The sequence below is a fragment of the Oncorhynchus keta genome, chromosome 6, assembly GCF_023373465.1.
Source record: "Oncorhynchus keta strain PuntledgeMale-10-30-2019 chromosome 6, Oket_V2, whole genome shotgun sequence".
Taxonomy (NCBI): domain Eukaryota; kingdom Metazoa; phylum Chordata; class Actinopteri; order Salmoniformes; family Salmonidae; genus Oncorhynchus; species Oncorhynchus keta.
In genome coordinates, this window is record NC_068426.1 from 27,029,491 (window position 1) to 27,101,579 (window position 72,089).

The 72,089-nt window shown below is 45.7% G+C and overlaps 1 protein-coding gene across 1 annotated transcript; it reads right to left on the bottom strand.

The window, feature by feature from the left end:
- Positions 1 to 19,313: 19,313 nt before the first annotated feature.
- On the bottom strand, positions 19,314 to 57,142 carry LOC127930558 (transcriptional regulatory protein AlgP-like). The gene is made up of 5 exons (XM_052520072.1): positions 57,127 to 57,142; positions 44,897 to 45,057; positions 43,613 to 43,671; positions 41,376 to 41,585; positions 19,314 to 19,956 (listed from the first exon to the last, which is right to left on the bottom strand). The coding sequence occupies exons 1-5, from the start codon at positions 57,140 to 57,142 to the stop codon at positions 19,314 to 19,316; spliced, it is 1,089 nt and encodes a 362-aa protein (XP_052376032.1).
- Between the last annotated feature and the right edge of the window lie 14,947 nt (positions 57,143 to 72,089).

Genomic DNA, 72,089 nt, shown 5'->3' on the forward strand with positions numbered 1-72,089 from the left:
TAGCCAACGTCTACTGAATAGAACTTCCGCACTCAACAACCCAGTCGCTTTCGCTCGCTCCACAGGTAGTATCACATTTTCATTTCATTTCATTACAGCACAACGGTTTGATTTGTTTGATCGTAGCTAGCTACATAGCTAGCTACATAGCCGTCTGTGTATCAAAGATAATTGTGTAGTCTAGAGCGATTTTCTAGGTTAGCTAGCCAGCTATTGTCGTTCTTTTAACGCAACGTAACGTAATCAACACTGCTAGCTAGCCAGCTAGCCCCCGAATAGCAGCACTGTAGAAACTATTACACTCAACGGAACGACTTGATTAGTGTAGTGTCAACAACGCAGCCACTGCCAGCTAGTCTACAAAGTCAACAACGCAGCCACTGCCAGCTAGCCTACTTCAGCAGTACTGTATCATTTTAATCATTTTAGTCAATAAGATTCTTGCTACGTAAGCTTAACTTTCTGAACATTCGAGACGTGTAGTCCACTTGACATTCCAATCTCCTTGCATTAGCGTAGCCTCTTCTGTAGCCTGTCAACTATGTGTCTGTCTATCCCTGTTATCTCCTCTCTGCACAGACCATACAAACGCTCCACACCGCGTGGCCGCGGCCACCCTAATCTGGTGGTCCCAGCGCGCACGACCCACGTGGAGTTCCAGGTCTCCGGTAGCCTCTGGAACTGCCGATCTGCGGCCAACAAGGCAGAGTTCATCTCAGCCTATGCCTCCCTCCAGTCCCTCGACTTCTTGGCACTGACGGAAACATGGATCACCACAGATAACACTGCTACTCCTACTGCTCTCTCTTCGTCCGCCCACGTGTTCTCGCACACCCCGAGAGCTTCTGGTCAGCGGGGTGGTGGCACCGGGATCCTTATCTCTCCCAAGTGGTCATTCTCTCTTTCTCCCCTTACCCATCTGTCTATCGCCTCCTTTGAATTTCATGCTGTCACAGTTACCAGCCCTTTCAAGCTTAACATCCTTATCATTTATCGCCCTCCAGGTCCCCTCGGAGAGTTCATCAATGAGCTTGATGTCTTGATAAGCTCCTTTCTTGAGGACGGCTCACCTCTCACAGTTCTGGGCGACTTTAACCTCCCCACGTCTACCTTTGACTCATTCCTCTCTGCCTCCTTCTTTCCACTCCTTTCCTCTTTGACCTCACCCTCTCACCTTCCCCCTACTCACAAGGCAGGCAATACGCTCGACCTCATCTTTACTAGATGCTGTTCTTCCACTAACCTCATTGCAACTCCCCTCCAAGTCTCCGACCACTACCTTGTATCCTTTTCCCTCTCGCTCTCATCCAACACTTCCCACACTGCCCCTACTCGGATGGTATCGCGCCGTCCCAACCTTCGCTCTCTCTCCCCGCTACTCTCTCCTCTTCCATCCTATCATCTCTTCCCTCTGCTCAAACCTTCTCCAACCTATCTCCTGATTCTGCCTCCTCAACCCTCCTCTCCTCCCTTTCTGCATCCTTTGACTCTCTATGTCCCCTATCTTCCAGGCCGGCTCGGTCCTCCCCTCCCGCTCCGTGGCTCGACGACTCATTGCGAGCTCACAGAACAGGGCTCCGGGCAGCCGAGCGGAAATGGAGGAAAACTCGCCTCCCTGCGGACCTGGCATCCTTTCGCTCCCTCCTCTCTACATTTTCCTCCTCTGTCTCTGCTGCTAAAGCCACTTTCTACCACTCTAAATTCCAAGCATCTGCCTCTAACCCTAGGAAGCTCTTTGCCACCTTCTCCTCCCTCCTGAATCCTCCTCCCCCCTCCTCCCTCTCTGCAGATGACTTCGTCAACCATTTTGAAAAGAAGGTCGACGACATCCGATCCTCGTTTGCTAAGTCAAACGACACCGCTGGTTCTGCTCACACTGCCCTACCCGGTGCTCTGACCTCTTTCTCCCCTCTCTCTCCAGATGAAATCTCGCGTCTTGTGACGGCCGGCCGCCCAACAACCTGCCCGCTCGACCCTATCCCCTCCTCTCTTCTCCAGACTATTTCCGGAGACCTTCTCCCTTACCTCACCTCGCTCATCAACTCATCCCTGACCGCTGGCTACGTCCCTTCCGTCTTCAAGAGAGCGAGAGTTGCACCCCTTCTGAAAAAACCTACACTCGATCCCTCCGATGTCAACAACTACAGACCAGTATCCCTTCTTTCTTTTCTCTCCAAAACTCTTGAACGTGCCGTCCTTGGCCAGCTCTCCCGCTATCTCTCTCAGGATGACCTTCTTGATCCAAATCAGTCAGGTTTCAAGACTAGTCATTCAACTGAGACTGCTCTTCTCTGTATCACGGAGGCGCTCCGCACCGCTAAAGCTAACTCTCTCTCCTCTGCTCTCATCCTTCTAGACCTATCGGCTGCCTTCGATACTGTGAACCATCAGATCCTCCTCTCCACCCTCTCCGAGTTGGGCATCTCCGGCGCGGTCCACGCTTGGATTGCGTCCTACCTGACAGGTCGCTCCTACCAGGTGGCGTGGCGAGAATCTGTCTCCTCACCACGCGCTCTCACCACTGGTGTCCCCCAGGGCTCTGTTCTAGGCCCTCTCCTATTCTCGCTATACACCAAGTCACTTGGCTCTGTCATAACCTCACATGGTCTCTCCTATCATTGCTATGCAGACGACACACAATTAATGTTCTCCTTTCCTCCTTCTGATCACCAGGTGGCGAATCGCATCTCTGCATGTCTGGCAGACATATCAGTGTGGATGACGGATCACCACCTCAAGCTGAACCTCGGCAAGACGGAGCTGCTCTTCCTCCCGGGGAAGGACTGCCCGTTCCATGATCTCGCCATCACGGTTGACAACTCCATTGTGTCCTCCTCCCAGAGCGCTAAGAACCTTGGCGTGATCCTGGACAACACCCTGTCGTTCTCAACTAACATCAAGGCGGTGGCCCGTTCCTGTAGGTTCATGCTCTACAACATCCGCAGAGTACGACCCTGCCTCACACAGGAAGCGGCGCAGGTCCTAATCCAGGCACTTGTCATCTCCCGTCTGGATTACTGCAACTCGCTGTTGGCTGGGCTCCCTGCCTGTGCCATTAAACCCCTACAACTCATCCAGAACGCCGCAGCCCGTCTGGTGTTCAATCTTCCCAAGTTCTCTCACGTCTCCCCGCTCCTCCGCTCTCTCCACTGGCTTCCAGTTGAAGCTCGCATCCGTTACAAGACCATGGTGCTTGCCTACGGAGCTGTGAGGGAACGGCACCTCAGTACCTCCAGGCTCTGATCAGGCCCTACACCCAAACAAGGGCACTGCGTTCATCCACCTCTGGCCTGCTCGCCTCCCTACCACTGAGGAAGTACAGTTCCCGCTCAGCCCAGTCAAAACTGTTCGCTGCTCTGGCTCCCCAATGGTGGAACACACTCCCTCACGACGCCAGGACAGCGGAGTCAATCACCACCTTCCGGAGACACCTGAAACCCCACCTCTTTAAGGAATACCTAGGATAGGATAAAGTAATCCTTCTCACCCCCCTTAAAAGATTTAGATGCACTATTGTAAAGTGGCTGTTCCACTGGATGTCATAAGGTGAATGCACCAATTTGTAAGTCGCTCTGGATAAGAGCGTCTGCTAAATGACTTAAATGTAAATGTAAATGTAATACCCGAGCCAACTAAGTGAGAAATAAGTGAATCTGCCCTTGAGCAAGACACTTAACCCTAATTGCTCTAGGGTCTCTGTCAATAATGGCTTGGATGTGCAAAAATCACATTTCCATTTCACACCATGCACACAGTATATGAATAAAGAGTGTACAGCAGAAGTCATATAGGATGAGCCATGACTAGAATACAGTACATGTGGGTAAAACAATATGTAAAGAAAAGGAAAGCCTGCACACTCTTTAAGCTGCCAATTCCCCGCTTTATTAAATACGTTTCGATACGAGACAGATCTTTATCTGTTCAAACATATTGATTGCTAGTGCTCACTTCCCAGAATATATACATTTCACTACACATGGTGGGTGTGGAAACAATTCAATTTTGTACATAGTCAAACAATAGAGAATGACATTTGCTGCATATCGAAAACCCCTTCTCGAGCAAAATCCACCTTTTGTCCGCCCTGATACAGAAATCCCTCCCTAGAAACATACTGCAGATTGGTGGAATCAGATTCTGAATTAGAAACAAGACTACAGATTCTAAAATAATATCTCTAAAGAACAGAGGCAAGCATTGGATTAATAAAAATGACTTCACTTGGAATGTGAAATGGTGTTGTCAGATGTGTGCGTACTGGTAGCGAAGTCAGGTGCAGGAAAGCAAAGTTTGACTCTGATGCCACGGTGCCAGAACCAGCTGGTACCCCAATACACACTGAAACGGGGAGAGGTTGGTGGAGGAGTGGCGAAGCGAGTTCTGCGCCATCTCTGCCCAGAGCACGAACGCCGACCACTCCCCCGGCCGGTCCTGGCAATAGGACCGCAGAAACCTGCCCACATCCTGGTTCACTCTCTCCACCTGCCCATTACTCTCGGGTGGAAACCCAAGGTGATGCTGATCGAGACCCCCAAACATTCCATAAACGCCCTCCAGACTCTCGAAGTGAACTGGGGACCTCGATCAGACACTATATCCTCAGGCACCCCTTAGTGCCGGAAGATGTGCGTAAACAGGGCCTCCGCAGTTTGTAGGGCCGTAGGGAGACTGGGCAGAGGGAGGAGACGACAGGAAACGATCCACAACGACCGGGATCATGGTGTTTCCCTGTGAGGGAGGAAGATCCGTTAGAAAATCCATCGACAGGTGTGACCAAGGCCGTTGTGGAACGGGTAAGGGATGTAGCTTACCTCTGGGCAGAATGCCTTCACATTCTGGGAACCTGGTCTGTAGGACAGGGTAAACACAAAACAGGTAAAGAACATGGCCAACCTTGCCTGACATTCAGTCTCCTCGCTGCCCGGATGTACTCCAGGTTGCGGTGGTCAGTCCAGATGAGGAAAGGGTGTTTAGCCCCCTCAAGCCAATGTCTCCATGCCTTCAAAGCCTTAACCACAGCCAACAGCTCCCGGTCCCCAACATCAAAGTTCCACTCCGCCAGGCTGAGCTTCTTTGAGAAGAAAGCACAGGGGCGGAGCATCTGATGATGTAGCATTACCGCGTGTTCCTGGACGCGCTCCTTGACTCCTCTGACCGGGATACCTGCTCCTGCTGACTCCATGGTAGGGGTGTGATATTCTGTCAGATGTGTGTGTACTGGTAGCGAAGTCTGGTGCAGGAGAGCAGAGATTTGTGAACAGGCGCTCACTTTATTTAGGCAAATGTGCAAAACGGGCACAACATTCACAAGAATTATGTTTAACAATAAACATCTTAGTGAAAAATTACACGGAAAAAGCAAGCCAGTCTGGCGTGTCAACAATACACACGTAACACAAACAATCTTACACAAAGACATGATGGGGAACAGGGGAATAAATACATGTAGATTGATTGGGGAATGAAAACCAGGTGTGCAGGGAACAAGACAAAACAAATGGATGCATGAAAAATAGAGCGGCAATGGCTAGAAAGCCGGTGACATCCGAACAAGGAGAGGAGCCGACTTCGGCGGAAGTCGTGACAGCTGTTAAGGCCGAAGCTGTGGTGGCTGTGTGCTTAGGGTTGTTGTCCTGTTGGAAGGTGAACCTTCACCCCAGTCTGAGGTCCTGAGCGCTCTGGAGCAAGTTTTCACCAAGGATCTCTGTACTTTGCTCCCTTCATCTTTGCCTCAATTCTGACTAGTCTCCCAGTCCCTGCCACTGAAGAACATCCCCACAGCATGATGCTGCCACCACCATGCTTCACTGTAGGGATGGTGCCAATTTTCCTCCAGACGTGACGCTTGGCATTCAGGCCAAAGAGTTCAATCTTGGTTTCATCAGACCAGAGAATCTTGTTTCTCATGGTCTTGAGAGTCTTTAGGTCCATGATGTTCTTCTTGGCATTCCTTTGACACCGGGTGCTGCAGATATCCTGGAGGGCACACACTGTACCCCTGGTGATAAGTTGATATGATCACACCACCCTCTGGGTGCAGGCGGTGATACAGCCCACCAGAATGCTCTCGATAGTGCATCTGTAGAAGTTTGTGAAGGATTTAGGGGACAAGGCACATTTCTTCAGCCTCCTGAGTTTAAATAGTCGCTGTTGCGCCTTCTTTAATATATGCCATTTAGCAGACGCTTTTATCCAAAGCGACTTACAGTCATGTGTGCATACATTCTACGTATGGGTGGTCCCGGGAATCGAACCCACTACCCTGGCGTTACAAGCGCCATGCTCTACCAACTGAGCTACAGAAGGACCTTCTTTACCATGCTGTCTGTGTGGAGGGACATTTCAGGTCCTCAGTGATGTGCACGCTGAGGAACTTCAAGCTTTTGACCCTCTCCATTGCGGCCCTGTCTATGTCTCCTGTAGTCTACGATCAGCTCCTTTGTTTTGTTGAGATTGAGGGAGAAGTTATTTTCCTGGCACCACTCTGCCAGGGCTCTCACCTCCTCACTGGGCGCTGTCTCATTGTTGGTAGTAATCAGGCCTACCACTGTTGTATCATCAGCAACTTGATGATTGATTTGGAGACATGCTTAACCACAGAGTCAAGGGTGAACAGGGAGCACAGGAGGGAGCTGAGCATGCACCCCTGTGGAGATCAGCGTGGCTGATTTCCTACCTTCACCAGCTGGAAGTTAGGAAGTCTAGGACCCCAGTTTCACAGGAAGGGGTTCAGACCCAGGGCACTGAGTTTAGTGATGAGCTTAGAGTGCACTATGGTGTTGAAGGTTGAACTGTAGTCAATGAACAGCATTCTCACACAGGTATTCCATCCTGTCCAGGTTGGATAGGACAGTGTGTAGAGCAATGGTGATTGCGTTGTCTGTGGATCTGTTGGGGTGGTATGCATGTTGTAGTGGGTCTAGGGTCTTGGATAAGGTGGATGTGATATCAATCGTACTAGCCTCTTAAAGCACTTCATGATGACAGAAGTGAGTGCTACAGGGCCATAGTCATTCAGTTCGGTTACCTTTGCTTCCTTGGATTGAGTAACAATGGTGGACATCTTGAAGCAAGTGGGGACAACAGACTGGGATAGGGAGAAATTGAATATGTCCGTAAACACTCCAGTCAGCTCTTTTGCATATGCTCTGAGGACGCGGCTTGGGATGCTGTCTGGACCGACAGCCTTGCGGAAGTTATCACACTTAAATGTCTTACTCACGTTGGACACGGAGATGTGTTGATAGAATATCGGGAGCATTTTCCTCTGATTTTCTTTATTAAAGTCCCCAGCTACAATAAATGCGGCCTCAGGATATGCGGTATCCAGTTTGCACAAAGTCCAGTGTGTTTCCTCTGGGATCAGGGACGCATCCTGCTGCACCTGTTCTGCAAGGAAGACATTAAGAGATAAGGAAGGAAAGGAAAACAGAAGGATTGGAGGTGACAACATGTCACCTGTGCAACTAGAGATAAAACAAAAAACTCTAGATCAACTTTACTCCACACACAGAAATGTATACAAATCTCTCCCTCCATTTGGCAAATCTGACCATTACTATATCCTCTTGATTCCTGCTTACAAGTAAAAACTCAACCAGGAAGTACCAGTGATGCACCCAATAAGGAATTGGTCCGATGAAATGGATGCTAAGATACAGGACTGTTTTGCTAGAACAGATTGGAAAATGTTTCGGGACTCATCCAAAGGCATTGAGGAGTTTACCACATCAGTCATGGCTTCATTAATAAGTTAATCAATGACATTGTCCCTACAGAGAACGTACGTACATATCCCAAACAGAAGTCATGGATTACAGGCAACATCCACACTGAGCTAAAGAATAGAACTGCTGATTTTAAGGAGTAGGACACTAATCCGTATGTTAATAAGAAGTCCCCCTACAACCTCCTACAAGCCATCAAACTGTAAAAGCGCCAATACAAGACTAATATTGAATCCTACTATGCTCATCGGATGAGGCAGGGCTTGCAAACTATCATGGATTACAAAGGGAAACTCAGCTGCTAGCTGCCCAGTGAAGCTATCCAACCAGCTGAGCTAAATGCCTTCATTGCTCGCTTCGAGGCAAGCAACACTGAACCATGCATAAGAGCACCAGCTGTTCTTGATGACTTTATGATCACGCTCTCCATAGCAGATGTGAGTAAAACATTTAAATAGGTTAACATTCACAAAGCTGCAAGGCCAGGCGGATTGCCAGGATACATACTCAGAGCATGCGCTGACCAGCTGGCAAGTGTCTTCACTGATATTTTCAACCTCTCCCTGACCCAGTGCTTAATACCTACATGTTTCAAGCAGACCACCATAGTCCCTGTGCTCAAGAACGTCAAGGTAACCTGTCTAAATGATTATCACCTTGTAGCACTCACATCTGTAGTCATGAAATGCTTTGAAAGGCTGGTTTACATCAACACCTCCCTCTGCAACTGGATCCTGGAGTTCCTGACGGGCCACCCCCAGGTGGTGAGGGTAGTCAACAACACATTTGCCATGCTGACCCTCAACACAGGAGCCCCTCACGGGTGCGTACTTAGTCCCTCCTGTACTCGCTGTTCACCCATGACTGCATAGCTGCGCATGACTCCAAACCCATCATTACATTTGCTGATGACACGACTGTGGTAGGCCTGATCACTGACGACGATGAGACAGCCTATAGGGAGGAGGTCAGACACCTGGCAGTGTGGTGCCAGGACAACAACCTCTCCTTCTACGTCAGCAAGACAAAGGAGCTGATCGTGGACTACAAGAAACAAAGGGCCGAGCATGCCCCCATTCACATCGACGGGGCTGTAGTGCAGCGGGTCAAGAGCTTCAAGTTTCTTGGTGTCCACGTCACTAAGGAGCTATCATGGTCCACACACACCAACACAATCGTGATGGGGAATGAAAAGATTTGGCATGGGCCTTCAGATGCTCAAAATGTTGTATGTTCTTGATGTGCTGCATCACTGTTTGGTGTGGCAACTGCTTGGCAGCAAGGCACTACAGGGGGTAGTGCATGCAGCCCAGTACATCACTGGGGCTGAGCTCTCTGCCATCCAGGACCTGAGGAATGCCCTAAAAATGATCAAAGGATTTCCTTCCAGAGGGACATAAGATTCTGCAACGTACTCTGTTTTTCTGACACTTGACATCCAAGCAGATTATGTACCAACAGCGGGTTTTACCGTTTTTTGAGCGGGCTCTCTCTGGCAAGAACAAAGGTGGTGAGCTCTGCTTTATGACCAACAACATAAGGTGCAAATGGGGAAATGTACAGGAACTTGCAAACTTCTGCTCTCCCGACTACTTGGTAATCAAATGTTCCCCTTTTTACCTTCCAAGAGAGTTCTCAGGGATTATAGCCATGGCTGTGTACATCCCACCCCAAGTTGACACATAAAATGATCTCAAAGATCTTAATTGTGTGCGGGGGACTTTAACAAAAGTAATTTGACCACTGCTACACGCCTTTTCGACACGTGGGTAAGGCCCTCTCTCACCCTCCTTTTGGCAAATCTGACCACGACTCCATTTTACTTCTCCCCACCTACAAACAAATACTCAAAATGGAAGTTCCGGTGGTCAGGTCTGCACAGTGTTGGTCCGACCAATCAGAATCCACGCTCCAAGACTGTTTTGATCACATGGATAGGAATATGTTCTGGTTTGACTCTGGGAATAACAAATAAAATAAAATACATTTGTATTTGTCACATGCGTTGAATACAACAGGTGCAGACCTTACAGTGAAATGTTTACTTACAAGCCCTTAACCAACAATGCAGTTTATGGAAAAAACATAAAAAGTAAGAGATAAGAAAAACAATTAATTAAAGAGCAGCAGTAAATAACAATAGCGGGGCTATATACAGGGGGTATCGGTACAGAGACAATGTGTCAATGTGCTGGGGCACCGGTGTCGAGGTAATTGTGGTAATTATGTACGTGCAGGTAGGATTGTTAAAGTGACTATGCAAGGTTAATAACAGAGAAGCAGCAGCATATGGGGGGTGCAAATAGTCTGGGTAGCCATTTGATTAGCTCTTCAGAACTCTTATAGCTTGGAGATAGAAGCTGTTAAAGCATCTTGGACCTAGACCTGGTGCTCCGGTACTGCTTGCCGTGCAGTAGCAGAGAGAACAGTCTATGAGTAGGATGGCTGGAGTCTTTGACACCCCCTAGTATCGAGGTCCTGGGTGCCAGGAAGCTTGACCCCGGTGGTGTACTGGGCCATACGCACTACCCTTTGTGGTGCCTTGCAGACGGAGGCTGAGTAGTTGCCATACCAGGCAGTGAGGCAACCTGTCAAGATGCTCTCGATGGTGCAGCTGTAAAACCTTTTGAGGATCTGAGGACCCAGTCTCCTGATGGGGAATAGGTTTTGTTGTGCCCTCTTCACGACTGTCTTGGTGTGCTTTGATCATGTTTGTTGGTGCTTGTTTGTTGGTGAAGTGGACGCCAAGGAACTTGGAGCTCTCAACCTGCTCCACTACAGCCCTGTCTTTTCCTGTAGTGCACAATCATCTCCTTTGTGTTGATCACATTGATAACGAGGTTGTTGTCCTTACACCACACGGTCAGGGTTCTGACCTCCTCCCTATAGGCTGTCTCATTGGTGTTGGTGATCAGGCCTACCACTGTTGTGTCATCAGCAAACTTAATGATGGTGTTGGAGCTGTGCTTGGCCGTGCAGTCATGAGTGAACAGGGAATACAGGAGGTGACTGAGCACGCACCCCTGAAGGACCCCCGTGTTGAGGATCAGCGTGGCAGATGTGTTGTTACGTACTCTTACCACCTGGGGCGACCCGCCAGGAAGTCTTGGATCCAGTTGCAGAGGGAGCTGTTTAGTTCCAGGGTCCTTAGCTTAAGGGAAGGCAGGTAGCCTTAACACGAGTGGTTACAGTGTTGGACTAGTAACTGGAAGGTTACACGATTGAATCCCTGAGCTGACAAGGTAAAAATCTGTTGTTCTACCCCTGAACAAGGCAGTTAACTCACTGTTCCTAGGCCATCATTGAAAATAAGAATTTGTTCTTAACTGACTTGCTAGTTAAATACAAGTGATGAGCTTTGAGGGCTCTATGGTGTTGAACACTTGTAGTCAATGAATAGCATTCTCACATAGGTGTTATTTTTGTACAGGTGGGGATGGGCAGTGTGGAGTGCAATAGAGATTTGTGGATCTGTTGGTGCGGTATACAAATTGGAGTGGGTCTAGGGTTCCTGGAATAATGGTGTTGATGTGAGCCATGACCAGCCTTTCAAAGCATTTCATAGCTACAGATGTGAGTGCTACGGGTCGGTAGTCATTTAGGCAGGTTACCTTAGTCTTCTTGGGCACAGGGACTATGGTGGTCTGCTTGAAACATGTTGGTATTACAGACTCAGACAGGCAGAGGTTGAAAATGTCAGTGAAGACAGTTGGTCAGTTGGTCAGCGCATGCTCGGAGTACTACACATCCTGGTATTCCGTCTGGCCCAGCGGCCTTATGAATGTTGACCTGTTTAAAGGTCTTAGTCACATTGGCTGCAGAGAGCATGATCACTCAGAACAACTGATGCTCTCACGCATGTTTCAGTGTTACTTGCCTCAAAACAAGCATATACTGTAAGTTATTTATTTTGTCTGGTAGGCTTGTGTCACTGGGGAACTCTCGGCTGTGCTTCCCTTTATAGTCTGTAATAGTTTGCAAGCCCTGCCATATCCGACGAGCATCGTAGTACGATTCGATCTTAGTCCTGTATTGACCCTTTGCCTGTCTGATGATTCGTCAGAGGGCATAGCGGGATTGAATGTGCCATCAGTAAACACCAGTGAATAACATCAGTGAATTTAACAAATATGCCAAAAATGCATGGCTGATGTGATACTGGCAAGGTGACCGGGGACAATAGTATGGGCAACACCTTTCTATTTATTTATATTCTTTATTATTACATACATTTATTGTAATATCACTTTGACCTGCATTGTTGGTGCTGAGAGCTTAAGATTTTCACTGTACCCTGTAATTACACCTGCAACTGATCACTCTCTCTCTGTTTCTCTGTCACTCTCTCTCTTCCTCTTGCTCAAAAACCAAAAACAAATAAGCACCCAATAAAGTGTAGACAAAAGGACATAAATGCACACAAAGATACACACAGGCTGTGTACAAGATTCCTTTACAAGGAACTTACTGTACTATATAAAGGGTTGTAATACTACAGTTTTCGCTCAGATTTGGGTATTTTGGATCGAGATACAAGTTTTAATCACTTGTCAAGTTCCAATACCACTAAGTACAGGCCCTTCGGTACTGAGTTTCTCTTAGTGAAATCAATTTGAAATCATAGGCCCCTGGGTCTTACCAAAACATGGTGTTGAAGAACCACAACAGGGTCAACACAGCCCGCCAGCACTGAACCACAGAAACCCCACTGACTGGAATAGAAACACACACAGAAATATCTCCAGCAAGTCTCCCTCCCTCTGCAACCCAACACTGGGGCGCCATGAGAATGAAAACCCAGTTGTACATCAGGGTGTGAATTCTCAAAAAAAACCTGTTAGGGAACATGGTGGAGTTGGTCTTTTAACACCATGCATCAAGCTATCCAGCCACCAGTGTAGTGGAGACTCCAGACGGCACCCGCAGTCTTTATTGGGCTCCACTGGCCCAGAAATGACAGCTCCCGCTGGGCCTCATCCACAGGCTAGTGGCTAAGCTGCTATGACGGCTACATCCTTTAACAGTTGCATTTCTCATTGACCATCCTCCTGGGCCCAGATCAGTGAGAGGGACTCTGGAGGGATAGAGCACTGCCGGGGAGCCCAGTGAACAACGCTGGCCGCCGGCAAAACATTGCCCTAGGTGATTTGTCTCAAATACAGGATGGCTGCTGATGTTAGTGACGTTGTTGCTCTTACAATAATTGATCAATTATATGGATTTATTATTTAGAGTCTAAAGCATATTTCAGTCTGCTTCAGTACATTTGAAGTGAAAAATAGATTATGAATACTGTATGTGAGTGATACAGCGAAGCCATACAGGTGGCAACCATTTTAAAGATGGAGAGTGAACTTTGATTTGGTGATGTACAAGTCTTCTTTTCAACTTCGACGAGTTGCTAGAGAGAATTAGAAGGCCAAACCCCGCAAACACACCATCTATATAAATCAATGTTACTGTCTTAATACATGTGCCAAAATATCTCTCTGCACACTTCTGACTCTGAAGTAGTGAGTTGAATAGGCAATGCAAACCCCATATAGTAAGGGCTCTATTCAATCTGTATCGCTGAAGTGTTACACATTCCGGGATCGAAGTGTTAAGGTCATTTCTTATTGAGCCGGCATCGGAAGTATTTACCGTGAACGCAATCTCTGCTAAAGTGGGAACATTATCTTTAAATTTCAATCACGCTGTGTAGCTGAGTTTCCATGATGCGGATTGAATAGAGCCCTAATACTATAAATCTGTTTAACGATGCTTGATAAAAATTTATTCAGCGATTTACAGCTTTAGGACTTTGTTGATCATTTCAATATGACTCTATTGTTTCCAACTCCACTCAGTGCTTTGCAAATAAATCAAATGGTCTACATGCAATCTCATTGAGCAAAATGGCCCAGTGCACTCAGCCAGCTGGACAGCTATACAGCTCCAGCCTCTGTGATCTACTGTAGGTCTGTAGCCTGCCAAGGTAACCTGTAACCTTTACACCCAATCAAAAGATCAGGAAACACCACTTCCAACCAAAATTGAATCAACGGACAACAATGCAAGTGTAGGAAAACAAAACAAGACACACTTCATATGGATCTCCCCTGTGCCCACTGGCACTGCCCAGTACTCCAACCCAAAGTGTGCCAGAACGCCAGGCAGGACAGGCTCTGGCATTGGGTATGTTGGTGTTTGCCAAACTATCTTGGGTTTCAAAAGGAAATGAGATCACAGATCAGATTGGTTTGTGGAGAGTTAAAAGGAAAATTGATGTCAATGTCCGAAATCAATCATTTGTGAAAAGTATAATTGACTATTTGAGGAGTTTCATCTCAGGAGCATGCTTATGATTTGTATATACATGTAGGGTGACTGATAGTGTGTCGGGGGGAAAAAACAGATGTCTAAAAATCACTACTGCTCTGTATCAGCCTTTCTAAATCATGAAATTGTTGTTGCCCTCAATAAATGTAATATGTTCTCACCCTAGTTTAAAAATACATTTTTAAAAAATCCCCTTAAAGCTCCATCCCTGACCCATTCCAACAATGACCCCTATTCACATTGGGAACATCATGTGAGACGTACCGCGAGTTAACACGAGGACATGGCCTACTCCTAACCCCTGTAATGTCGACTCCAATGTGCCTGGAGACACGTAGAATGTGAATAAATAAAACACAGCGTAAACAAACAAAAGCCATAATCCCGGGGTTTGAACATGATACACGCTGAGTTGTGGATCTTCATAATGCTGGTTCTGTACATGTAAACTGTATATAAATCAACCGGTGATGGGTGAAGAAACAAAACATACGAGGAAAGAAAAGATGTGGTCGAAAGAGAAGTAATCTTTGGGTCTCCTAAATGTTTTAGAAGTCATCTAAACATGCAAGAGAAAACAATCTACCACCACAACCACAACCACAGTCAAAGCATTGGCCTGGAATACGAGGCCAGGAAGGGAGGGAGACACTTTTTCTGCTGTGTTCTACTTGACTATTCTCCCTATGAGTAACTGCCCTGTTTAGTCACCGAAAAGTCTCCCCTTTTGTGTTTGGAGTGGCTTGTTTTTGGAGTGTCTACACGCCTATGTGTGTTTTCCCCTTCCGTAACGCCACTTCTTCTCCATCAAGTCTCATGGTGTGAGAAGAGTTTGTGTGTGAAGAGTTGTGACCTGCCGGGGCTAGTTGTCCTGCCTTATCTGTCACCATGCAGTCTGTCTGCTGTCTGTGGGAGGCTTGGCCCCCTCACCCTCAATACACATAGCTGCAGTTCAAGCAGGGAGAGAACAACCGGGGTCAGCCATTAGATGACCCTGATTGAGCTGGTTGGAGGTTCCACACAAAGACATTCTAGAAGCCCTCTAGCATCCAGTCTAAACGAACAGAACGACATGCTTCCTTCTCCACCAATTACGAGGGAGTTTAGGAGGGGGAGGGTGGAGCTGAGGTTGTAATTGGTTAGGATTACCAGGGGATTATTCTACCTATAGAAACAGTAAAACATACAGATTGCACCAGGTTAGGGAGTTTAGGGAGGTGTAATTAACCACAGAGCAGGTATGTCATCGCGGTGGAGTGCAGTGAGAGGGAGACTTCTCCCAGCGTCTCCCGAAGTTGGCCATTCATCTGTAAATCATGTGATGGGGTGAAGTTTGCGTTGGAATGCAAGTGCGTGACAGTGATGAAAGCGAGTTGCCAGACGCTGACGTGTAGCGTTGCAGACCTGTGACATGAGGAGAGCGAGGCCGCTAGCGATGAGCAGAGTCAAACAGGTTATGAAGCCAGGCAGAACAGCTGGGAGGTGACAGAAACCAGGAGCTGTCAGAGGAAGTAGAAGACGTAATGTCGTCAACACGGGCGCCACCCCTTTGATGAATTCCTCCCAGACAGCTCAGGACAGCCACAGCCTGATGTACGACGTGTGTATTCTTTACACTGTCAAGAGTATTTGCCCACAACAGAAGCACGGAACCCATGATGTTTAATAATTCTTAACAAAGGACGTAGAAATACCTGTTTTGGTATTTCTGATAGACTACACCATTGTTTTGTTTTTATTGTTTTTTTAAAATTGAACCTTTATTTAACTCGGCAAGTCAGTTAAGAACAGTGGGTTAACTGCCTTGTTCAGGGGCAGAACAACAGATTTTTACCTTGTCAGCTCGGGGGATTCGATCTTTCAGATACGGGCCCAACGCTCTAACCACTAGGCTACCTGCCGACCCAAAAATATCATCCTTCGAGCCAGATTTATTGTAGTCTTGTTCATGACAATTTCCTGACAATTTCTCCACAATGTTATTTTGCTATTTTCACTTGTTGGATAACAAAAAGTACATTGGAGAATAAAAAATGACGTATCATGCTACGAGAGCAAACCCAGATCAGGCAAGGTACAAAGTGGAAAGTCTTGGTACAGTATTTGGCAGCACGTTGTTGATTCCATCATCTTCTCTGACAGTCTGTTACCATGCCTGAGGTACCTTTGACGTTAATAGATAGATTGGTGGCTAACCATTGTTCACGCTGATTAGAAGATTGTTTTAGCTGTCCAGGGTTTACAGACTTGTTCTGCTCTGAAAAATGTGTTTCTTATAAGAGCTTGTCATGACAGTGGGCGATTGCAAAATATGCCTTTGTAACTTGGCCTCTAATTTCAAAGAGGGTATTGAAATCCTTTGTTTAGATGGCTTACCAGAAACCTATCATGCCTCAAATAAATAAAAAAATGTCTTTAATTGGAAATGGCAGGACTACAAATTGCTGTTATTGTGTTTTCTGTTGAGAGATGATTAGGGCTTTCTTGATGAGCTGAGGTCTCCTTAGTGCAGTGGTTAGGGTCTGGAGAGAGGTTGTGTGGAGGTAAAGGACAACTATTGGGTTTAGGACACACTCATTATCAGTGAATAACAATGACATGAAATTTGGTATATTTTAATATACTTTAGATTACATTTTCCAATGTTTCCTTCACTTTCAGATAAGATTACCACTATCTGAAATTGCAATCAATTATATTAAGAGGAAAGAAATCATCTTAGATACATAAAAAACAGTGATGTAAAGTACTTAAATAAAAATACTTTGAAGTACTACGTAAGTAGTTTTTGGGGGTATCTGTACTTTCATTTACTGTTTTTATTCCATTACAATTCTAGAGAAAAGGTGTACTTTTTACTCACACATACATTTTCCCTAACACCAAAAAGTCCTTATCGAATGCTCAGGCAGGACAGAATTATGGTACAGTTCACACACCTATCAATATAACGCCTTGTCATTCCTACTGTCTTTGATCTGGCGGACTCACTAAACACAAATACTTTGCTTGTAAATTATTTCTGAGTAAAAGTATACTTTTATTTGAGTAATTTTCTATTAAGGTATATTTACTTTTACTCAAGTACGACAATTGAGTACTTTTTACACCACTGATAAAAACCTTTCAAAAAAGCAGAAACTGGATGTACAGTATCAGGATATCAGGACTTGCGAAAGACCATGGCCATCTCAACTCATCACGACACCTGTCAATCACATACTGCTTACTAGATTATAAAAAGTAGTAGAATATCATTTCAATATAAGTATCATAATGATTATAGACGGATCACCGGTTTGTTTGACCTTTTCACTTTATGTAGACTGTAACTAAATAACTCATGGGAGCGGTAAGGCAAAGCTTCACGCCTCCAGAGTGTCAAAAAGTTGTGTGCTGTGAGCTTTCTGCCTCAAACCAGGCAATTCACCTCTTGGGAAAGACAAACCACGCAATCAGGAACATCTGTTGGACACTCTCCAGAGGCTGAAACAGTCTCTCAATTGATCAGGCCGCAGTGTCTTAGGGCCGCTTCACGTTGAGTGTGAACTTGGAGGAGTTCGCCCTCTCCGAGTCATGTCCCCACCATACCCTTCCTTTCTGACACACACACACACACACACACACACACACACACACACACACACACACACACACACACACACACACACACACACACACACACACACACACACACACACACACACACACACACACACACACTCCCACACAAGAACATACATGCAAGCACACACCCACACCCACACACACACACACACACACACACACACACACACACACACACACACACACACACACACACACACACACATGGAAGCATGCATGCCTGTAGGCACACACACGCGCACATGCACGGTACGTACACACACCGAAATGTAAGCGCATGCACACACACGCACAGCCCCCTTACCCTTTCCCCTCTCTGTGCATGACTATTTATCTAAGTCTCCATCCCTGGTTGAATGGCAGTCTTTGTTGGTGACTGAAAAGTTTAATGATAGCTGCAGGCCTGATGCATTTGTATCTGTCACTGGAAGACGTTATTCTCAAGCTGAGAGTCTTCCCCATTCTGGCTTGTAGGGGAGAAGGGTTGAAGTTACGGTCAAGCCCCAAATGGGGCTGCCGTCGGTGCATTTTGACCAATCACAACGTCTCCTTCGCCCATATATCAACCAGTGTAGGTGTCAGGTCAGCTGACACCAAGGGATGACACCACACTCTCAAATACACACACACAGACTGCACTGTACACACGTACTGTACATGTTGAGCAGTCTAGCATCTTGTCATGTCCACCAATGATCAAGTTTCATATAGTGCTGACAGTTTACCATGTACTGTCTTCCCAATAGAAATGTGGAAAGCTTCCTTGTACTGTATGTGTTCATGCAGAAGCACCCATTGGCTGAGCTGTTAACATGCAGTAAACAATATATACTTCAGTAGCTGTAGTTTGTCATCTCAAATTATATTGCCTTATGAACCCTACTCTGTAGACACTGCCATGTCTTTGAACTCTTGCATACAGTATGATTCAACTCACTCACATTGACTACATATGAACTGCCCTTAGTGATGGTAAACTCTGTTAGATGATCAACAGTAACCAGAGAATAGGGTGATAGCAAAGGGAAGGAAGAAGCAAAAAAGTGTAATGGTGAATGAATGTGTCAGTAGGAGAGTATACATCATGCAGTTAGACAAAACTTACTAGGGCTCCTTTGCATCAGACAGACACCTTTCATCCAAAAACGAACAAGCATCCTTATAGAACACAACAGGTAATGTGTTAGTGCCTCCACACAGCCACGCTCACACTCCTATGTCCCAGCCCCAGACAAAGTAAAGGTATCTATCTCTGTTGATCTGAAGTCACAGGAACCATTGCCTTCACCCGCCCAGCCATTATCGTGTTATAGATCTAACCCTGTGAGTTAAGTGCCCTGCTAAAAGCATATGTACACAAACATCCCTGAGTGGAATGTGGTGTGAGGCCTTTATCTCCAAGTGAATCACCCATGGAAGAATTTGAATAGAGACAATAAGTTACAGTTGACAGTTTAGGAGGAAATTGTGCAATCGTTTCAACCAGCCAGGGTGTTGTTCAATGGAAAGTGCTTGAAGACAAACATATCTGGAGAAATGAAAACACCAACAGCGTTATGAGTTGTTAAATATATGAACGACAGCTGGGGATGGTAGTGGCTCCAGAGTCTCATCCTGTTGATGGCTGGCTGGGAGCTAGACGCTGGGCTGGGTGCTGGGCGCTGGGCTGGGAGCTGGGCTGGGAGCTGGGCTGGGTGCTGGGCTGGGAGCTGGGCTGAGCTGGGTGCTGGGCTGGGCTGGGTGCTGGGCTGGGAGCTGGGCTGGGAGCTGGGCTGGGAGCTGGGCTGGGAGCTGGACGCTGGGCTGGGTGCTGGGCGCTGGGCTGGGCGCTAGGATGGGAGCTGGGCTGGGAGCTGGGCCGGGAGCTGGACGCTGGGCTGGGTGCTGGGCTGGGAGCTGGGCTGGGAGCTGGACGCTGGGCTGGGTGCTGGGCTGGGAGCTGGGCTGGGAGCTGGGCTGGGAGCTGGGCCGGGCTGGGAGCTGGGCTGGGACACTGGGCTGGGTGCTGGGCTGGGTGCTGGGCTGGGAGCTGGGCCGGGTGCTGGACGCTGGGCTGGGTGCTGGGCTGGGAGCTGGGCTGGGAGTTGGGCACTGGGCTGGGTGCTGGGCTGGGCTGGGAGCTGGGCTGGGAGCTGGACGCTGGGCTGGGTGCTGGGCTGGGCTGGGAGCTGGGCCGGGAGCTGGGCGCTGGGCTGGGAGCTGGGCCGAGAGCTGGGCCGGGGGCTGGACGCTAGGCTGGGTCCTGGGCTGGGAGCTTGGCTGGGAGCTGGGAGCTCGGCTGGTGTTGGGGTGGGGTGGGAAGAAATAGAAGCAGAGGGGAGAAAAGTAACATGAGCCAGTGTGAATGGACTCATTGTTTCTGCAGCTTAATTAGGCGAGACAAGTGAGGCGTGAACAGATTCCCATCATTAGGGCCCTAAAAAGCCCATTAGAATCAATGCCACGCTCTGGTCAGACTCAATGTCTGCCATAGCAGCCCGGGCCAAGCAGGCCACTGGATACGATTACAGCCGCGCGGCTAAAACAAGGCAACTCTATAGCCACACTAACACCCGAGGTAATGCAATTGACGCCGCGTTCTGGAAAAGGGATGAGAGGTGGGCTGGGGTGAAGGGTGTGTGTCTGTGTGTGTGTGTGTGTGTGTGTGTGTGTGTGTGTGTGTGTGTGTGTGTGTGTGTGTGTGTGTGTGTGTGTGTGTGTGTGTGTGTGTGTGCATGCGTGCGTGCGTGTGCGCGTGGTGCATGGGTGTCTGCATGTGCGTGTGTGTGTGTGCGCACATACATGTCTGCATCTGTGTGTGTGTGCAAGTGGGTAGCTGCCTGTGTGTCTGTTTGTGTAGATGTGTCTAGATTGTAGCCGGCAGGGTCCTGATAAACTGATAAACTGCTGGGATTAATGGCCACTTCTGGAGCCCAAGTGGCTCTATCAATACAGGGAAGAGCTGCCCAATCGGCCCATTGATCTGTTGTCTCGCTGGGTGCTGGGTGTAATTCCGGCACCCTGGGCTTGAGTGTTCCACAGAGGGTAGGGGCTGGGGGAGATTGGACTAATGGTGGCGCCATCCATAGACTCTCCTGGATTTGAGTACTCAGCGCATACTGCCTCTATTGCTATATGTGCAGTAACAGACGAGCTGATCCCGTACAGTTGGCGACAGCACAGTAATGCCTGATCAAATTACAGCACATAGAGCTATGGAATTAATATCAATTAATACCAGTTAAACTTGCCCATGAAGGTGATATCCTTTGGGGTAAAGAGGTGTACAGTAGTTATCCATAAAGACATTGACGTTGTGATCCCTGTACATTATACTACATACATGGCAAATCTGTTTGAGTCTAAAGAATCAATGTGGTCTCAGGGCAATTCGTATCATTCTGTATGTAAATTTGTAACACTCCGTTGAGTATGATATGTTACGTTACATTATGAATGGAATAGCGGTCGTACGATATCATACCAATTAGAGGACGTATAGTATTATACATATTACCCGGTCATACAATAGCATATGAATTGGAGACCAGGTTGCTTGTTGCCATAATAACAAATGAGAATTACGTTGGCTGTTAGTGGAACTAATGACAAAGGTTTGGAGAATGAAAACAACGAAGATTGGGTCAATTTACATAGCAGGTGGAACATGTTAGACGGTAGCGGATTACACCAACCCATCCTCTCAACCATCCTCTCAACCATCCTCTCAACCATCCTCTCAACCATCCTCTCAACCATCCTCTCAACCATCCTCTCGACCATCCTCTCGACCATCCTCCCTACTTTCATTTTTAATCGTAACTAGACTATTACATAATGTACATACTGTATGTCTCTAAGGCCAGGCTGAAAGAATGAGTCTGTACAATTTTATCTGTCGGTTTTTTCCACGTGAAATATGCCAGGATTTTGTGTGAGACTAACTGACAACAAGAACATGGCTTCTGTCATAACAACAGTAGCACTTCTCTAATCCCCAGTTGTCAGAGCTAAGCATCATACCTTTCTATATGAGATAGTCCCCAGTAAAATCCCAATTTATTGTTCCATGGTGCATGACAGTCATGCATAGATACCATCACAGACAACAAGGGAGGGATGGAGAGGGAGAGAAATGAAGGGAGGCCCGAGAAAAGGCGAGAGAGATTGAGACGGAGGGAGAGAGGGAGGAGGGAGGCAGCCTTTATCTGCTCACCTCAGGCTGTTGTTTTTGCTCCACGGTGGCAGTCTGTGGTGGAGGGATCTCACACACTGACTGAATGGTCCCTGACCACACACACACACACTCATGGTTTGCAAGATACCACACACACACACACAAGTGCACACACAGAAAACCACATCTCTCCTAATGCCCTGAAGCCACATAGGGAGAAAGAGAGTGAAAGAGAGAAGAGGGTGAGATAGGGGCAAAGAGAGTGAAAGAGAGAGGAGGGTGAGATAGGGGCAAAGAGAGTGAAAGAGAGAGGAGGGTGAGATGGGGGCAAAGAGAGTGAAAGAGAGAGGAGGGTGAGATAGGGGCAAAGAGAGTGAAAAAGAGAGAAAGAGAGAGGTGAGATGGGGAAAGAGAGAGTGAAAGAGAGAGGAGGGTGAGATAGGGGCAAAGAGAGTGAAAGAGAGAGGAGGGTGAGATGGGGGCAAAGAGAGTGAAAGAGAGAGGAGGGTGAGATGGGGGCAAAGAGAGTGAAAGAGAGAGGAGGGTGAGATGGGGCAAAGAGAGTGAAAGAGAGAGGAGGGTGAGATGGGGCAAAGAGAGTGAAAGAGAGAGGAGGGTGAGATGGGGGCAAAGAGAGTGAAATAGAGAGGAGGGTGAGATGGGGGCAAAGAGAGTGAAATAGAGAGGAGGGTGAGATGGGGGCAAAGAGAGTGAAAGAGAGAGGAGGGTGAGATGGGGCAAAGAGAGTGAAAGAGAGAGGAGGGTTAGATGGGGGCAAAGAGAGTGAAAGAGAGAGGAGGGTGAGATGGGGGCAAAGAGAGTGAAAGAGAGTAGGGTGAGATTGGGGTAAAGAGAGTGAAAGAGAGAAGAGGGTGAGATAGGGGTGAAATTACTATAAAGACAAGAAGTAGAGAAATAGAGACAAAAATAGGTATTAAGAGAGACTGACAGAGAGAAAAGACGAGGTAGAAAGAGAGAAACATATTGCGAGAGAGCGAGAGAGGTAGGCAGGTAGTTTGGCGCCTTCACTCTGCCCAGTGCCCCCCGGTGCAGGAGATAAAGGCCTGCTGAATATTTCATGTCTTTGACTGACAGCTCCTCGGGGTCTTAGGAGAGCCATGGCGCCCACTTTACAGCCCAGAGGAATCTCCCAGACAACCTCAACACACATCATGTGATAACACACACACACAAAGACGCAGACACATACACGGCAGACACACACATGCACGGATGCGCATGCAGACGACACATACACACAATTCACTCCAGGCCCTGTCACCCTACCGCTATGTCTGGTGCTTAGGTGTACCAGCGGTCATCAGGTTCCAGGTATGTTTGGCATTGTGTGACTTTCAAATGTTCTTATGATTTTAAGCACATCCTTTGTAACTTGAATTGTTTCCACTCGTTAAAATACATCTGATTAATCAATTCATTATTAATGCATGATAGAGTAGACAACATGAAATCAAATAATTATTTGTCACATGCTCCAAATACAACAGTGCAACTGTCAGCAGACCTTACCGTGAAATACTTACTCACGGGCCCTTAACCAACAATGCATGAGTTCAGGAGCCCGTAAAACGGCGGCCATCCCCACCGGCGCCATTCTCTAAAATCAATAGGAACTGTTTTGTTAACAGGAAGTCACATGCTGGTTCTCTTGGTCTCTGATCAACATGTTGTCAAAACTACAAGCATGTGTCTTCGTCTTCACATTCCCTAAACCACGTCTTCAACAATGTGCTGTATTTACCAAGCTCTCTCAACATTACCCTACACTACAGTACGTCACCTCTCATGTTATACTTAGTAAATCACCTCATAATCCTTTCTCACCTTAAAATTCTTTCCATCGGTTACCTCCTGAGTCTTTCAGAGGTGAATGAAACGCCTATTTGATTAAAGTTTGACCAGGAATGACAGTTATGTCTTATATAATCACAGTGAGTGTGATCATGTGGGCTTTTGAAGGGCTAACGGCAGAGCCATGCTACGGTAGTGTGTTGGAGTGAAATTACACTTGGCAGCCATGTCACATTTTCCAAAAAGCTCTCTGTGATTCTCTGACAAAAAGTGTGCTCCTAAGACATTAGATCCTTTTCTTTCTTCCTTATTAGGAGGGAGCTCGGGTCAAGGTAATTTTCTGACAGTACTGGCAGCACTACTCACTAGCAGGGAATCTGCAGTAAATCAAAGAGAAATCCCTCCTAACTCTCCCTCCTATGCCTCTCCCTACACTTCCCAGGATCCATCTCTTCTCCCATTAGGATGCATGGAGAGGCTCCTAAGCCTGAATCCCAAGGAACCGTTTCCCCGCCCCGCTGTCACATCTGACCACTCGGCCCCTGATGAGATCATTGTCTGCAGATTGCTTCCCCGTGAGGCCCCTTGGCACCCGGCTGTGTCTGGTGTGTGTGATGTGTGCTGCGTCTGGGGACCAGGCAGGCGGTTCCTCTAATCATCCCTGACACCAGTGGCTCCGCCCCTCCTAGGCCCCCACTGCCTGCCTGCCCCGGCTCAGTCTAGCCAGCCCAGCTAACTCCAAACACACCTTCCTCTTCCATCCTCTGTCCAATTGGTCTGACTGACAGATCAGCCACTCATGGGCCACAACCAGGCCCAATCACTCTCGCTCATTGACGGAAAATGGCTTCCAGAGCTGCATGTGCCGAAGGAATTAGTTCCCAGTGAGAGCTCATCCAGAGGTCAGATAAAATTGGTGAGGGAGAGGGGGTGTATCCTGTACCATACACCCCCTCCCCCTCTCCCATCATCCCTCCTTCTTTACAGGAAGAGGAAGTCAGGGGTCTGGTCTAAACAAACTCAGGATGTTGAGCAGCGTGGGGCTTCAGAGCTTTGCTTCCACTGAGGATCAAATCAGTCCCACATCCCCATCATTCGCAGGAGAAAGAGACAGAGATATCGAGGACGTAGGTCGGGGTGCTTTGTAAGAATCCGAAGGGAAGTGGGCAATCTACCTTTACCATCAGTCCTATTAGCCAACATACAATAATTGGATAACAAAATAGACGAGCTACGCTCACAAAAATCCTACCAATGGGACATTAAAAACTGTAATATCTTATGTTTTACCGAGTTGTGGCTGAACGACGTGATGGATTAAAATACAGCTGCTGGGGTTTACACTGCACCAGCAAGATAGAATAGCAGCTTCTCGTAAGAAAAGGGGTGGCGGTCTGTGTATATTTGCAGACAACAGCTAGTGCACAAAATGTAATATTAAGGAAGTGTTGAGGTTTTGCTCGCCTGAGGTAGAGTATCTCATGATAAGCTGTAGACCACACTATTTACCAAGAAAGTTTTCATCTATATTATTCGTAGCTGTCTATTTACCCCGACAAACTGATGCTGGTACTAAGTCCACACTCAATGAGCTGTATAAGGCCATAAGCAAACAGGAAAATGCTCATCCAGAGGCGGCGCTCCTAGTGGCCAGGGAATTTAATACAGGGAAACTTAAATCTAGACCAACTTTACTCCACACACAGAGACACGTACAAAGAGACACGTACAAAGCTCACCCTCGCCCTCCATTTGGCAAATCTGACCATAAATCTATCCTCCTGATTCTTGCTTACAACAAAAACTAAAGCAGGAAGCACCGGTGACTCGGTCAATATTGAAGCGGTCAGATGACGCAGATTCTAAGATACAGGACTGTTTTGCTGGCACAGACGGGAATATGTTCTGGGATACACCACATCAATCACTGGCTTCATCAATAAGTGCATCGATGATGTCGTCCCCACAGTGACCGTACGTACAGTACATACCCCAACCAGAAGCCATGGATTACAGGCAACATCTGCACTGAGGGGATGGGTAGAGCTGCCACTTTCAAGGAGAGGTACTCTAACATTCACAAGGACGATTACCAGGACGTGTATTCCAAGCATGCGCTGACCAACTGGCAAGTGTCTTCACTGACATTTTCAACCTAATATTAATAATATGCATGTCAATCTCTCCTGGCTGAAAGTGGAGGAGAGATCACTACTTTTATTTATGAGAGGTATTGACATGTTGAATGCACCGAGTATGTCTAAACTACTGGCATACAACTCGGACACCCATGCATACCCCACAAGACATGCCACAAGAGGTCTCTTCACAGTCCGCAAGTCCAGAACAGACTACGGGAGGCACATACTACAACATAGAGCCATGACTACATGGAACTCTATTCCACATCAAGTAACTGACGCAAGCAGTAAAATAAAAAATTTAAAAAAAAAAAAAGATTTTAAAAAACACCTTATGGAACAGAGGGGACTATGAAGCAACACAAACTTTGGCGCATACGCACACACACACACACACACACACACACACACACACACACACACACACACACACACACACACACACACACACACACACACACACACACACACACACACACACACACACACACACACACACATACACGCACACACACACAAACACACACACACACACATACGATAACATACGCACTATACATAAACATGGATTTAGTACTGTAGATACAGTGCCTTGCGAAAGTATTCGGCCCCCTTGAACTTTGCGACCTTTTGCCACATTTCAGGCTTCAAACATAAATATATAAAACTGTATTTTTTTGTGAAGAATCAACAACAAGTGGGACACAATCATGAAGTGGAACGACATTTATTGGATATTTCAAACCTTTTTAACAAATCAAAAACTGAAAAATTGGGCGTGCAAAATTATTCAGCCCCGTTACTTTCAGTGCAGCAAACTCTCTCCAGAAGTTCAGTGAGGATCTCTGAATGATCCAATGTTGACCTAAATGACTAATGATGATAAATACAATCCACCTGTGTGTAATCAAGAGATACACCAGTATCTCTACTTGCACATCATCATCTGCTCATTTATCAGTCCAGTGTTAATCTGCTAAATTGTAATTATTCGCTCCTATGGCCTATTTATTGCCTACCTCCTCATGCCTTTTGCACACATTGTATATAGACTTCATTTTCTCTACTGTGTCATTGACTTGTTTATTGTGTGATTGGCTTGTTTATTGTTTACTCCATGTGTAACTCTGTTGTTGTCTGTGTCACACTGCTTTGCTTTATATTGGCCAGGTCGCAGTTGCAAATGAGAACTTGTTCTCAACTAGCCTGTCTGGTTACATCTCAAGACATCAGTCAGGAAGTTAAAGCTTGGTCGCAAATGGGTTTTCCAAATGGACAATGACCCGAAGCATACTTCCAAAGTTCTGGCAAAATGGCTTAAGAACAATAAAGTCAAGGCATTGGGGCAGAACTGAAAAAGCTTGTGCGAGCAAGGAGGCCTACAAACCTGACTCAGTTACACCAACTCTGTCAGGAGGAATGAGCCAAAATCCACCCAACTTATTGTGGAAAGCTTGTGGAAGGCTACCTTGAACGTTTGATCCAAGTTAAACAATTTAAAGGCAATGCTACCAAATACTAATTTGAGTGCATGTAATCTTCTGACCCACTGGGAATGTGATGAAAGAAATAAAAGCTGAAATAAATTATTCTCTCATATCATTCTGACATTTCACATTCTTAAAATAAAGTGGTGACCCTAACTGACTTAAAACAGGGACTTTTTACTAGGATTAAATGTCAGGAATGATGAAAAACTGAGTTTAAATGTATTTGGCTAAGGTGTATGTAAACGTCCGACTTCAGCTGTACATATTACCTCAATAACCTCGACTAACATGTGCCCCCCCCGCTCATTGACTCTGTACTGGTACCCCCTGTATATAACCTCGCTACTGATATATTACTGCTGCTATTTAACTATTTGTTTTTTACTTATCCATATTTTACTTTACACTTATTTCTTAAAACTGCATTGTTGGCTAATGTTATAGCCTCTTGTGTGACTCAAGTTACTGTGTATATTTGTCCCTGTTAAAACTTCTTAACTCCACCCGACACGCAGGCGTCCCATCGAGCCATCTGGAAATGCAAATGTGCTACGCTAAATGCTAATAGCACTCGTTAAAACTCAAACGTTCATTAAAACACACATGCGGGGTACTGAATTAAAGCTCCACTCGTTGTAAATCCAGCCAACAAGTCAGATTTTAAAATGCTTTTCGGCGAAAGCATGAGAAGCTATTATCTGATAGCATGCAACACCCCGAAATACCTGAAGGGGACGTAAACAAAATAATTAGTATAGCCGGCGCTACACAAAACGCAGAAATAAAATATAAAACATTCATTACCTTTGACGATCTTCTTTGTTGGCACTCCTAGATGTCCCATAAATATCACTATTGGGTATTATTTTCGATTAAATCGGTCCATATATACCCTAAATATCGATCTATGAAAAGTGTGTGATACAGGAAAAAAGACCGTTTTAAAATGCAACGTCATTTTTTTAAATTAAAAAAGTTGATGATAAACTTTCACAAAACACTTTGAAATTCTTTTGTAATCCAACGTTAGGTATTAGTAAACGTTAATAATCTATCAAATTGATCACGGGGCGATGTGTATTCAATAACTCCACGTCTTGAACTCATGGTCGAAAATTTCTCATCCAAAACATCCTGTCGGAGACCGGAAGGAATGGGCTCTCTCTTACTCGTTTGACCAAGAAACAAAGCCCAGGCAATTGACAAGACGGGCGACATCGTGTGGAAGCTGTAGGACTTGCAATCTCAGCCCCATGTAATTTGGTTTCCCATAGACAATACATGCAAGTGAAGTGACGCATGGAAGTGACGCATGGATATCCCAGTTTTCGGTGATCAGTTTTTCTTGCGCTTTTCGATGAAACACAGGCTCTGTTATAGTCACAGCCGTGATTTAACCAGTTTTAGAAATGTCAGAGTGTTTTCTATCCACACATACTAATCATATGCATATACTATATTCCTGGCATGAGTAGCAGGACGCTGAAATGTTGCGTGATTTTTAACAGAATGTTCGAAAAAGTAGGGGGTAGGCTTAACAGGTTTTAAAGTGCTAAATCATTACTCCTGTCAAAATATCATTGTTATTTACAGAAGAAGTCAGTGAACTTAGTGTTTCGCAGCGTAAATCATTTTCTAATTGAAATATCTAACACCTGAGTTCACTCCACCCCTAGAGAGATTTGATTGGCTGCAAAGGGATTCAACTGTCTTCCCCTAATTCCTGGCCTCCATGTTCTGTCTGTTGGAGACGATGTTGATGGAGAATTATGTGATGTTTGTTTTAGTTTGGGGCGAGAACATATTCCGCGCTGTGAAGGTGACATGGCAGGGTGAGTTATGTGTCGTGAGGGGAGGAAATGTGAGCCTTTAAACCTTTTGAAGTGATTCCCTCACTGTCCTGCTGGCCTCAGGCAAGGCTTGTTTGAACACACTGTAGAGGGGCAAAGGGAAGACATGGAAACAAAGTGATTTGTGTGGTGTATTGTGAGACATGTGGCCGTAACCTTAACTTGTAAACCCAAATTGCATTTAATGAAATGCTTAACATGCAGTTCTAGTGCATCGCAGTCAAGCTAAGAGATGTATCCAGTAGCATGCCCTTTAATTTGGAAAGGTATAATAAAAAATGTAATGTAAATTCCTCACAAATGTTAATGTTATATTGTCATTAATTGCTTGTTCTACAGTGATAACCCAAATAAACCCAAAGTAATTATTCACCTGTTATAACCTGACCATTTTGTGAGAATTGCCTTGAGATATGAGTCTGGGTTAAACTAGCAGATGTCACTTTGCGTAACAACAATAGTCTTTTAACTAGCTGTACGCCGCCTGTGAGTACAGTAGCTTATTATGCTGTCTGGTGAATAACCTGACTCTACTGCCACCGATTCAAAGTTCACATTGGGGACATGACCTCAGAGGTAAATGGTGTGCACCCTCTCCTCTCTGAGACAAAAGCTAATGATGCAGAAAACAGACAGGGACTTTCCTGCCATGCAGCCTGACTATCTCCCAATGCTGTGGCTTGTTGGAGGGTCTGGTAAGAAGGAATAATAATAAAATCATCCATCATGCACATGGGACTGGGAAAACACCCAGTGAAGTGATGCTAGGCTAGAGAAACAATCATATGCACTATGGGCTCTCAGGCACTCCCAGGGCCAGGCTGTGCTGTCTGCTGGCTGAGGATCTTGTGCCTGTCTTGGAGCCTCTCCAGAGTGAAGAAGAGCCCCGGTAATTACAATGGGAGGCATGAGGAGTCATTACAAGTCATGTCCCAGGCAGGGTAGACAGTGACCTCTCCCAAATCGCACCAAACTGGAACCATACATCACCCCTTCATCCTCACACCCTCTCATTTGGAACATTTGGAAGCCCTGGGGTTTTGGCAAGGAGAGATGGAGCTACATGTGTGTATGTGGATGTAAAAGTGCCTCGTGCTCTGTTTCTCTGTGTACAGTGGAGGGAGTCCCATGAGTAAGCATCAGCATGTGTGTGGAGCGGAGCGGCACGATTCTCCCCTCCTCTCTCTGCTCTCTGTCTCCTTCACCTCATCACCCCTCTCACTCTCTCTCATCGGAGGGAAGGTAAGGAAGCGGATGGAGCATCGCAGCCTGGTTTATTTAGCGGACAGGGGTTCAGAGTTGAAAGGGAAGTGGGTGTGTGGTGGGGAGATGGAGGGAGGAAGGGAGGAGGGGTGATGTGTGAGCAGGGGAGTGTGTGGTGTGGTGGGCGTGGGAGAGAGGGATGAGATGGGACCACATATCTCTAATGGAACGTTATGTTTGACATGGGGGCTGGCTGATGTAGGAGGAGGATGGTGGGGATTCCTGGAGTTTGGCTGACACACACACACTCACACACATCCCCCTGAAGTGTGCCCCTCCGTGTCAGCCGAGTGGCGCTGTGCTTTGATCTCAGCTCCGCGGGTCAGAAATATCTCCCTCTCTCTCTCTCTCTCTCTCTCTCTCTCTCTCTCTCTCTCTCTCTCTCTCTCTCTCTCTCTCTCTCTCTCTCTCTCTCTCTCTCTCTCTCTCTCTCTCTCTCTCTCTCTCTCTCTCTCTCTCTCTCTCTCTCTCCACCTCCCTCCAGCCATCTGCCTGCCAGGGAAGAGGCTCGACTGCCTCAGGGTGTTTAGGTTTAGGATGGATCCTAATTTCCTCTTCTAATCATGACATCGTCCTGCCTGAATAGGTTAAAAATGTTGCCAAGATATTCTCCGCTTCCTCACTCCAGCAGGGCCCAAATTAGACACATTACATACTTCCCCAGTGTGAGATAATATTTAACCCATTTCCTCGCTGAAAAACAGTAAATGTGTGTGTGTGTGTGTGTGTGTGTGTGTGTGTGTGTGTGTGTGTGTGTGTGTGTGTGTGTGTGTGTGTGTGTGTGTGTGTGTGTGTGTGTGTGTGTGTGTGTGTGTGTGTGTGTGTGTGTGTGTGTGTGTGTGTGTGTGTGTGTGCATATGCACGTGTGTATCAGTGCAGGCTGCTGAGTGGAGGACAGATCATAATAATGCTTGGAAGGGAGCAAATTGAATGACATCAAACCACATGGAAACCATGTGTTTGATACCATTCCACTAATTCGTCTCCAGCCCTTCCTCCCCAATTAAGGTGCCACCAACCTCCTTTGGTGTGTATATGACTGTGTTTGTCGTATGTGGCCACAAACTAGCATGCCCCATATGGTGGGATCAGATTCTGAGGTAATTCAATAGTGGAGAATAAGTTGAGTTGAGCTCCTCCCCCATCACGGACATGATTAAAGACTTGACTGATTAGAGGTGAAGAGTGGCCATGGCCCACTCAGCTTGTCAATAACAGTTATACTCACCTCAATGCTGTTCTGACCAGCCTGTCTCTCTGTCCCCACCACCCACTAACCATTCTCCATCTGAAACATAACGCCTATCTGTCATGCATTTGACAGTTTACAGTTGATACACATCAATAGTTCAAATTTTATACTCAGGTTAAATACAGTATTTGCTAAATGTGAATACTAGTATTTGCAACAGAACATTTTTTTTTAAATGCATTGAATTGATAGTTTTTCACCAAACTTTGACAGTGTGCAATCAGCCCTTCTCAGTCCAGCGTGTATGGCACAGGTTCAAAACCCAGCGGCTTTGTTTCGACCAGAATCTCTCCAGGGCCTTGTGAGTAATGAGAGGCCTAAATTAGAATCCTAACTCTTCATTTCAGTTGCGCCTGTGCTCGGCCATCAACTAAACAATACAACAATGACACTTACATAATTCAAGCCCTGAGAAATGTGTCCATATTGCCACAATGAGTGTGGTTCAAGAAGTAGCAAGGCCACAAGATATGACTGTCTTTCATCCCAGATCTCATACACAATTGACTCATGTTAAACGCAAGGTCTCTGGTCATAAATGCCGGAGCGCACAGTTTTCCACAGCAGGTCAAGCACACATGATTTATTTGATTTTAGCAATGTTGAACTGCAAATGCAGAGTCTGTACTCGCATCACAAAGACATGATGACATGATAAAGAGAGAACTGCAAATTATACATACCAATCATCATAACATATGTATAGACTCTCCATCTCCTACTATTTTATCTAGATGTTGCATGAAAAGGTATGTGGGTATGTATGGAGGAGTGGGATGAAGAATAGTGCATCCATAAAGATTTTCAGCTCAAACAACCATGTGTTTTCCATAAAATCATACTTCACAGGATTTTTATGACAGGGGTGTTGCTTCGAGATCTCTCTGAGGCAGTATCTGTAGCCCGTCCCTGAAGGCAACACACAATACTCAAGGCCTGAAAGACAGCATGACATAGCAGCACCAGTTAAGGAGAGGAATGTTCCGGCTTCTTCTGCCAAACTACATGAGGAGAATCCAGTCCAGTTCCTTTTTGTAGTTCTGGTGTTTTGCGTGAGGAGAAAACATGCTTGAAAACAGGAATAAATTAGAAATGGAACTAAATGAAAGCGTAATGATATTTCAACATGTGTGGTTTGTTTAATATTAGTACTAGTCGATCCCAATGCGCTGCATTGAGTTCTGTGACTTCATAATATGTTCTTTCACAAAATGCTACTTTTTGTATCACAGTTTTTTAACTCATAATTATGGACAGCATGTAGAATGCAGATCAAGTAGACTATATTCCCTAAATATAGTATATATATTCTATATTCCCTAAATATACTATATACATACTGTATTCCCTCTTGGGATAAGATTTTCTTGTACATTATAATAAACTTGTGCCTGACAGCATTGAGAATGCTTTCTACAAATTAAGAGTTTATTTACAAAACGGTATATACACCAATTTTTCACATTTGGGTTTTTTGCATCATAAATGATTGCTTATGGGTACCTTTATGTGCATATAAAATATTGCTGTTCTCAGATTTAGAATTCATAGCTTTTAGAAGTGTATTAAAATCAGTTGCAAAACGCTATGTCAATTTCTTAGCTGGAATGTGATGTTATATATGCTGTATATTTAACATATAAATTAAACCCATCATAAATCCAGCTTCATTCTATAGTGCAGGGGTATTCAACTCTTACCCTACGAGGTCCGGAGCCTGTTGGTTTTATGTTCTACCTGAAAGTAGATTTCACCCACCTGGTGTGTCAGGTCCAAATCAGTCCCTAATTAGAGGGGAACAATGAAAAAAAGCAGTGGAACTGGCTTCGAGGTCCAGAGTTGAGTTTAAGGGCTCTACTGTTTAGTTAGAGATAGACCTTGTCCCAAATTACACCCTATTCCCTATATATTGCACTTCTTTTGGCCAGACCCCAGATATCATATAACTGTATAGATTTTTTTTTAAATATAGATTTTTATATTGATGTCACAAATGTGAATCATTTGTCCAGTTATTTAATAAAAATGTAATTATTTGTCGAATTTGACTATGTGAAACCTTGCAGTGCTTCTTTTTCTCTGAGAGGGAGGCAGATATATCTTGTTTTGCAACCAAATGTGATTGTTTTTCCCACTGAAATGAAACCATCTAGTGGTAGGTTTCAAACGAATACATCTGTCATTTAACAACTGCATGCCATGATTAGATGTGGGAAAAACACACCAATCTCTTTCATAAGTTCTTTGAACAAAAAAGAGCAAATTTCCCAACATTTCTGAAAATGGATGTATAGTATTTTAGAAAGAAACTCTTCAAATATCAAGTCATATATGTGGCCTGATCCATTCATGTTGGAAATATATATATACATGTATATATATATTATATATACTGTATATATATATGAATTTAGTCATGTCACATACAGCGAAAGACACTCACTCATTCATTGTGCTGAATTAGCATTGAGCAGGAGAGATAGTTTTATTGAGAAAAGCAGAAGGAAGTTTCAGTAGCATTTAGCATGTACAATACATAACCTTTCAAGTTTGTTTTACATTAGGAAATAGGAGAATGATAGTGTGCATGAACTCGGCATGTACTAACCTTTATAGGGGGATAACAGAGGGGTACAGGGAACATACAGCCGTTTGCAGTCTCTTATCTTCATCTTTCACTCACTACGGAACCTCTGGAGTTTACACTCCATATGTTTTAGGAAGCAGATAGTCCCAAAAGAACATCCAAAATGACAAACTGCTGGTAAGACCAGCCTGTTGAGCAAGTTAACATGATTCATCTATGCTAGTAAGTCGTAGAACCCAGTAAACATAACTTTTTTTTACATGCCATCATCTAGAATCTATCACATATACCAAACAAACCATTCATTTTGTTCCACTATCTATTTGTGTGTTTACCTTTGACAGTCGTGTGTACCCTTTGAGTGAAAGATGAGAGAAAAGGTCGGAGGGAATTGAATTCTTTGTAGCCTGCTGTTCCCAGTCTCTATGGCGTAGACAGCTGGGCGCCCTGTACAGTTAAGATCACAGGCCTTGATAACCTGGCCCTTGATTTATGGACAGCATGAGCTTTTGCAATCACCTAATGAGGGAAACTAGAGTGTTTACATGTTTATTAAATAGCTAGAACCAGCTGGGACTGGTCGAGCAGACAGCATCTATAATAATATTTCTGTTTCCGTCACAGCCCACCTTAACCCCATGCTGGACAGTTTGGTCTCACTGAATCAGATGGCTTTGAATAAAGAGAGAAAGCGAGGCTGTTTGGCTGTTAGCTGTGTGGATGGTTGATTTGAAGAACACCTCACAGTCAATGTGGCACCATGAGTAATTGAGGGATGGCATGGCCACTTTGGTGCTGAAAATACCTGTAACCCTGTTTCACAGTTGTGGTTATTGTAGCAGCTACAATGTCGCTATTGAAGTCACTGTTGCGAAGAGGTACTTCTGTTTACAACTTTCCTCTAATTGGAGGGCTTTGCATCAAGAATGACCTCAATGTATTAGAAATAGAAATGGTAAGCAGTTTGTGCATAATTTGTTGACTACTTTTTGTTCCAAGTAACCTTGCAGTGTTGTGTTAAAGGCTGTACCCTCTAGTTTTCCTGCCAAAGGTACTATAAGGAAAGCGTCACGGTTCGAGGAACAACAATAATACCAGTGATACTAAACTGGATTTTCCTGAAAACAGAATGCCCTTTGATGGGGTCAGCCTGGGAAAAAAAGAAAGGATCACAAATCGATAAAGGGGAAAAGAACACAAACCTGCATGTTTTCTTCCTCTTTGGCCAGGCATACATATTTTACGATCTACAACAGTCCTGTTGTCGGTTTCCCCCCCTGAACGAAATACTTTGCTGTTCTCATTACAGGAGGTCATGCAAAGTTTTCTCAGTAGGGGCCTGTCTACCCCGAGGCTGTTCTCAGCCAGAGAAGCCTGGAACTCACATGGTACTGTACTCACAGCCAGCCCTTGGCTTCAGTTACCGGGACTTAAATGTTTAACAGCTCTCAGTCGACTAACATAAACAAGCTACTTGCAGGCTCTTTTTTGGGACACGTAAAGACACTTTCAGGAACAGTGCTCGCTGGAAATTATATCTTGTAATCCCTGCTCTTCGTGCCTCTCTTAAAAGTGCGAGTAGGAACAAGTGGGGGTCATGCTTTTTACTGCAGTGGCGACAGGGGGGCTTTCGCTGCACTCGTACCAACCCCCTCCCTCTCTCTCTTGCCTTCGTCTGTTCCCCCGGCCTGCCGAGATGAAGACGAGACCCCACCACCGCCCTTCAAACCTAGCCCTCCACCTCATCCTCCACCCCCTCTCTCCTCCTGGCCCTTCCCATCACAGTCTCTGGAATACCTCAGCACCTGGGAAAGATTCCCTGCAATCCAAAAAAGTTAATGCACAACAGACGCCCTTTCTCCATTTGGCCTTGTAAAACCTTTGCACACCAATTCCTCTTTCCATCAGAGCGATGTAATTGTCCGTTTTCTTTAAAGAAACGGGGGTAGCAGCCGAGTGGTCATGAAGGCTTCCAGAGCAGCATGTCTGTCAACCAGCCAGAACCACTGACCTACAACCACTGGCTCTGGGGGGGTTATAGAGTATGTTAGTCCACTGGCTCTCGGGGGTTATAGAGTATGTTAAACCACTGGCTCTTGGGGGTTAAAGAGTATGTTAGTCCACTGGTTCTTGGGGGTTATAGAGTATGTTAAAACACTGGCTCCCTCCCTGGGGTTATAGAGTATGTTAAACCACTGGCTCTTGGGGGCGGGGGTTATAGAGTATGTTAAAACACTGGCTCTTGAGGGTAGGCATGGCCCTCAATATGAGAGTTCAAGATTACATTGATTTGACAATGTTCCTTTGTATTCCTTTGTACACAAAAAACTATTGTACAATTTCACATAACTAGTTCATCTCATACTCATCCTTCAGATATTTGTTTGACCAAATATTCCCTCTTACAGCAATAACAGAAACATGAAAGAAATCCACTCCACATTCATCACAACTCAGTTAGTTACTCAGTTAGTTTAGTAACTATAGTCACAGACCTTCAAAGTCCTGCTGTGTTTTGGGTAGTCATTTTCCCTCTTAGGGATTAGCACCTAGAGCTACAGGCACATTTATGTCTCATCCAATCACCAACGGCGCTTAATAAATCCAGACCTTGGGTGTACTGAAACCAGAAACACACTCCCCCTATGGATCTAACACTAATGGTTCCTACAGGCCCCCACCCCCTATTCACACACACACACACACACACACACACACACACACACACACACACACACACACACACACACACACACACACACACACACACACACACACACACACACACACACACACACACACACACACACACACACACAGCAGCCATGGCAGCAGATTAACACAGGCTCTGTTCACGGCAGTGCGACCTTGGGACACCACCAGCGCCAGACCTAGTCTCCAGCTACTCCCTCAGAGGTGGCGTGGAAAGGCAGCCGGCGCTCCCAACAAGTCTCTGCCCCAGCAAATCACTCATTTTCATACAATTACCTCCCTCTCCCTTCCTGCGCATGGCTGGGTGCGAGTGTCGCCCGTCTGCCTGCCATTGTGTGCTAATTTTAGGCCCATTATTTGAAGTAACAAATGTGTGCCGGGCAGAGTCACTTTCACATTAATACATTGCACCCGAGGGGAAGTCTTCCCCCAGCTATGGATCAAAGGTCCCCTCTATTGTATGCAACTTCCTGTTTCCCTTTTTAGTTGCAGGTTGTTGTTTTTTCTCGCCCTGCTCCTCCTGTTGGTTCACAGCCCACAGCACTGAACCTCCTCAGACGACGCCATGACGGACAAGCGTGAGAATCTGACCTTTCACTCCTCGGCGGCGTGAGGGAACAGGTGATTTGTGGGAAGAAGAACAGGAGGTGACAAGAGGAGAGCTCATGATCCTCACATATATCTTGGGTCGCAGGGTAAAATCTGTTTTCCATTGTCTTATTCTCAGTGGAGGAGGTCATTTATGGCAAAACACCTCATCATACTGAATATCTGTGGTTCATCGGCTGGCCGCAGTGTTTCATGTTAGATGATTTAAGACAAAGTTGCCTTGGCCTCATGCGGAAGTCTTTTCCAAGTGAGTTTAATCTCATAAATTGAACAATATACTGTATGTTATATTAAAGGTACCAAAACATTTCTGCAGCATTGAAGGTCCCCAAGAACACAGTGGCCTCCATAATTCTGAATTGGAAGAAGTTTGGAACGACAAAGACTCTTCCTAGAGTTGGCCGCCCGGCCAAACTGAGCATTCGAGTGAGAAGGGCCTTGGTCATGGAGGTGCCAAGAACTCGATAGTCACTCTGACAGAGCTCTAGAGCTCTTCTGTGGAGATGGGAGAACCTTCCAGAAGGACAACCATCTCTGCAGCAGTCCACCAATCAGGCCTTTATGGTAGAGTGGCCAGACGGAAGCCACTCCTCAGTAAAAGGCACATGACAGCCCACTCTCTCACCATGAGAAGCAAGATTCTCTGGTCTGTGAAAACCTCGTGCCATCCCTACGGTGGAGCATGGTGGGGGCAGCATCATGCTGTGGGGATGTTTTTCAGCAGCAGGGATTGGGAGGCTATTCAGGATCGAGGCAAAGATGAACGGAGCAAATTACAGAAAAACCTGCTCCAGAGCTCTCAGGACCTCAGACTTAGGGCGAAGGTTCACCTTCCAACAGGACAACGACCCTAAGCACACAGTGGCTTCGAGACAAGTCTCTGAATGCCCTTGAGAGGCCCAGCCAGAGCCCAAACTTAAACTTGATCAAACGTCTCTGGAGAGACCTGAAAATGCTGTGCAGCAATGCTCCCCATCCAACCTGACAGAGCTTGAAAGGATCTGCAGAGAAGAATGGGAGAAACTCCCCAAATACAGGTGTGCCAAGCTTGTGGTGTCTTACACAAGAAATCGCTGCCAAAGGTGATTCAACAAAATACTGAGTAAAGGGTCTGAATACTTGTGTAAATGTAATATTGAATGTTTTACATTTTTAATAAATTAGCAAACATTTCTAAATACCTGTTTTTGCTTTGTCATTACGGGGTATTGCGTGTATATTGATGAGGGGGGAAACAATTTAATTAAAAAAATTGTCTTTTTTTAATTTTTAATTTTACTTCCCTTTTTTCTCCCCAATTCCGTGGTATCCAATTGTTAGTACTATCTTGTCTCATCGCTACAACTCCCGTATGGGCTCGGGAGAGACGAAGGTTGAAAGTCATGCGTCATCGATACACAACCCAACCAAGCCGCACTGCTTTTTAACACAGAGCGCATCCAACCCGGAAGCCAGCCGCACCAATGTGTCGGAGGAAACACCATGCACCTGGCAAAATTGGTTAGCGCGCACTGCGCCCGGCCCGCCACAGGAGTCGCTGGTGCGCGATGAGACAAGGATATCCCTACCGGCCAAGCCCTCCCTAACCCGGACGACGCTATGCCAATTGTGCGTCGCCCCACGGACCTCAGAGCCTCGGCGCGACCCCAGGGTCTCTGGTGGCACAGCTGGCGCTGCAGTACAGCACCCTTAACCACTGCGCCACCCGTGAGGCTTTAAAATAATTCTTTAACCTAACAAAATGTGAAAAAAGTCAAGGGGTCTGAATACTTTCCGAAGGTACTGTACATGTAATGTTGACCTTGTACATCTGTTGTTGTACTATGACCTCACCATCAAACTGATCTGAATCTATTTGACCTTGTCCTCAGAAACCTTTATTTTACAAGCATCTGTCCTTTCCTATTCCACCACATACACACACTACTCTCCAGTGCCCTTCACTCTGGCCTTATGCCTCAGAGTTTGTGGGCAACAAAGAGCGATGGAGCAATTGACAGCTAAGCAGAGAGAAGTCTCACTCCCTCTAGCATCACAGAGTGACCATCACGCCATTGTGCTCGAATGAAACGCCCTTGAAGCCTGTGAAACCAAGGACGTTGTGTGTCTGCACAGGCACAGTTCACGACATCACTTCCTGAGCCCTTTGATGAGAGCTCATACGGGGAACGTTTGTGAAGGATTATAGAAATGTTTTGCATTTGGGCAATACCGCTGCAATGTTGCCACTTATAAATGTCTTTATAGTTTCCTCTGTGTAGTCATTGTAGCATGCTGACTGAATTAGCGAGAGAGACGCACTGATAAGCAACTAACGGGACATTTGGTGAGTCCGCCTTATTTCACGGAATGGTTGTTTTTTGTTTGTCATCATCTATTGAGAAACAATGGGCTCAAATCTTGCCTCGAAACCTGAGCTTTCTTGAACATTTAATAAGGGTAAATTAGAACGTTATGCCTAAAATGTATTGGTCTAACGAGCAAAGAAGCTTAATAGCGGGAAAAACATCATGATATGTTTATAGCAGCCCTTTCAAGTGGTTCCCCTGTCCCTCATTTGGGCTTTTGTTCTCCAACGACAGAGCATAAACATAAGAGTATAAACCTGGTTAATGAGTGATGTCACAAAAGCCCTGTACCCAATGCCAGTTCACCAGAAAGATCCTGAACAACAGCCTTTGAGTAACCTCCACTCACTAACAGGGTCATACACACCCACATGTATACACACACGCACACACACAGATACACACACACACACAGTCTGAGTCAGAGGTAAACAAAAGGCAGGATATGAGTGCGGTGGCGTAGGGGCTTGTAACTTAATGGCCAAAGACTGAAGGTGATAGGGACTCTCATCCAAACCTCTCATTAGAGAGAGGAGTAGGGCCTTGTAGGGGGTGGGGTGGGGGTGGAGGAGGTGGGGGTACTCTACCAAAGCCCTGTGGACTCTTATGATGAGGGAGTCGCTCGCATTGCTCATGAGACTTTAGGTCAAACACTCCACTTCCAGGTCTCATGAGCCTATGTGTGTCACAACTGCATTGCGGATGGTCACAGAGGAATATAGGGTTTAAAAATAAACGTAATTCCTTTCCTTCTTGGTCTAGTAATGTATTATGTACTGTAGATGTGCAGTGATATCTCCAAAGGTGAGAGCAGGTTACATTTATGATCAATTTATGAGCCAACAAAATATCTTCATTTTGATAAGCAGAGAAAGCTGTGGATTAATGTTAGGCGCACAGGCCAAATTACTGTTACCTAATAAGATTTAAAGACCAAACAAATATCATAAGAGATAGCAAAATTGATTGATTCAAGTTGGCACGCTTCCAGTATAACACTTTCTACACACAGTAGTAAGAAGATGTTTTTTTCCTGAAAAGTGCAACGCTTCATTGAAGTCATGTAAAATAAAGTACAGACCCCCCAAAATATTTCCATTATGAATATAACTGTTATACATTAATCTGCGGTACTGGAGACGGATACTGACCAAGTGATGGCTCACCCATGGTTTGTCAACCTCTCTGCTGGGCCCTGCATGTTTCTCCCGTATCAGTCCTGAAGCAGACAAATGTCTCACCCTGTTACCGAGCTGACTCCCTGTAAGACCACAATCGGTTCTGAAGAACAAATAGAGACAAATTGACTTTATCCTCTTTTTCTAAAGTTCAGAGGCCTGACACACACAGAGGCACAATGTCTTTGAGCATGTGCGTGTCACGGAGGGGCTTAAGGGGACATGGGTAGATGATGGGAGGGTGGAGTGGTGAAGTGGGGGGTAGAGGGTTACTGCGGGGAGGGGAGAGTGGGGGTCACCGTGCCCCGGGGCTCAGGCTCTGCGTTGGCCACAGAGGCCAGCATTGGGAATGGGGGCTCTGGGAGTTAATTGCTAGTTTGGAGGCTGAGGCTAAGTGGTAGTGACAGTATATGTGGCTGGAGCCAGTGAGCTCCTGCTGCATATTCACTCTGTCTAACAGCATCGCAGCATCTGTCAGCGCTGCGCAGGCGGCGGGGCCGGCCGGGGTCCTACAGTACACAGTGCAGCAGGGAGAGACCGTGTGGGGAGGGTAGGAGGGGACATGGAAACAGGCATGGGGATGGACAGGGTGATTCAATAGGACTGGATAGACCTATAGATGATGGTGTGTGTGTGTGTGGGGGGGGTTACACTTGACAGAAACATCTGTCAGAAAGAGCAGTGAAAAAAGCCACAACAGCTCTGCAACACCATTACAGCCATCGAGGTGATGAAAGCTGAACTAAAAAGATACTGTCAGTTGTCATCTGAGATGCCCACATGCATCAACAGGAAGTTGGCATACCTGGGCAGTGGGCACGCAAACCAGGGGCTGTGGTGGTGTCATTACAACAAGAGCAGACATAACATAAGTAGAATTGAGCAGCGTTTAGGTTACAACCAACTGCATTTGTTGCAAGACAAACTGTCTTTGAATCTACTGGATCAGACAAATACAATTAGTCTATAAGTCTTTTCATCCAAACCCATCTTCTCTAGTCCATTCCTTTGTCCTCCTGCTATATGAGACAACTCAAGGCTGGCCGTGAGGTCGCATCTGGCTTCATGCCAGCATTCACCTGCCCTTGGAGCATGAAGAGCATGAGGTCTAGGGGCAGGAGGAGGGGTCAGGGAGGGGAGGGCCAGACAGCAGTGGGGGCCCAGTGGAGGCCGAGGGGGTCTGATAAAGCGAGGGCTGACTCAGTGCGGCCCTCGTGCTAATTGTGGCCCTGAGATATTATTGCACCCCAGGTCCAGGTCAGGCCTGGCCCCAGTAAGGTTACACTGGCCCTCTTAAACCTGTTGTTGCCCGCCGCTCCATAAAAATAACACCTCATAAATATGGCCCACTTGGGGGTTGGTTTACCTTGGAAAGCGTCAACTCTGAACTCTGCCCTTTGAACTCTGAGTCACCTTGGTCCAGCCGCCTGCCTGCCTGTCTGCCTGCTTACCTACTAACTACCTAACTTCTGGCCTGACTGCCTGCATGCATGCCTGCCTGCTAACTGCCTGCCTGCCTGCCATCAGTTCAGTGTCTCGTTTGATGTACATTTGATTGAATTGTCCGCTAACGTGAATTCAACATGAAATCAACAAAAAATATTAACCCTGTCATTGGAAAAATTAATTCCTTTATGTTGATGACTTTTTACACATCCAGTCGGTTTTGCACATTGATTCAACATTATCACATTAGCTAGGTGGCTAACATTAGCTAGGGTAGGGGTTGGGGTTAGGGTTAGGGTCAGGGGTTAAGGTTAGGGTTACGGTTAAGGGTTAAGGGTTAAGATTAGGATTATAAGGTTAGGGCTAGGGCTAGGAGTTAGGGTTAGGGGTTGTCCATGATGTGATTCGAACATGCAATATTTGGGTTGCTAGACGTTTGCATTATATTCCAATTTGTTGTGGCTAACGTTAGCTAGGTGGCTAGGTGCCTAATGTTAGCTAGGCTAGGGATTGGGTTTAGCGTCAGGGGTTAGTGTTAGGGTTAAGGCTTGAGCTATGGGTTAAGGTTAGGGCTAAAGTTAGGGTTAGGGGTCAAGATTAGGATTAAGGTTAGGTTTCAAATTAGGCTGAGGAGTTAGGGTTAAGGTAAGGGTTAGGGGAAGGGTTAGCTAACATGCTAAGTAGTTGCAAATTAGATCAAATGTAGTAAGTTGTTGCTTAATTATCTAAAAAGTAAAAGTTGCCCATGAGGTGGCTAGGTTGCTAATGTTAGCTAGGCTAGGAGTTAAGATTAGGGTTGAGGTTCAAGTTAGGCTGAGGAGTTAGGAGCTAAGTAGTTCCAAATTAGATCAAATGTAGTAAGTTGTTGCAAAGTTGTTAATTAGCTAAAATCCTTAAGTTAACCGCGATGTGATTCGTACACGCAACCTTTGGGTTACTAGACATTCACGTGAAACACCCGTCCATCCATCCTCCCAGATCAACTTCCCTGGTTTTGTTTTTGACTTCACTAACCTTCTGTCTTACATAACCACACCAAACATAACATCATACTAATTTGAGTGTCACAGATTTACGTTTACTATGTTACCTCTTGTCATTGAGGCCAGCCTGGCCCAATGGGGTCTGCCTGTCTGATTGCCTGACTACCTAGGGAGCAGGGGAACAGGGGAGAGTGTCAGCTGTATGCGTCTGACCCTTTGTCTGACTATTCCGAGAGGAACGGTGTACAGGTCCAGTGATAACTCTCTAACCTGTCAGATGTGAGTACAGTCCTTTGCTGAGGTACTCATGGTAACATCACAAGTAACCTTTCAGATATTGGTATTTATTTTTTCCACTTGGTCTTTAATTCTTAGGTGAAGGTGTATTTATATATTATTTGTATATCAAAATACATGACATTTGGGAAAATCACATTCAGGTTCCATGCCAATGTAAAATGCGAAAGCATGCAATTCTTCAATGCAACATCTAACATTCTGCAATACGAAACATTGGATACTGTATTCCCATTGGAGTTTAGTCAGAGTCTCTGCCAGATTATTCTCCACAATTGTTGGAGACAATCCCCATTGAGAAACGGCATACAGTGCATAACCCCAGTAATGTTAAACCACAGTCATACCACAGCATCCCAGACTCTTCAAAACTGTATCATATTAGCAGGCCTCCTGTCAAATCACAGCCATAATTTTTTCCTGTATCATAAAGATGAGGAAAGTATGAGGTTGTTTTGTATCATACACGACTCCCTGAGCAATTGTGGATCACAGACTTATTTCAAATGCACACATAAACACTCTCTTACTCTCAACCTCAACTATTGAAAGAGCCTGGGTTTGGCCATAGCATTCATGCGTGCCCTATCCTTGTAACAAGGCTGATTTTAATAAGGCCTTATTTGTCATTAAGGTGAGTAATGAGGATACTGGCCGAGTGGGCCCACAGGGAGGCATCAAAACAGTTCATATTGTTTCAGACCATATTTATTCAGCTGCAGGAGCCTCATTACCAAAGCCCTATTCTCCCCCGCTCTCTCTCCCTCCATTTTCTCCTTCTTTTGCTTCTTAGGGTCCTACATAGGAACAATAGGTGTACAATTAGCCAGGGCCGGGAGGGCGAGCGTTTGATGTACCCCTGGAGTGGTTGCTGTGGTGGTGAGGCTAGGAGGGATGGCTGCATGGGCTCCTGCTTTACTGGTTTCTCTGAAGCCTTATTTGCTCCCAGCACACAAAAGCCAGGCTATAAATAAGCTGCTGGCGGCCACAATATGCCAGAAATAATGTTTATCTTTCCCTCCTAAAGCATAGGGCCCTCATTAGCTCCCGGGGGCGCGGGGAGAGAGGCGGGAGCCGCCATTCAGCCACTTTACCCCCTCTGCCCTCTGCTCCTCTTTACTCTCATCCTCCCATCTCTCACTCCGCCTGTCATTAGACGCCTGTAGTGTAGTGTAGTGCTGGGAGTAGTGGTGCTGGTGTGGTACATGAGAAGTCTCTGTGGTAGGGGGGCTGTGATGGTGGACATTCTCTGACTCTGTTTTTCAAACATTCATATATCCAAGAGAAGAGACCACATTCAAATGAATCAATAAAATGCATTGTCATCATCTTGAAGTGCAGTTCAAGTACAGGTACCATAAAACCATTGCCAAGCAATGGCATATGCATTTTCCTGGCAGAAGTACTTGACAGAGGAATGACACACATCATTTGGATTTAATATTACTCCCAAACAGTACCATCTTCCCTCAACTTACACAGAAAGCTTTATTACATCAAAAGTATAGTTATTTATTTTGTTCGTAAACAAAAGATGCTTCCCATAAATTAAATCTGACATTTAATTTAATCGGGATGTCAACTCCTTTCAAATCCTTACAGTCATTTATCCCTGTGATCTGCGCCATCACTATGACATCACTAAGCCATCACTATGCTATCACTGTGATAATAAGACTCTACTAAAGGCAACCGGCCCTTACAGGCGCTAATTTGATTCAATGTAGTTAAATATGTTAGGACAGACAGTAAAGCTACCACCAAATAACAAGCTCAATTTGGTCTATGCTGCTAATCTTCTCAAATCCAGAGCATTTAAAAAAATATGTTTAAAATTTCCTGTGGGATCATGCTTTCCCTTGGAAATGCAATGATTTGATAGGCCTATAATGAACCCATGTCACCCACAACATAATACATGCCTGCAGTAGGCCAAGGCCAAATCTTTAGGCTAAACCATTTAATATTGAATTCGCACAGAAAATGATTTGGTTGCAAATGCAATTGAGGTCATGTAAATAATTGTTAGGCTACTAATTTTGTATCCACAGGTGGCGCGCTGTGTGACCATGAAAGCCTGCATCTGGACCTGCGCTGTAAAATCATGTGGCTGCGTACTAGACCATGGAAGGCCCTTCATCATTGACATAAAAATGACTAATGTGTTGCATAATTGCCATTACAATTTGGAATGCTCTAAGGCACTGCATCTCAGTGCAAGCGGTGTCACTACAGTCCCTGGTTCAAATCCAGGCTGTATCACATCTAGTCGTGATTGGGAGTCTCATAGGGCGGCGCACAATTAGCCCAGTGCTGGCCGGGGTAGGACGTCATTGTAAATAAGAATTTGTTCTTAAATAAAGGTTAAATAAAAAAATTGAAAATATTAAGTTCAGTCAAAGAGAATTATGGGTTTACAAATTGGCCGTGAAAGCAAAGTTACCCATAATAAGGATCATTCCATAAACAGAAAAAGAATGGGTAAATAGCACGAAAAACAGAGGAATATAAAGAGGCCAGCTGTATGTCCCCGGACAACAATCTTCTCTTGAACCTAAACTGATGGAAATTGGCACAAAGTTGTAGGAGAAAACCCCACTGTCAGTTTGTGGCTTACTGTATTATAATATAGATCATTATCTCAACCCCTTTTAAATCCTTTCTAAGATAATGTATCACCGTGATTTACACCACCACCATGCCATTACTGTGGCAATAAGATTCTATGTTTGCTCACTCGTCCCGCTCACCTGCCGACAGCTTGATCAGTGGCTACCTCTCTCAGTACCCACGTCCCTGTGGGGCTCAGATGGCACGCACTGCTTTGACGTCCCCAATACGCCCCACCAAAAGGCCAACCATTCAGAGCTAAAGGCCAGGGTGGGTCCCAGCCAAGGGGGTGGAGCGGGGGTTTCTCGAATGGAAACTCAGGCCCGTAACAGGGCCAATTCGTGGGTGAACGTGAAACACAGAGCGGAAATTTAATTGCATGCATGCTTTGTGAACGCACAATGGAGTCCTGTAACATTTTCGGAGCCATATGAATTGGTCTGAAAGCGGGTTGTTGAAAATGTGCAGTTGTTCAGTCCCCATCAGCTGCCCTGGCAACGGAGTGCCGGAGCATTTCCATCGTGATGGAGGCCAAGTTCATGGGATTTGTTGCATGACAGGGGCCGTAGGTTTACTATCATACACATTTCTTTATATGTGAGTGTGCGTTTCGCTGACATTCAGTGTTACTGGTAAAACAGGGTACGATCAGCACTGACAGTTTTATTGTCTAATTCTTCACCACTGTGACCACTTTCTTGTGGAACCGTACTATGATGGATTGGAATGCTCCCATCACTATGAATTTGACTGAAATACTAAAGGGAGCGAGTGTTTTCTGTAATGAATATTTTTGCTAGATAGGTGAAAAGTAGTGTTTTGAACATGAACATCAAGCAAGTGATCCATCCCTGATCATATCATACTGTATCTTGGCTGGTTCTGCCAGTGCAATGACATGCTACATGCTAATGCAGTGCATGAGGAAAACATGTTCTGTGGGCATTTGATCGTGAATTTGACATTGATGATAATCTACGCCTGGCATAATGCTCTGTGTGTGTGTGTCTGTGTATGTGTGTCCATGTGCATGCGCATGCGCAGGGTAGTGGTAAGTGCAGTGGCGTTGTTTCATTTATGCTGTGACAGAGCTGTTCTAATTGATTTCTGTCTGAAAAAGCCCTGCACTTATTTTAGCGTGTCTTTGTGTAGCAGCAGAGTGACAGAGTCAGCTCCAAAGAGCTGAAGGTTGTTTTTTTGGCTGAAATAAAGAGCCCTGCAGTGCACACACACACACACACACACACACACACACACACACACACACACACACACACACACACACACACACACACACACACACACACACACACACACACACACACACACACACACACACACACACACACACACACACACACACACTTAAGGTTTAGTGATGCCGGGTGTTTGTTATAAATTTCACTCTAACTTCACTGTGACTTTGATCTGTGATGCTGCTGACGGGAGACGGTGTGGGGGACTGTTTGATTTTGTAAAGGATGAAGGAGGATTTAGAATATGGTACATAAAAGCGCATTTCTTTGTTGGGAAAGCAAAGGGAGATAGAATGGTGTATTGAAGTGTTGGGGTGATGAGGAGGGTGTTGAATCATTCTTCTCCTACACACACAGACACACTCACACACACTCACACACATTGGATAGAGACCCTATTGAGGGGAATATTATAGATGGACCTAGTGTTCACAGACCAAGGACTGAGCCTACCTACCTCACAATGCCACCCCACACAAAGCTTCAGTCGCCCTCAAAAAAAAATTATCGTTTTTTACACTGATGGTAAGGAGAACACGCATGGCAGGAGAGAATGCAATAAAGGCCATCGTGGATGATCACAGAAAGTGGGATGACATTGAAGGAGATTAAACATTTCACTGCTCGGCCCACAGTGGAGGCTTTATTTTATGGGGTGAATGCTTTTTTTTAACATGGTCAATCTCTTAAGGCTGCCAAAGAGTTTCCATTCCCCTGTCACATTCTATCCTTTCTTCTCCTCCCCACCCATCCACTCTGGATGCTAATCTCTAGGCTGAGGTGTGGCCCTGCTTTCACATATGGGTGGGGTATTGGGGGTCAGGCAGGCTGGGAGGGTTGAATACCTCTTGCCTGACTTTTAATGCAAGTCACGCAAGAGAAAGTAGTGGGAGAGAAATAGAAGGGGAGAGCGAGAGAGAGAGAGAGAGAGAGAGAGAGAGAGAGAGAGAGAGAGAGAGAGAGAGAGAGAGAGAGAGAGAGATCTCAGTATCTCCATACTTATGGCATAAGGTATGAATACACACACACAATACAAACTATGACAAGAGGGCCAAAGCACTGGAAACCTGTATACTGCAGTCTTATTCACAGCACAACAGGACCGCTTCCATGTGCCAAGTTTTTCTTCAATACCAGGTGAAAGAGGGGTGAGAGAGAGAGAGAGAGAGAGAGAGAGAGAGAGAGAGAGAGAGAGAGAGAGAGAGAGAGAGAGAGAGAGAGAGAGAGAGAAGTGGGGAGAGGCTGTCCCCGCTAAGGCAGTCTAGTCCAGTAATATCTCTATAACAAATCAGTGCGCAGCATGACAACAATAATCCCAATGAGAGGATTGATTGGTAAGGGCCCAAACAAACTAGGAGATTGAAAAACAATGATGTACTTTGCATATGTTTTTATGAAACAAGTGCTATTTGTATTGTTGGTGCAAGCTGTTATGGAGTATGAAGGAGGAGTCAAATGCCAATACAGCCTCTAGCCAGATCTCTCAACCTGATGAAACACAAGAATAATCAGATTTGGACAGAGGCTTTCGGGAGTGGCAGTTCACGGTCCCTAAGTCCTGGGTGATGATATGTCTGTAGACAGAACAATAAGTACTTCTAAGGATGAAAGTCCTGGCTAGGTTTTCCTCCGAGGGGGTGTATTGTGACTTGTCACTATATCATCTAAGAAACTTCCAAGGAAACAGGGAAGGGAGAAAGCAATGATGTAGAAAGCACAGCAGAACCTGAGATTGTGTGTGCAGAAAGTAATGGTGACTTCATGTTGAGTTTGTGTTTTTGAACATATGCACACTGTACAGGGTGTACTTGTGGGATGTCATGTTCTATGCGTGTGTGTGTGTGTGTGTGTGTCCCACATTGTCCCATGTAGAGGAAACCTTGGGTGTCAATCAGTCAGTAATTCAAAGTTGTTCAAAGTTGTTGTAAATGTCGAGTTTGTTTAAGGTTGAGTAATCTTACGGTTAGGCATTTACTAAGAATGGTTAAGGTAAGGGTTGTTTGGAATAGGCTTCAAACCGAAATATAAAAAAAAAACACTTTCAATCACTGCATTTGAACTTGCATCCTTTGGAATCAGAGGCAGATGCTGACGTACATCAGCAATCCCCGTCCAGCAAAACCCAAACCTACTTGAAAGTAATATAGCGCTCAATGTTGCCCCTAGTGGCCGGTTTCCACATCATCTCCCGACGTCCTCAGACACGTGTGGACGTCGAATACTGACTTGTATAACGAGTGACCTGGCTGGGTCGGATACCATTCAGGTAGTGGAGGATTGAACCCCTTATACAGATGAAAATTGGTTATGGTTCAAGGGTCAAATTATTCATAAACAAAGGACTGAACTGTACAGGCCAAGTGTAGCTTGTTATAATCATTGTTAACATGGCCTACTTCATTTTTCGTATAGGTACCGAGCCAATGCATTACACAATTGCCCTTTACCTATTGTAGGATTTGACCTTCTTGGAGCTCATTAGCAGGGGTCTAATATATGAGGCAAATTCAACTGAATATAAACTTTGGGCTCTATTCATTTCAATAGGGAAGTTTTTTTGGAAACACTTAACAACGTGTTTCTTTCACTGGCAGAATATTATTTAGCCTTATCTGAGAATCTTGAAAATAGCAGTTACTTTACTAAAGAAGATTGGGCCAGGCTACACAATGTGACAGTCTACCATAAAGCACGTCACATTCAGGAGAGATTTTCAGGTGATGGCAGAGCAAATGTCTGTGTAACCAATATTGATCCATACTGCTTAGCTTGATGAATGAGAGAGGAGAAATAGAAGGATAGAGAAGAGGAGGAGGAGGAGGAGGAGGAGGAGGAGATGTGAGGGGAAGTGAGTGAGTTAGAGCGATCCCAGACGATTGTAATTCCAGGAACTCCATTTCGTGGGTATTGGTGATAACGTCTGTGGAAAGATGATTTGTAACCTTGCCCATATCTCTCACCCCAAAGTTACTGCACCACTGTACACTTTGATGTTAGGGAGGGGAGGGCATTCTAGTTTTTCGGTGTGAGCGTGGTGTGCATGGTTGTGTGAAGGCGAGCAGTATACTATACAGCAGCAACAGAGCAAAGAAGGTCTTGGCTCATAAAAGCTTTCCTGTGGAGCAGTGAGAGAGAGAGAGGCAGATACTGAGAGAAAGAACTCCATCTAAAATGTATTTCTAAGGTGACTCAAACATGACTGGTTTATAAAGTCATATAGCAACAGGCCATTTTCATCTACATAAGAGAAAGGAGATTTAGAACTTTGATGATCAATAAAAACGAATGAGCAACTTTAAATGAGTACTGAATATTGTCACTGCTATAATAAGAAATAGCCTAAAATACTATAATATAGAATAAATGTTCAATAAAATCAATAAGATTTAAATCATATTATTGCCATTGTCAAGATAAAAACGGGATCAAAGGTCATATAAATCCAATTCAAAAAGCATACGGGACTACACTGTCCTGAACTGGGTTTAGTTGCATGCTGATAAATTGCACTGATCGATGTTAGTCTTTTTTCGGCATAGACCAAAATGTGTCAACTTCTTAACGTTTCTGTCTGACAAACAACTGCATTTAAAAAATAGCTAGCTATGTTGCCTAACAAATTAGGCTACTTGGAAAAGTGTGGACGTGGCCGAAATGTATACACCTAATTGGGACATTAAAAAAAAAAATTCAGTAATGAACAAAATGACACTATTATTTAACACACGGTTAGCAGTAGCATTCCCTAATATTTTAAAAAACAAATATCAAACTTTAAAGGCTATATAATCTATACAATGACTGCCTCCATTTCTGCCACTCCAATAAGATTCCTTAACGGTTATTTATCAAACAGTATTGTAATTAGTATTATTATGATTTTCATATATCCTATGTGTAGGCCTATTGTGATAAATATGTGTGAATATGATTATGATAAAACGGTGCCTTAGCGCCATGCAGTGGTGGGATACATTTTCAAATAAGATACTTTGAACCTAGAGGGTCAGAGACTACTTACAATGGAGCTAGTTGATTTATTGAGCACCGTGTGTAAACCCGTTTCTCGGTGTTGTCGTAGGAAGTGTAATTGTACAACATTTTATTAGTTCACTTTAATAATGCTATTCTAAATCTGATCTATTGCGTGCCTATCTAAATAGGCCTATCTAAGTAAATATGTATGAGCCAAAGTTGGTGTACATTTTTAGACAGTATAGCCTATATCTTACAGTATTTGTTTGATGGAAAATACGCTATGTAAATGTAGGAGGGTGAAATGTCTACACTTTTCAGTTAATCATAATAAGAGCATTGGTCCATTGACATATTCTCAAGTTTTAAGGGTATTTAAATATCCAATAAAGTGTCTCATGAAAATAATCTAAACAAACTTTGATTCATCCTAAAAGTCTACATTGATGTAGAAAAGTAAAAGCTACAAGTCTGTAAAAAAATCCATCTGAGAAAAATGGGCTCGATCAGGTAAAATTGTTAGAATAACTTCCGCTCTCTTCGCAAATTGCTAAGAAAACTCAGAAACCCCTGCCTCCTATATAATGACCCAGGCAATTTTAGCTCCAGGAGACATGTGCTGGGGAAAGTAGAAAAGGTTCAAGGAGACCTTTTGATAATATGTTTTTTCTCTCAAAAAGTTTGAACAAGTTCAGATGCCAAGCTGACGGAGATGGTCTTCAAGTAATGACGGCTGCGGTGTTGGTGGGCGACTGACTTGGGGTTTCACCAGCACTGGGTTTTAATTTTGACACAAGCAGTTCAACCTAACCCGTTTTTTAAATGCTTATTAATTTCTGATGTAATATGTTCTAATATAATAACGTTATGTATTAATTGTTCGTTTTTTCAACAAAAAAACATTCATGTTTATACATCTTTATTGTAGGCTATTGTATATGTACTTATTTTTGCATAGCCGAATGAAGGACTTTTTCCTCGTTTATTTTGCATATCCTGATTGTTAAATAAATAAACAGTGATGATATCAAAATGTCAGTGAAATATCTTCTCACACAGCAAATATCAAAGTGTCCGTCTAAAATTAGCAGATTAAATAAATAAAACCAACTACATTTCAAAGGAATATATTATTTAATTTCGTTGTTTAGGCATACTACATGATAGGCTGTGAATTAACAATTATAAATTAACAATAACTAGCTAGTGTATCCTAATGTAAGTTGTTCTTGTATATTTCATGGTATAAAAATGTAAATTATTGAAGCTGATTAAATTGGAAAGCAGTGTTAGTGATCATGAAAAATAACAATTTCACGGTGGAATATAATTTAGCTCCCGTAGTTCTTGTCAAGCCAATAATGTATGCTTGCAGTCGCTTATCTGTGTCCGCATGCCTTCAGTAAAGATTTTTCTGCCACAGTTTCAAAATCAATTGCGCCACAGACATTCAGGTATCTAATATCACTTCCACGTATTTTCAACTGTTTAGACATTTAGGAGATACGGGTGTGAAAAGTTTCCAAAATTATGGTTGCAAAATAGGCTAAATCAGTTGAAGGATAAATATAATTTAAGCTGTTTTTATGATTCTATTTTCACACCAAAGAAACAGAAATAGACTATAAAGTGAAATTAGGTGAATTGTGCATATTATAATACTTTTCTGGAAGGCTTTCAAGTTATGCATACAGTAGGTAGAAACAATCCCTTTGTTAAAATCCTATGGTGATTTATTTTTGAACAGGTCAAGGTGAAATCAAAACAACAAACTTTTTGCCTTTATCTTCCTTCTCTTATGTTCTACCATTCATTACAGCCAAACATATCCTGCAACATTATTCTCAGCTAACAACAGCATGCACAGGTTGTGAGGACCCACAAAACAACCTAGGGCTATGTGTATACACTGCATATACAGTATGACTATAATGTGCATTAAAAACACAGAATTCATACTCTGATATGAGCTAGGGGGTCATACAATAATACCCTCCAATCAACATCAAATGCCTTCAAGTTCTTCTCAGAATTCCCTCTTTGTTGGAGATAGTCTACATTCATTGAATGAACTGGCCACAGACAGCATAATAATTCTCTCTTCTTTCTCTTATTTTTCAGGGTATGATTTTCATGGAAGTTTTGCACATGGAAAGCCATCAATTAAACCTTTTTTTCCCGCCATTAGAATTAGATATGGAATGGAGCAGGAGTCTAGAGTGGCGACTGTTCCTCACTAACGCCTGGCCGGCCGGCGGAAAGGGGAAACCCCCACGTGCAACTGTTTAAAAGAAGAGTGCACTCTCCATCTTCCTTTGTCAGAGGCCCTACTAACAGTGGGACACATCTGTTGCATAGAAATAGAGACTGCTGACTAAAAACATAGGCAGTCAGAGGGGCTGCCAGCTTAAAAAGAGAATGTAATGGTAGAGTAGGATGTTCAAAACATTAACCTCACTCTCCAACAGGTACAAGATAAGAAGCTTGACTCTCCAAAGTCTCTCCTTTACCCTTCAGTGCACGGCATACTGCACCTTATCTATCAAGCGTGAATCTGTCTGGGTCTGTGTCTGCCTGTGTGTATGCACATACGCGTGTGTCTGTTTCCGTGCATAGGTGTGTGTGTGTGTGTGTGTGTGTGTGTGTGTGTGTGTGTGTGTGTGTGTGTGTGTGTGCGTGTGTGTGTGTGTGTGTGCGTGTGTGCGTGTGTGTGTGTGTGCGTGTGTGTGTGTGTGTATGTGTCCGTGCATGTGTGTGTGTGTGTGTGGCTCATGTATGTGTGTGTGTGTCCGTGCATGTGTGTGTGTGTGTGTGTCCGTGCATGTGTATGTGTGTGTGTGTCCGTGCATGTGTATGTGTGTGTGCAGCTCATGTATGTGTGAGCAACTGGAGCTACCACGTCTACAGTACTGTTTCTCTTCTGTCTCCTTTGCCATTTGATCTGGGAGCAGAGAACCTTTCCTTTGTGTTCCTTGTTGTGTTTGTCCACTTGAGTGAAAAAGGAATTTGTAGGGGCTCATTTCTCCTCTCAGTTTACCCTACAACGGCTGCTTGGTGATGCTTTTATGATTAATAAGGCCATATTAAAACCAGAGAAGGCAGAGAATAGAGATAGAGGAGCTACAGTGGTCTGCTAGAAAGCATTAGAAACAAGGCAGGATCCGTGGGACGGCTATTTCTGCTATCGATGACGTGCTCTTCTCTAATGAAACCTGTTGAAAAAGACAAATGGTTGTGGCGTTATTGTAATGAGTGTACAGACTTCCACTTTAAAGAGCTTTTAGACCAACAGTGGGCTGATAGCACAAGGAAACAATGCATTTTTTGCTTGCACGTCGTCATCAAGGCACTCTAGCAACAGTATCAGTTGGAATTATTTTGGCAAACATTAGTGTTGTTTTACAGTGCAATGCCAAATGCCAACCCAAATGAGGTAGAGAAAATAAAACATACAAATTCTCTGCTTTTAGTCATGCTTAGTTGATTATCTTTTAGATATAGTTCTGGGGAATATGCAAGGATAGAAAGCTAGTTAATAGATTCTTCCTTGTTGCCTATCTACGTAATGATCAAGAGAAGATCCTGGCTTTGATATCAAGCACGTTTTCAAATGAAACTTGAATGGACTAGCAGAGGAGAGACAGAGAGACAGAGAGACATATTTTCAGGAGATTGCAGGGTAAGTGCCTGCAGCAAGACCTTGCATTTATGTGGCACTCTGAATTGGTGCCTCGCTCTGTGGGTGTGTGCCCATGGGTGTGTGCCCATGACAGTTTGTGTGGTTACACCCATTGTTAATTTCAGATCCCATTAATTAAGAAAGAACATCATGTGAAATAACTTGAATGCGAGCTACTGCAGTGTGGCTTATAGAAATGTAATGGCTCATCTGTCTCTGTGTGATCTGTTGGACAACAACTCTCCCTTGTGGAGAAATAAAGCACTGCGGAAGTACAAAACAAGGCAATACTCACAGTCAATTGCCCTGTGGTCTCAAAAACCTTTAGGGTCCAATTTCATACGTCAAATCCTTTCTAATACTTGAGTTTAATTGAGTTTGCCTGGAACAATGGTGTCAATAGACTAATCCCAAAAGTGCAAATCACAAACTATATCAAGCTCGTTAACATATTTGACTGTTGTTTACTAATAACTGGCCTTGTATTGTTACTGAATTACAGAGCTTTAGAGGGGTTTCCCTTCACTTAACCTCTGTGGAAATCTGGATGTTCAATTTTGATGTAAAGATTTACAGTAACAATGTGCTCTAATATAGAATCCACCCATCCAGGAACACACACTCAGGACTATCCTGATCAAATTATTTGTGCTCAGCTGTTGATTAAATCCATGAAAACAAAACATGTTCTTTTTGGTCTTCATTTAAGGTACGGGTTAGGCATTAGGGTTAGAATTGTGGTTAAGGTTAGGTTTAAGGTTAGATTAGGTTTCAAATCAGATTGAATGACTTTGTGTCTGTGCCAACTCGTGGACACTGCAGAGCTGCCTCCAGAACAAGATTCATGATGAAAAACACTAACCTGCGCTTTTCTTTTCATCACATACTGTACATCCCCTCATGACTACCACTTAACCCATTTCAATAAAACCAGGACAACAGAAACCATCTCTTTTGCCAAATGTGCAAAACCCAAGCCCCAGATTCCCCTCAGATGTGTCCAATTCCATTCAATAAGAATGTCAACATCCCAGCTGCCTAAGCGCTCTCAGGTAAATCTTCACTCTGTGCATTATCACAGGGGATTAATTCCCTTCAATATTTTATTCCCAGAGGAAATGACAGATTGTTTTTGCGTGGAGCCTATTTGATGTTGGCTCAGAAGAGACTAATACTCTGGGCTTTGAAGTCCCCAGCACTTTTATCTCCCTCTATTTACTTTGGCTGAAGTGTTAAGTGGAGTTTTCATTTGGCATGAAGGATGTAATAGCCTGCGAATGAAAGATTTACAGGAAGGGAAACTGCAACACTGCCGCTGCGCACTCCTTTTAGGCCCCGGAAACGAAAACGATTTATGCAAATGTAGAACAGAGTCCGAAAACACTTGCAGACAAAATCAGATGTTTTCCAACAGGCTGCCAAATTGACAGATTTTCCATTGCTTCAACAGGGAGCCTGTAAACAAAAGCTTTTGATGGCTCTCTGCTTGGAGAGGAAGCTTTACAGGAGCTAGTCCTTGTAGCCATCTGGAAGATAACACAGGTTTTAGACTGCCTGGCTGGCAAGCCTCACACACAGGGAGACTGGAGATCGATCTTAGGAAATAATATTAGGGCTAATATAAGATACAGTACTTGCTCTGAGAAAATAGTGATGTTTCACACGGATTTTGGGTGTGTTCTTTTTTTTTTTTGTCTCCATGGGAGTTAAACGTAGGATAATTAGTTGACAGAGATGAAATATCATTACACTTTTGAATAATAAGACATCCATGTTGATAATCCTTTATCATATTATAGCTTACCGACAGGTTTCCTCATGGTGGCCTGCTGGTTGTTATATTTGCCCCCACATGTTTTCTGAGTCAAAAATGTATGTTGTGTGTGTGTGTGTGTGTGTGTGTGTGTGTGTGTGTGTGTGTGTGTGTGTGTGTGTGTGTGTGTGTGTGTGTGTTTATTATTGTTTATTTTTTCATTGCTGTGCATAAAAGACTGTAAAAACACCAGGATATCAGCTCCAACTGATTAAAATGTTGGGAATCTGTTCCCATGATTTCCCACACATAATACAGAGACACGTGATGGTATACAAATGTAAGCAAGGTTTGCAAATATTATGTTTTAGTCTAAATGTTATTTGTTAGGGCTTCTTGCGGTCAATTTGCAGTCTATAAATGATTTGTAATTATGTTCCAGCCCCCCGTCCATCCACTCAAGAACAAATTGGCTCGCGGCTGAATCTAGTTGATGATCCCTGCTATAGAAGATGCCGAGGTCTAATCCTTTAAGGTGATGCTTTACAAGTTGATGGCTGACCATCTTACAACAGGTAATGATTTTAACTGTACACATCAGTAACTGAGGCACATAGTAGACATGTGACGGCTCATAATAATACCATTCCACTCACTCCACTCCAGCCATTATCATGAGCCCGTCCTCCCTAATTAAGGTGCCACCAACCTCCTGTGATGGCCAGCCCCTGCCCCAGAACGGGACTGACTGACCCTCTGCAGTGGTCATAAATCTTCAGACCATTCAAATATGACCTTCTGGGCCTAACTGCCTTTGAAAAGCAACATCTACAACGTGTCGGTGCAATAAATATGAAAACAATGTTAAGCACGGAGGAGAATCCTGCCATGACCCGAAGCAGCAGACCCTTCAGATCATAGCTCCAGTCGCAGTCAAGTCCAGGGTGTCTGGCAGGGTGCGACTCACAGAGACCAGAGCCCCCCTTTTAGCCATTGCTACGCTGACGCCGTGCCTCAGTATATGTCTGTCTGTCTGTCTGTCTGTCTGTCTGTCTGTCTGTCTGTCTGTCTGTCTGTCTGTCTGTCTGTCTGTCTGTCTGTCTGTCTGTCTGCCTGTCTGCCTGTCTGCCTGTCTGCCTGTCTGTCTGCATGAGCGGCCCTTTGGTGTTGAACTGATGATGAATCAAAGTCTGCACCTGTCACCTTATAAACCCCACAGACCCCCAAACTACTCCAGCCCAGACTACCCATGCCCCCCTCCAATGCTGAGCATCAACCCTGACCTACAGCACAGCTCCAGTCCCTCCCCTGACCTCTCTGTGACCCCCAGAGTATCAGGACTCAGCTCCAAATCGGACCCACCACGTTGTCCCTGGCCATGACAGACACCACACAGCCATTCGGAGCTGGGGAGACCCCTGGTCCCAGACAGACAGACGCCACACAGCCATTCGGAGCTGGGGAGACCCCTGGTCCTGGACAGACAGACGCCACACAGCCTTCCGGAGCTGGGGAGACCCCTGGTCCCGGACAGACAGACGCCACACAGCCATCCGGAGCTGGGGAGACTCCTGGTCCCAGACAGACAGACGCCATGCAGCCATCCGGAGCTGGGGAGACCCCTGGTCCCGGACAGACAGACAGCCAGACAGACAGACAGCCAGCCAGGCAGACAGACAGACCACCAACAGCCAAAGTGCTGGGGTATGTGTGTCCCAGACAGACAGACGTGTGCCATCCGGTGCTGGGTGACCCCTGTGTGTGTGACAGACAGCCAGACAGACAGACAGCCAGCCAGCCAGGCAGACAGACCACCAACTGTGTGTGTGTGTGTGTGTGTGTGTGTGTGTGTGTGTGTGTGTGTGTGCGTGCGTGCGTGCGTGTGATGGGGCATGTTCATCCCAGGTTCACCACATGACGGAGTCCACAAATACATACACACACACAGGGACACACACACACACACAGGGACGCGCACACACACACACACACACACACACACACACACCATCTCCACACCAAAACAGTGAAGCTACAGCCCCCAGCTTCCTCCACATCTGAGGAACAGGAGATGTCAACACTGCACATGACTCTCTCACTAAAGTCACACCTGAAACAGTCTGGACCATCTGGAGTGACAGCCTGCCTGGCTGAAGAAAGGACGGCTTGATAAGCTCTGTTCACCAAGCTCTGTTTGGGAACAATGTACCAGGCAGAAGTACAATGTGAGAAGAAGGAGACAAAAGTTGTTGTGAAGAAAACACTTGAGATGTGAATGGCAGGGCAGTCTGTCTTATCTTCACCTAGCTTTTGACAACAAAGACTATTGTAGGTAACATGTATAAACCTAGGTCCCACTTCAATCGAATAGTCCCCGAATGGATGTTCTATAGATGATAATACTACCAACCAAACCACCTACTGCAAATCTGTTGACACCCAACAGCTTGGTTAGGGTTAGTTAAGGCATTACTGCTGTAATTAGTTGTATTACTATGTATTACTATAGGGTCGGGGTTGAGGTTGAGGGTTGAACTGGGATGCGGACACGAAGCTACAGTTTGGGTTAGTGGACACTGAGTTGCGGACTATCCAAGTGTTACCCTTTCTTCTTTCAGAAGTCGTTCCTTGTATCCCCTGCAGCCTGTACATTTATAATCTAAGTACACTAAATATATCTGCAAATTATTCATATTTTGTTGGGGGAAAGGATACAGAGGGTTAACAATATTGAACCTCTATAGTGACCTCTATATGATACCACTATAGAGAACCTTGTCCCTCATTTAGCCAGACGTTTTTCAGAAGGGGATAAAATGTCATTGAGTGCTAATTGTATTTGCGCTAAGAGCCACATTTTCAGGGCAGGTCCTTGGTTGTATTGTCCAGTCTGGAGGCCTGGCGGTGAGGCACATACTGTAGCAGGTGAATGAACATGTCCTAAAAGCCATCTGTGGATAGCGCAACAACTCAATTAGTCAACTTCCTCTCGGCGCGGCCGAACAGTGGCCATTAGACAACCTTGCCACACCAGGAGTGACTCTTCAGTGCTTTTCACCAGACCTCGTTGTCCTCCTCCTCCCTGTGCCTGCTGCCTTACATCTTGACTTAATTTGACCCTGAGTCTCTGACCTCCACTCTGGCTGGAGGGAGAATCATTAGGCAACACTTCCGTGCGCTCATGCTCCTGAGTCTCCGAAACACAACAGCACTCCTCCCTTCTAACCTGCACTCTAAAGCCACAGGATGTGGTGCTTTAAAATAATTAGATACGCTGACACAAAAAGGGTGCACCTTGAAAACAGCTGGTCCTACAGAAGGTATTTTCCTTTCATTTGATTGATTAGAATATATCTAATAGACATGCTACTAAGGAGGTTTCTGAGCTGCATTGCCACCGATGGACCCTCCTTTGTGTGATGAGTAGAAGACATGCAAAGGCAGGACAACGTCTCAATCAGCACGAGGTCGACTTAATCAAATTTCAGTGTTGCCGCTGGCCTGGAGCTTACAGTAGCCTTCTGCTGGATTGATAGATGGCTCATTCGGTAAGTTGTGATTAAGAGCTGGCATTTTGATGGAGCATTAATGTGGGAACACCTTGTTTTGCATACAGAGCGTGTGGCACTGCCCGGGCCCCGGCACTCTGTCTCAGTCTGTCACGGACACAGACAACTGTCTCTGAGTGTCACTGCTAATGTGAAGGTCAATGTGACCACAAGATATTCCTCCAAAAACATGATTTACATAGGAAGTGTCACCTATACTCCCTCTCCGCCCTCTAGGTCATCAGGCTGCTGATTATTCCGCGAACCTGTCACCATCGTCTCGCGCACCTGCGCCTCATGACACTCACCTGGACTCCATCACCTCCTTGATTATCTTCCGTATATCTGTCACACCCATTGGTTCTTTCCTCAGGTGTTATTGACTGTGTTTTCATGTTGGTGCGTTGTTTGTGGTTTGTGTTCTTTGTTGCATAATTTATTAAAACACTAACTCCCTGAACTTGCTTCCTGACTCAGCGCACTCGTTACAGGAAGTCCTGACCTGTGGCACAGAAAAACAGATCGACAATATGTCTACAGCATGCACTGTGTGTAGATAAAGATATATTTATGAATGAAATGAGTGAGGTGCAAGGCAACTGAAACTATCAGTCATGTTTCTGTTTTGTTTCAATGAGTCAGAAACAGAACTGTTTTTGTTAGCACAACGGTGTCATACTGATAATCATCTCTGATAAGAGCTGGTGAAGATATGGTGTTACTGGGAGAACAAGCTGTGTCTGGGCTGGTACAGTAACACTAAAGAGCAGCTCTCAGCATGTCTCCCACTTCGTCTGTAATGTGGAGGGCAGCTCTCAGCATGTCTCCCACATATTCTGTAATGAGAAGGATAGCTCTCAGCATGTCTCTCACATAGTCTGGAATATGGAGGGCAGCTCTCAGCATGTCTCCCACTTAGTCTGTAATGTGGAGGGCAGCTCTCAGCATGTCTCCCACATTGTCTGTAATATGGAGGGCAGCTCTCAACATGTCTCCTACATAGTCTGTAATGTGGAGGGTAGCTCTCAGCATTTCTCCCACATAGTCTGTAATATGGAGGGCAGCTCTCAACATGTCTCCTACATAGTCTGTAATGTGGAGGGTAGCTCTCAGCATTTCTCCCACATAGTCTGTAATATGGAGGGCAGCTCTCAGCATGTCTCCCACATAGTCTGTAATATGGAGGGCAGCTTTCAGCATGTCTCCCCCATAGTCTGTAATGTGGAGGGCAGCTCTCAGCATGTCTCCCACATAGTCTTTAATATGGAGGGCAGCTCTCAGCATGTCTCCCACATAGTCTGTAATATGGATGGCAGCTCTCAGCATGTCTCCCACATAGTCTGTAATATGGAGGACAGCTCTCATCATGTCTCCCACATAGTCTGTAATATGGAGGGCAGCTCTCAGCATGTCTCCCACATAGTCTGTAATATGGAGGGCAGCTTTCAGCATGTCTCCCACATTGTCTGGAATATGGAGGGCAGCTCTCAGCATGTCTACCACATAGTCTGTAATATGGAGGGCAGCTCTCAACATGTCTCCCACATAGTCTGTAATAAGAGGGCAGCTCTCAGCATGTCTCCCACATAGTCTGTAATATGGAGGGCAGCTCTCAGCATGTCTCCCACATAGTCTGTAATATGGAGGGCAGCTCTCAGCATGTCTCCCACATAGTCTGTAATATGGAGGGCAGCTCTCAGCATGTCTCCCACATAGTCTGTAATATGGAGGGCAGCTCTCAGCATGTCTCCCACATAGTCTGTAATATGGAGGGCAGCTCTCAGCATGTCTCCCACATAGTCTGTAATATGGAGGGCAGCTCTCAGCATGTCTCCCACATAGTCTGTAATATGGAGGGCAGCTCTCAGCATGTCTCCCATGTCTCCCACATCTGTAATATGGAGGGCAGGTCTCAGCATGTCTCCCACATAGTCTCCAATATGGAGGGCAGCTCTCAGCATGTCTCCCACATCGTCTGTAATATGGAGGGCAACTCTCAGCATGTCTCCCACATAGTCTCCAATATGGAGGGCAGCTCTCAGCATGTCTCCCACATAGTCTGTAATATGGAGGGCAGCTCTCAGCATGTCTCCCACATAGTCTGTAATATGGAGGGCAGCTCTCAGCATGTCTCCCACATAGTCTGTAATATGGAGGGCAGCTCTCAGCATGTCTCCAATAGTCTCAGCATGTCTCCCAATAGTGGAGGGCAGCTCTCAGCATGTCTCCCACATAGTCTGTAATATGGAGGGCAGCTCTCAGCATGTCTCCCACATAGTCTGTAATATGGAGGGCAGCTCTCAGCATGTCTCCCACATAGTCTGTGTCTCCCACATAGTCTGTAATATGGAGGGCAGCTCTCAGCATGTCTCCCACATAGTCTGTAATATGGAGGGCAGCTCTCAGCATGTCTCCCACATAGTCTGTAATATGGAGGGCAGCTCTCAGCATGTCTCCCACATAGTCTGTAATGATGGAGGGCAGCTCTCAGTCAATGTCTCCCACATGGTCTGTAGGAGGGCAGCTCTCAGCATGTCTCCCACATAGTCTGTAATATGGAGGGCAGCTCTCAGCATGTCTCCCACATAGTCTGTAATATGGAGGGCAGCTCTCAGCATGTCTCCCACATAGTCTGTAATATGGAGGGCAGCTCTCAGCATGTCTCCCACATAGTCTGTAATATGGAGGGCAGCTCTCAGCATGTCTCCCACATAGTCTGTAATATGGAGGGCAGCTCTCAGCATGTCTCCCACATAGTCTGTAATATGGAGGGCAGCTCTCAGCATGTCTCCCACATAGTCTGTAATATGGAGGGCAGCTCTCAGCATGTCTCCCACATAGTCTGTAATATGGAGGGCAGCTCTCAGCATGTCTCCCACATAGTCTGTATCTCAGTCTGTAATATGGAGGGCAGCTCTCAGCATGTCTCCCACATAGTCTGTAATATGGAGGGCAGCTCTCAGCATGTCTCCCACATAGTCTGTAATATGGAGGGCAGCTCTCAGCATGTCTCCCACATAGTCTGTAATATGGAGGGCAGCTCTCAGCATGTCTCCCACATAGTCTGTAATATGGAGGGCAGCTCTCAGCATGTCTCCCACATAGTCTGTAATATGGAGGGCAGCTCTCAGCATGTCTCCCACATAGTCTGTAATATGGAGGGCAGCTCTCAGCATGTCTCCCACATAGTCTGTATGTCTCCCACATAGTCTGTAATATGGAGGGCAGCTCTCAGCATGTCTCCCACATAGTCTGTAATATGGAGGGCAGCTCTCAGCATGTCTCCCACATAGTCTGTAATATGGAGGGCAGCCTCACATAGTCATGGAGGGCAGGTCTCAGCATGTCTCCCACACAGTCTCCAATATGGAGTGCAGCTCTCAGCATGTATCCCACATAGCTGTAATATGGAGGGCAGCGCTCAGCATGTCTCCCACATAGTCTCCAATATCGAGGGCAGCTCTCAGCATGTCTCCCACAAAGTCTGTAATATGGAGGGCAGCTCTCAGCATGTCTCCCACAGTCTCCAATATCGAGGGCAGCTCTCAGCATGTCTCCCACATAGTCTGGAATATGGAGCGCAGCTCTCAGCATGTCTCAGACATAGTCTGTAATGTGAAGGGCAGCTCTCAGCATGTCTCCCACATTGTCTGTAATATGGAGGGCAGCTCTCAGCATGTCTCCCACATCGTCTGTAATATGGAGGGCAGCTCTCAGCATGTCTCCCACATAGTCTGTAATATGGAGGGCAGCTCTCAGCATGTCTCCCACATAGTCTGTAATATGGAGGGCAGCTCTCAGCATGTCTCCCACATAGTCTGTAATGTGGAGGGCAGCTCTCAGCATGTCTCCCACATAGTCTGTAATATGGAGGGCAGCTCTCAGCATGTCTCCCACATAGTCTGTAATATGGAGGGCAGCTCTCAGCATGTCTCCCACATAGTCTGTAATATGGAGGGCAGCTCTCAGCATGTCTCCCACATAGTCTGTAATATGGAGGGCAGCTCTCAGCATGTCTCCCACATAGTCTCCAATATGGAGGGCAGCTCTCAGCATGTCTCCCACATAGTCTGTAATATGGAGGGCAGCTCTCAGCATGTCTCCCACATAGTCTGTAATATGGAGGGCAGCTCTCAGCATGTCTCCCACATAGTCTGTAATATGGAGGGCAGCTCTCAGCATGTCTCCCACATAGTCTGTAATATGGAGGGCAGCTCTCAGCATGTCTCCCACATAGTCTGTAATATGGAGGGCAGCTCTCAGCATGTCTCCCACATAGTCTGTAATATGGAGGGCAGCTCTCAGCATGTCTCCCACATAGTCTGTAATATGGAGGGCAGCTCTCAGCATGTCTCCCACATAGTCTGTAATATGGAGGGCAGCTCTCAGCATGTCTCCCACACAGTCTCCAATATGGAGGGCAGTTCTCAGCATGTCTCCCACATCGTTTGTAATATGGAGGGCAACTCTCAGCATGTCTCCCACATAGTCTGTAATGTGGAGGGCAGCTCTCAGCATGTCTCCCACATAGTCTGTAATATGGAGGGCAGCTCTCAGCATGTCTCCCACATAGTCTGTAATATGGAGGGCAGCTCTCAGCATGTCTCCCACATAGTCTGTAATATGGAGGGCAGCTCTCAGCATGTCTCCCACATAGTCTGTAATATGGAGGGCAGCTCTCAGCATGTCTCCCACATAGTCTGTAATATGGAGGGCAGCTCTCAGCATGTCTCCCACATAGTCTGTAATATGGAGGGCAGCTCTCAGCATGTCTCCCACATAGTCTGTAATATGGAGGGCAGCTCTCAGCATGTCTCCCACATAGTCTGTAATATGGAGGGCAGCTCTCAGCATGTCTCCCACATAGTCTGTAATATGGAGGGCAGCTCTCAGCATGTCTCCCACATAGTCTGTAATATGGAGGGCAGCTCTCAGCATGTCTCCCACATAGTCTGTAATATGGAGGGCAGCTCTCAGCATGTCTCCCACATAGTCTGTAATATGGAGGGCAGCTCTCAGCATGTCTCCCACACAGTCTCCAATATGGAGGGCAGCTCTCAGCATGTCTCCCACATAGTCTGTAATATGGAGGGCAGCTCTCAGCATGTCTCCCACATAGTCTGTAATATGGAGGGCAGCTCTCAGCATGTCTCCCACATAGTCTGTAATATGGAGGGCAGCTCTCAGCATGTCTCCCACATAGTCTGTAATATGGAGGGCAGCTCTCAGCATGTCTCCCACACAGTCTCCAATATGGAGGGCAGCTCTCAGCATGTCTCCCACATAGTCTGTAATATGGAGGGCAGCTCTCAGCATGTCTCCCACATAGTCTGTAATATGGAGGGCAGCTCTCAGCATGTCTCCCACATAGTCTGTAATATGGAGGGCAGCTCTCAGCATGTCTCCCACATAGTCTGTAATATGGAGGGCAGCTCTCAGCATGTCTCCCACATAGTCTGTAATGAGAAGGGCAGCTCTCAGCATGTCTCCCACATAGTCTGTAATATGGAGGGCAGCTCTCAGCATGTCTCCCACATAGTCTGTAATATGGAGGGCAGCTCTCAGCATGTCTCCCACATAGTCTGTAATATGGAGGGCAGCTCTCAGCATGTCTCCCACATAGTCTGTAATATGGAGGGCAGCTCTCAGCATGTCTCCCACATAGTCTGTAATATGGAGGGCAGCTCTCAGCATGTCTCCCACATAGTCTGTAATATGGAGGGCAGCTCTCAGCATGTCTCCCACATAGTCTGTAATATGGAGGGCAGCTCTCAGCATGTCTCCCACATAGTCTGTAATATGGAGGGCAGCTCTCAGCATGTCTCCCACATAGTCTGTAATATGGAGGGCAGCTCTCAGCATGTCTCCCACATAGTCTGTAATATGGAGGGCAGCTCTCAGCATGTCTCCCACATAGTCTGTAATATGGAGGGCAGCTCTCAGCATGTCTCCCACATAGTCTGTAATATGGAGGGCAGCTCTCAGCATGTCTCCCACATAGTCTGTAATATGGAGGGCAGCTCTCAGCATGTCTCCCACATAGTCTGTAATATGGAGGGCAGCTCTCAGCATGTCTCCCACATAGTCTGTAATATGGAGGGCAGCTCTCAGCATGTCTCCCACATAGTCTGTAATATGGAGGGCAGCTCTCAGCATGTCTCCCACATAGTCTGTAATATGGAGGGCAGCTCTCAGCATGTCTCCCACATAGTCTGTAATATGGAGGGCAGCTCTCAGCATGTCTCCCACATAGTCTGTAATATGGAGGGCAGCTCTCAGCATGTCTCCCACATAGTCTGTAATATGGAGGGCAGCTCTCAGCATGTCTCCCACATAGTCTGTAATATGGAGGGCAGCTCTCAGCATGTCTCCCACATAGTCTGTAATATGGAGGGCAGCTCTCAGCATGTCTCCCACATAGTCTGTAATATGGAGGGCAGCTCTCAGCATGTCTCCCACATAGTCTGTAATATGGAGGGCAGCTCTCAGCATGTCTCCCACATAGTCTGTAATATGGAGGGCAGCTCTCAGCATGTCTCCCACATAGTCTGTAATATGGAGGGCAGCTCTCAGCATGTCTCCCACATAGTCTGTAATATGGAGGGCAGCTCTCAGCATGTCTCCCACATAGTCTGTAATATGGAGGGCAGCTCTCAGCATGTCTCCCACATAGTCTGTAATATGGAGGGCAGCTCTCAGCATGTCTCCCACATAGTCTGTAATATGGAGGGCAGCTCTCAGCATGTCTCCCACATAGTCTGTAATATGGAGGGCAGCTCTCAGCATGTCTCCCACATAGTCTGTAATATGGAGGGCAGCTCTCAGCATGTCTCCCACATAGTCTGTAATATGGAGGGCAGCTCTCAGCATGTCTCCCACATAGTCTGTAATATGGAGGGCAGCTCTCAGCATGTCTCCCACATAGTCTGTAATATGGAGGGCAGCTCTCAGCATGTCTCCCACATAGTCTGTAATATGGAGGGCAGCTCTCAGCATGTCTCCCACATAGTCTGTAATATGGAGGGCAGCTCTCAGCATGTCTCCCACATAGTCTGTAATATGGAGGGCAGCTCTCAGCATGTCTCCCACATAGTCTGTAATATGGAGGGCAGCTCTCAGCATGTCTCCCACATAGTCTGTAATATGGAGGGCAGCTCTCAGCATGTCTCCCACATAGTCTGTAATATGGAGGGCAGCTCTCAGCATGTCTCCCACATAGTCTGTAATATGGAGGGCAGCTCTCAGCATGTCTCCCACATAGTCTGTAATATGGAGGGCAGCTCTCAGCATGTCTCCCACATAGTCTGTAATATGGAGGGCAGCTCTCAGCATGTCTCCCACATAGTCTGTAATGGAGGGCAGCTCTCAGCATGTCTCCCACATAGTCTGTAATATGGAGGGCAGCTCTCAGCATGTCTCCCACATAGTCTGTAATATGGAGGGCAGCTCTCAGCATGTCTCCCACATAGTCTGTAATATGGAGGGCAGCTCTCAGCATGTCTCCCACATAGTCTGTAATATGGAGGGCAGCTCTCAGCATGTCTCCCACATAGTCTGTAATATGGAGGGCAGCTCTCAGCATGTCTCCCACATAGTCTGTAATATGGAGGGCAGCTCTCAGCATGTCTCCCACATAGTCTGTAATATGGAGGGCAGCTCTCAGCATGTCTCCCACATAGTCTGTAATATGGAGGGCAGCTCTCAGCATGTCTCCCACATAGTCTGTAATATGGAGGGCAGCTCTCAGCATGTCTCCCACATAGTCTGTAATATGGAGGGCAGCTCTCAGCATGTCTCCCACATAGTCTGTAATATGGAGGGCAGCTCTCAGCATGTCTCCCACATAGTCTGTAATATGGAGGGCAGCTCTCAGCATGTCTCCCACATAGTCTGTAATATGGAGGGCAGCTCTCAGCATGTCTCCCACATAGTCTGTAATATGGAGGGCAGCTCTCAGCATGTCTCCCACATAGTCTGTAATATGGAGGGCAGCTCTCAGCATGTCTCCCACATAGTCTGTAATATGGAGGGCAGCTCTCAGCATGTCTCCCACATAGTCTGTAATATGGAGGGCAGCTCTCAGCATGTCTCCCACATAGTCTGTAATATGGAGGGCAGCTCTCAGCATGTCTCCCACATAGTCTGTAATATGGAGGGCAGCTCTCAGCATGTCTCCCACATAGTCTGTAATATGGAGGGCAGCTCTCAGCATGTCTCCCACATAGTCTGTAATATGGAGGGCAGCTCTCAGCATGTCTCCCACATAGTCTGTAATATGGAGGGCAGCTCTCAGCATGTCTCCCACATAGTCTGTAATATGGAGGGCAGCTCTCAGCATGTCTCCCACATAGTCTGTAATATGGAGGGCAGCTCTCAGCATGTCTCCCACATAGTCTGGGAGGGCAGCTCTCAGCATGTCTCCCACATAGTCTGTAATATGGAGGGCAGCTCTCAGCAGCAGGTCTCCCACATAGTCTGTAATATGGAGGGCAGCTCTCCCACATAGTCTGTAATATGGAGGGCAGCTCTCAGCATGTCTCCCACATAGTCTGTAATATGGAGGGCAGCTCTCAGCATGTCTCCCACATAGTCTGTAATATGGAGGGCAGCTCTCAGCATGTCTCCCACATAGTCTGTAATATGGAGGGCAGCTCTCAGCATGTCTCCCACATAGTCTGTAATATGGAGGGCAGCTCTCAGCATGTCTCCCACATAGTCTGTAATATGGAGGGCAGCTCTCAGCATGTCTCCCACATAGTCTGTAATATGGAGGGCAGCTCTCAGCATGTCTCCCACATAGTCTGTAATATGGAGGGCAGCTCTCAGCATGTCTCCCACATAGTCTGTAATATGGAGGGCAGCTCTCAGCATGTCTCCCACATAGTCTGTAATATGAGGGCAGCTCTCAGCATGTCTCCCACATAGTCTGTAATATGGAGGGCAGCTCTCAGCATGTCTCCCACATAGTCTGTAATATGGAGGGCAGCTCTCAGCATGTCTCCCACATAGTCTCCAATATGGAGGGCAGCTCTCAGCATGTCTCCCACATAGTCTGTAATATGGAGGGCAGCTCTCAGCATGTCTCCCACATAGTCTGTAATATGGAGGGCAGCTCTCAGCATGTCTCCCACATAGTCTGTAATATGGAGGGCAGCTCTCAGCATGTCTCCCACATAGTCTGTAATATGGAGGGCAGCTCTCAGCATGTCTCCCACATAGTCTGTAATATGGAGGGCAGCTCTCAGCATGTCTCCCACATAGTCTGTAATATGGAGGGCAGCTCTCAGCATGTCTCCCACATAGTCTGTAATATGGAGGGCAGCTCTCAGCATGTCTCCCACATAGTCTGTAATATGGAGGGCAGCTCTCAGCATGTCTCCCACATAGTCTGTAATATGGAGGGCAGCTCTCAGCATGTCTCCCACATAGTCTGTAATATGGAGGGCAGCTCTCAGCATGTCTCCCACATAGTCTGTAATATGGAGGGCAGCTCTCAGCATGTCTCCCACATAGTCTGTAATATGGAGGGCAGCTCTCAGCATGTCTCCCACATAGTCTGTAATATGGAGGGCAGCTCTCAGCATGTCTCCCACATAGTCTGTAATATGGAGGGCAGCTCTCAGCATGTCTCCCACATAGTCTGTAATATGGAGGGCAGCTCTCAGCATGTCTCCCACATAGTCTGTAATATGGAGGGCAGCTCTCAGCATGTCTCCCACATAGTCTGTAATATGGAGGGCAGCTCTCAGCATGTCTCCCACATAGTCTGTAATATGGAGGGCAGCTCTCAGCATGTCTCCCACATAGTCTGTAATATGGAGGGCAGCTCTCAGCATGTCTCCCACATAGTCTGTAATATGGAGGGCAGCTCTCAGCATGTCTCCCACATAGTCTGTAATATGGAGGGCAGCTCTCAGCATGTCTCCCACATAGTCTGTAATATGGAGGGCAGCTCTCAGCATGTCTCCCACATAGTCTGTAATATGGAGGGCAGCTCTCAGCATGTCTCCCACATAGTCTGTAATATGGAGGGCAGCTCTCAGCATGTCTCCCACATAGTCTGTAATATGGAGGGCAGCTCTCAGCATGTCTCCCACATAGTCTGTAATATGGAGGGCAGCTCTCAGCATGTCTCCCACATAGTCTGTAATATGGAGGGCAGCTCTCAGCATGTCTCCCACATAGTCTGTAATATGGAGGGCAGCTCTCAGCATGTCTCCCACATAGTCTGTAATATGGAGGGCAGCTCTCAGCATGTCTCCCACATAGTCTGTAATATGGAGGGCAGCTCTCAGCATGTCTCCCACATAGTCTGTAATATGGAGGGCAGCTCTCAGCATGTCTCCCACATAGTCTGTAATATGGAGGGCAGCTCTCAGCATGTCTCCCACATAGTCTGTAATATGGAGGGCAGCTCTCAGCATGTCTCCCATGTCTCCCACAGTCTGTAATATGGAGGGCAGCTCTCAGCATGTCTCCCACATAGTCTGTAATATGAGGGCAGCTCTCAGCATGTCTCCCACATAGTCTGTAATATGGAGGGCTCTCCCACATAGTCTGTAATATGGAGGGCAGCTCTCCATGTCTCCCACATAGTCTGTAATATGGAGGGCAGCTCTCAGCATGTCTCCCACATAGTCTGTAATATGGAGGGCAGCTCTCAGCATGTCTCCCACATAGTCTGTAATATGGAGGGCAGCTCTCAGCATGTCTCCCACATAGTCTGTAATGTCTCTCAGCATGTCTCCCACATAGTCTGTAATATGGAGGGCAGCTCTCAGCATGTCTCCCACATAGTCTGTAATATGGAGGGCAGCTCTCAGCATGTCTCCCACATAGTCTGTAATATGGAGGGCAGCTCTCAGCATGTCTCCCACATAGTCTGTAATATGGAGGGCAGCTCTCAGCATGTCTCCCACATAGTCTGTAATATGGAGGGCAGCTCTCAGCATGTCTCCCACATAGTCTCCAATATGGAGGGCAGTTCTCAGCATGTCTCCCACATAGTCTGTAATATGGAGGGCAGCTCTCAGCATGTCTCCCACATAGTCTGTAATGAGAAGGGCAGCTCTCAGCATGTCTCCCACATAGTCTGTAATATGGAGGGCAGCTCTCAGCATGTCTCCCACATAGTCTGTAATATGGAGGGCAGCTCTCAGCATGTCTCCCACATAGTCTGTAATATGGAGGGCAGCTCTCAGCATGTCTCCCACATAGTCTGTAATATGGAGGGCAGCTCTCAGCATGTCTCCCACATAGTCTGTAATATGGAGGGCAGCTCTCAGCATGTCTCCCACATAGTCTGTAATATGGAGGGCAGCTCTCAGCATGTCTCCCACATAGTCTGTAATATGGAGGGCAGCTCTCAGCATGTCTCCCACATAGTCTGTAATATGGAGGGCAGCTCTCAGCATGTCTCCCACATAGTCTGTAATATGGAGGGCAGCTCTCAGCATGTCTCCCACA

Excerpts from the sequence above, each read along its gene's own strand:
- LOC127930558 (XM_052520072.1), bottom strand. Across the intron at positions 43,672-44,896 it reads AGGAGCAGAGGGCAGAGGGG|GTAGTCAGGCAATCAGACAG; the intron begins GTAAAGTGGCTG and ends CCTGCTCCCTAG. Across the intron at positions 41,586-43,612 it reads GCTGGCCTCAATGACAAGAG|GACCCCGGCCGGCCCCGCCG; the intron begins GTAACATAGTAA and ends TGTGTACTGTAG.